Below are 72,089 nucleotides of genomic sequence, written 5' to 3'. Positions count from 1 at the left end.
TTTTTTACTTTTCAAATTTGGTATCTTAAAAAAAAATTCAACCCTTGGTTTCAATGATTCCTTCTGCCTTCTTGAATGTAAAATTCTCTTTTGGGAAAACTAACCCAAGGAAAATCACTCTAGCCTTTTCACAGACATGCACATAAAGTGAACAAAGTTGCAGATTTACATTTTGCCCCATCTCCCTGCCCTCAACCCTTTACTGTACTGTCACAATCATAGTACCATGATCCCTTATGGGTGAAAAAAAAATCTATCACCACATATTTTATTTTGTGTAGAGGATGTTGAAAATATGATTTCCTACATGGTCTTGCAAATAACTGCTTCTCAGCCTTACACCCAACCAAACCTCACCTTTATATGAAAGCACACAGCTGAGCACGTTTGCATGTGCTGGCACACACACTCATTTGCTTACCATTTGGTTTAGATGCAGATGTATACTGCAGTTCAGGATCCAACCAACTTTCTTTGCAGCCTGCCATACGAGCTCCCTTTAACATCTTTCCCTATTTAGTGCAAGGGACTCTATGCATCTGGAACACTCCCCCAAGGCATGTGCATATGTGCACATATACATGGACACACACAGATACACACATATGCACACACTTCTATTAATTCCTCCTTACCCCTCAGCTCTCACTGTACCCTTCACCCCACCTAGGAAATCTTCCTTGCTTCCCAGGACTAGGTTGGCTATTAATCCTATGGGCCACTTCAATACCTATTTTTAGCATTAATGTTGCAATTGACACATTGTAATAGCCTTTAAATTTATCAGTAACTCACATCAGGAAATTAGGTTCCCAAATGACCTGGACTGTACCATATTCACGGTTTTATCACCAAACAGTACAGTGTCTGGCACACTGAAGGAATTCCATCAGCATTTGTTGACTAGATGAACGAAGGCCAGAATCACTACAAAATTAGCTGTGAAGCCCCTGCCTTCATATATCATTCCAAACTACATCACTACAGTAAGGATGCCCTTTACTTCTCCTCCCCATCAGTCAGTCATCTCTGTGGACTGATTAATCCCTAGCAACTCCTAGAGACTTCTAGCTGCCTCCCAATGCTGATTCTCCCCTTTCCCTTTGTAAAAGAACACTTGAATTTTAGCAGAGAATACAGCTATTGGGTGGAACTGGGGACACATTTCCCATACTTCAAACTAAACTGGCCATTTGAACAGACATGGTCATTAAAATGTAAACGTACTACATGAGACTTCAGGAAAGTCTTCTTAAAAGGAAAAATATATGCTCTTCTTCAATCCTTCCTCTCTCTTGCTGCCTGAGATGTGGAAATGATGGCTGGCTCTCTAGCAGCCATTTTGAACCATGAAGCAATATGCTAAGGATAAAAAAATGTCTGTGCCACACCACATAACAACTTACTGCCAAACTTCTTTTGTATGAGAAAAAGAGAAATCTCAGTAAAGTCACTGCTATTTCAGGCATTTTTTTCTATAACAACTAGACTTAATCCTAAATATTGCAACCAGTACAGCTAGAGACTTTCTGTATCCATGCACAGGTCTTAGGGACAATTCTTGGTCCTTGCCCTGGGTAAGCCTTGTAGCGGGGAAAGGAACTGATGTCCAGTCTGGTTTTTCCATATAGCTGTAGACTCACCATTCCCCAAGGCTATATATCCCCTCATCCTCAGTAAAACTCTAAATCTGCCAAAATTTATTCTCCAACCTTTTCAATTTTTTGTTTTGTTTGTTTTCCAGCAAAAGTGGTTGCAGGTGACTCAAAGACTTTTCCTAGAAAATATATTTGTATTTTTTCCTGAGCCTTAAAAATTTAAGCCAGTGTTTCTCAAAGGGTAGTCTCAGATCTTCATCATAACCCCCTGGGATTATTATTGTTACTGTGGAGTCCTGGCCTTAAACTAGGCACACTCGGTCACAATTTCTGGAGGTGGAACCTCTATGTTCTATAAGATTTCTAAGGGACTGTGAAGCACAAAAGTCTGACAACAATTGCCTTCTAACAGACACTAGAGGCAATTTTTGCTAACCCTCAAATCATAACTCAGAGGACCCCTCTTCTTCCACAGGGACTCAGGCTCCCATCCATCTTGTCAAAATAAGAGCTTTGGAAATTCTACTGCCTTGCTGTCCTAAGTGCGGACCATGGACCGGTGGTATCAGCGTCCCTTTCTAGAAATGCCTATCTTGAGCCTCACTACAGACTTACCAAATCAGAAACTGCACTTTTACAAGATCGCCAGGTGCTTCCTAAGCAAGTTAGTGTTTGGAAAGCACTGAGCTCCAGTACTGTGCCCTCTCTTGAAATACATCAGAGCCCTCTTCCATTCCCATTACTTGGATAAATGCTGCAACCTACACTGTCCACAAACCTTCTGCTGCTGAGGCCAGTGGTAGAACCATTTACTGAGCATCTACTGAGTACCAGAGACAAAATGGTAGAAAGATATCTGTGATGGTTAATTTTATGTGTCAACTTGGCTAAGTTATGGTACCCAGATATTTCTTTCAAAACTAATCTAAATGTTGCTACGAAGGTACTTTTTAGATGAGATTAAGTTTTAAATCAGTAGATTTTCAGCAAAGCAGATTCTCCTCCATAATGTGGGTGGACCTCATCCAATCAGTTGAAGACCTTAAGAGAAAAAAAACTGACTTCCCCAAAGAAAGAGAGAATTCTGCCTGAAGACTGTTTCTAGCCTGCTGCTCTACCCTGAAGATTTTGGACTTGCCGGCCTTCATGACCACATGAGCCAATTCCTTAAAAATCAATCAATCAATCAATCAATCTCTCTCTCTATATATATACATATGTATGTATATATGTAAATAAAATGAATAATATATATTTGTGATATTTAAGTACACTTTAAAATATTAAATATATTTAATATTTATAAATATTGTAAATAAATATATATACACACACATTGGTTCTGTTTCTCTGGAGAACACTGACTAATACATTTATTATTATTTGTATTACATATTCAATACATTAATCAATATATTGACTAATATGTTACAAATTCATTGCAAATCTCCTTTAGATAGATTCGTTCATCTCATCAGAGTCTTCCATGTTTCCCTATTGCCTATGGAATAACCCCACAACTCCTTAGCGTGCAATTCCATGCCTCCAGGTTCTCCTCAGCCACACTGCACATCTCTGCCTCTCATCAGGCTGTTCTGTTTTTCAGACCAGCTTTCTTGTCTCTGCTCATTCCTTCTCTCCCTTGGTCTCCTAGGAGGTCTTCTCATCTCTGATGCTTAGCTCATATGACCCACCTTTGCTTACTAAATACAAACGTACAAATGTTTGTTGAATATTACTGAATAAAACCTTCCCCTTCCCAGCATCTTGCCAGTTGCAATTAATCATTGTTCTCTGAAAGAACTTTGATTTCAGAGAACATATTTCATTAGGAAATACGTTATATTTTGGTTAGATATATATCTTGTCTCTCACTAGACTTCAAGCTCCTTGAGGGTAGGAAATATGGTTTTATTACACATGTCATTTGTTTGCATGTATTCCTTTCAATCTATTCAGTAACATTTATTGAATGAATAAAAAAATTATGTTTGATATTTATTTGATTATTGACATTATTATTATTCTAAATACTAAGCAGAGAAGGAGAATAATCTGTCCTTTTATCCTCCTTTGTCTTTTATCCTGCTTTTCTTTTTCTTTGTCATACTACCTAGCATTTCATTTATGTAGGATTTTGTTTATCATGTATCTTCTTCCTCTAGAATACAAGCTCATGAGAGCACAGACTTTGTAAGTGCTCAGTAAATATGTGTTGAATGAATTCATTTATTTGCGAGCATGGATGTGTGGTCAAGGCAGGAGTCCCTATCCACTGAAAATAAAAATATGTACATACTTAAGACAAAAGGAGCTGAACACAATACCTTGCTGTAAAATGGTGGAAAGTTGGTCTTACTGATTTTGGTTTTATCTTGGGTTACCTAAGATGGCTGGCCTAGGTTAAAGGTTTTCCAAATTAATTTTTGGCAGCAAAGCCCCATCTTGGAAATCAAATGTTATAGAAAACCACAGCCACCCTTTTGTGGGTCTGTGTCCACCCAGAGGAAGGGGGACTTTTTTAAACTAGCATGAAGGCTCCATACGGACTAGAGGTAGCTCTACATGGAACACTAAATACAGAAGACGGATGAAAACTGTATTGCTCTGATTAAAGCAGGGGCGAGGAACCCTTTCCTCTGAACTTCTGCTTTATCATTCCCTTGTGGCCCCTAAGGTATCTTTGGGGAAACAGGACTTCGTGAAAAGAACTGTAAAGCCACAGTACTCAGTGCCTCTGAAGATACCTCCAGATCTAAGCATCATTAATCAGGTGGGACTTTCAGCCTAAAACAATTGAGGCCTAAGGAGGTGTGAAGTTTTGATAGAAACTGTGTGGCGCTGATTTCATAGAGAAGCAAGACGCCTGACAGTTAGCATCTGTAAGCATTTAGATGATAATGGAACCGGGGGCAATAAGCAGCCTGGATTTTAAGATTGAATCAAGCTGGGCAAACCTAATTGCTTTTTTTTTTTCTTCTTTTTTTAAAGGGAATGGGAATTGCATGATTAATAAAAGCGAAAGTGAAGATGTAACATAATCTAATTTTGGTAATGCACTTAATACAGTTTCTAATAAAGTCTTACTTACAAAATAAATTCAAATTGGATTGGATTTGGACTCCAGCATTCTCTACTGGCTGAAAGCTGAGGGTTGGTGACACAGAAACCAAGGATAAAGGCAATGTGTCACATTACAGAGGTGTCTGGTAGCCCTGCCCCAGGAATCAACGAGGCACTAGTGTTAGTTAACAGCTTCATTAATGATCTACATGATGAGACAAGAGTATCCTAATGAATGTTACTGAAGAAACTGTGGGGTGATGCTGTGAATTCTAGTCTCAACAGTGAGAGGTCTGCAACAAGAAAATAAATATACAGAAACAACTGGGAAGAAACATCTTAGAAGCTCAATTTTGGGGGAAAATGGTTTGAAAGATTTTGAGGAAACCCACTTCTTAACTCTTAAAAAATATCATTCTTTGAGATTTGAGTAAAACAAACATTTAACCCAACCACGAAATTAAGTGCTAGCCTACATGTCTAGGACAATCCTTCCCCCTAACAAAACAAATAAAAAATAATAATCACAGGGCACGAAAAGTGGCAACTAAATAAAAGTCTTTTTCTTCTTCACTTTTTCTCTTGGAGTGTTAGTGGGAGAACTCTGGTATAGAATGAATACAAGGAGTAATAGAAAGAGACGTGATTTTTTTTAAAAGGAGAGGGGGAGACGGCATGCAGATAGAGGCAGCATTTGTAAATCCCTCCCAACCCCATCCAGATAATGATTTCAGTGGCCTCTTCAGTTTTTTAAGCTTGAGAGAGAGAAAAAAGAATCTAGTAACTTACATGATTTCAAAATCCAGTACCTCTTCCACCATCCTCCACCTCCCCTTCCCTAGGCTGCCTGCCTGCAAGCTGATCACCTGACTCTCTATAACCTTCAAAAGAATGACTCCCTGGCATCTCCCATCAATCTTCTCTCTTCCTTGGTGACTAACTGTCATTACAATAAACCTTCATTACATGTTTTAAATAAATGATGCTTATTTACTTTAAATTGTCATTTATTAGTTATATAAAGTTATTTCTGTTGCTCAATTGATCATATTATCTACCTCTAAATATTGACTGGGTGTTCTGTGTTGGGTGGAATTCTTCATAACTTTTCCCAATTAAAATTAATAGAAAAAATGTTTTTATTTAATGGCTTTTCACTTAGTGGCAAGGTTTTTAGAAACAAATTAAAATCATTAAATGAGAGACAGCGGTTTCTGGTTTATCCTCCTAGTGTTTCTTTTGTGCAAATATCCATTTCTAATTAAATAAAATAATATTAAAAATCTGGTCCCTGTTTTTTGTTCTGTTATTGTTTCTGGTTTCTTGTTTTAATGAAAATTACCACTTTATTCCTCACGATGCCTCTCTTTGTAGGTAGGTAGGTCTCACTTAAAAACTCCTGCTTATCTGCCCCAGAGGTTCCACCTCCAAATCATGTTTCCCTTGCTGGGGGGATCAAAGCAGTAGGGCAGCAATAACAAGGCTAACCATGACCTTCTGGATTGTCGGCAGATTCAACTTTCTCCAAGTCCAGCCCCCAGCTAAGTTGAGTGACAGGAAAGCCATGCCAAGACAGGAGCCCAGACTGTCTGGAATGTTTGTGCATTTAATGACTGACAGCAGGAGGTCCAGTTGTATGAAGGGACATGGCAGAGACACAGAAAGTTCTTTTGTGGTGGGGCAGGGGTGGAGGGTGAGGAGAAGCATTTAGAAGGGAATACATAAATAGGGATGCACACACACACACACACAGACCATACACAAGAAATCACTAAGGGTATGGAAGAGATGGAAAAACAACTTCCTCCATTCAGTCTGTTCTATACTAATTAAGGTACAGTGCTGACAAATGTTTGCTAGGGCAGAATCTTAATGTCAGATTCACACCCAGGCCCCTGAGATAGTATGAAAATTACTCTTGATCTGCCTTATTTCTGGGATAAATTTTCATAGATTTTTTTCATCTCATTGGATCCCTAGACCAATAGCTTGAGCACTAAACACATTTAAAAAAAAAAAAAAAAAAAGTCAGTATGCTTCCTCAAATCCCAAAATGACACATAATAGCTCTAATATATTCATTTTGCAAATAACCTTTATTTTACATGGAATCTGACTCATTCAAACAGTTCTGGTAGAAGACATATGACAATCTCTCAAACTTGATAAGTGTGACATGAAGGCTAGATAGGTTTTCTTTTGGATTCTGACATGACAGTCACAGAAAAACAAAACACAAACCAGTATTACTAAAGGACAGATCGTCTCATGGCTCATCCTGCCTGGAAATTACTATTAATAGCAAAGAAATAAATTCTATAATAGAGAACTCTGCACTTTTAGTGGTGGCATTAATGTCGTTTATGCTTAACTAAAATCAAATAGAAGAGCTTGTCAATAACATAGACATTTCAAAATCATTAAAATCACTAAAAATAGTTAATGAGGAGAGTCAATTTTTCCCAACTTTGTATTATGAAAACTTTCAAATATATAGAATAATTGAAAGAATTAGGTCTAATGAATAACTGTCAATTTAACCACCACCTAGATTCAATAATTATTTATATTCTTCTGTATTTGCTTTATCTATAAATATTTGTGTATATGTATATATTTTTTTCTTTTTTTGCAATATCATTTGCAAGTAAATCACAGATGACATAATACTTTACCTGTAAATACTTCAGTATGCTGCTCCTAAAAATAAAGGCACTCTCCTACATAGACATGATTCTACCATCACACCTAAGAAAATTAACAATAATTCCATAATATCACATAACATTCAGTGCATACTTAATTTCCCTATCATGCCCAAAATATCTTTTAAAGCTGTTGTTTGTTGGTTGGTTTAATTTTTAATAAGGATACAATCAAGGTCCTCACAGTGCCTTTGCTCCACCCCTTTAGTCTCTACTCTAGAACAATTCATCCATCTTTATGTTCTCCTCATGACATTGACTTATGAAGAAACCTGGTCATCTCTTTGGTAGATTGTTTCACATTCTAGATTTGATTGACTGTTTCCTCACAGCACTGTTTAACTTGTTTCTCCATTCCCTTTACTTACTATAAACTGGAAGTGATGTCTAAACCTTGATTAGGTTCCGGTTAAATATTTGGGGCAAGAATACTTATAGGAGATGCTGGATCTTCAGATTGCATCACAGGGAGACACTTAAGGTTAGAATGTTCCTAATAGGATGTCCCTATTCATGACACTATATTTGTCACCTTGATTATAAAGGTAGGCCCTCCCTTTGCAAATAGCAATTAACCTGTGGGCTGATCCTTTGGCACCATGTCCGTATCCCATGCCCTAACAACCTCTCACCTAATGGTTTTCTCAGCCATGTACCATCCTTGTCTAAATCAAGACTTTCACTGGAGGCTGCAGAATGGTGATTTCCTAATCCCATCATTTTCTACATTTAGATGTCGGATTTTTTTTTTTTTTTAAGGTAAAGAAGAGCTTTTCTTAACAACCAGGAATAAATATACTTCTTCCTAAAAGCATATAGTAAACCCTTTATTTTCATTGTTTTGTTTTATTTTCAATCACTACATTTCAGAATAAAGAGCTGATGTGATAACCATTTCTAATATTGTCAGATGACTCTCTCTCTTAGGATTCATGGTTTCTATTCAGTCAATGTTTCAAACTTAATTATAATAATTATTCTTTTGATGCTCAAATTACCACAAATTTGGGGCAGTGGAAGCACCATCAAGCTGGCTCCTGAGTTCTCTGACATGCCCCGTTAGGCTTTTGAGTGTTTCTTTCTCTTCTAGCACTATCTGTCCCTTGCTCCTATGGTCCCCTGTTCCAAATTTGGAATTAGCCATTTCTCTAATGAACTCTGATTTCTTTGAGTGGGGAACGGTATTTAGAAAACAAAATTCATTATTAGATGTGCTCATTGAGACTGGGGTATTATTGTTCTTAAATCCTTTAGTGATTTAGAAATCGCAAATTCATATTTATATTTTTTAGTTCAAATTTAAATTGCAGGATTTTTCTTAATGTCTTCAATTTTATATTTATATTAGAATACCTTGGTTTCTAATAGCATTAACATTCTTTTTTAAATAAACATTATACATGAAATAGCTTCAAGTCTATAACACTATATTACTACTACTAACAACAAAATCACTGAACGAAATTTAACATTTTTTGGTAGTTGTTTTTAATCATATATCCCACTAATGAACAGTCAGAGCATTGTGCTCAGAAGTCACTTGGGATATCCTTCCTATATGATTGTTATAATTCTGATATAGATTCAGACTGATTTATTTCCATTTGTTTACATTTGGGGGTTTGTCTTTTTTTTAATCCTTTGAATTAATTTTGTCTTTTGAATATGTAAAATATTCATATGAACAAAAATCAAAATTATAGGGCTTCCCTGGTGGCGCAGTGGTTGAGAATCTGCCTGCCAATGCAGGGGACGCGGGTTCAAGCCCTGGTCTGGGAGGATTCCACATGCCGCGGAGCAACTAGGCCCATGAGCCACAATTACTGAGCCTGCGCGTCTGGAACCTGTGCTCCGCAACAAGAGAGGCCGCGATAGTGAGAGGCTACGCACCGCGATGAAGAGTGGTCCCCGCCTGCCACAACTGGAGAGAGCCCTCGTGCAGAAACGAAGACCCAACACAGCCATAAATTAATTAATTAATTAATTATTTTGAAAAATCAAAATTATATAAAAAATTATACTCAAAGGAGTCTGGTTTCATCTCTCCCCATCCATAAAGGTAGCCATTTTTATTAAAACTGACGTATCCTTCCAGTGTTTCTTACCTCAGAAATAAGCAAATAGGGACTTCCCTGGTGGTTCAGTGGTTAAGAATCTGCCTGCCAATGCAGGGGACATGGGTTCAAGCCCTGGTCCGGGAAGATCCCACATGCCGCGCAGCAACTAAGCCCATGCACCACAACTACTGAGCCTGAGCTCTAGAGCCCATGAGCCACAACTACTGAGCCCATGTGCCACAACTACTGAAGCCTGCGCACCTACAGCCCATGCTCTGCAACAAAGAGAAGCAACCACAATGAGAAGCCCTTGTGCGGCAATGAAGAGTAGCCCCTGCTCGCAGCAACTGGAGAAAGCCCGCGTGCAGCAACAAAGACCCAACACAGCCAAAAATATATTATTTAATTAATTTTAAAAAAAAATTTTAATTAAGCAAATAGCCACGTAAATGTTTTTTATTTAATTTCTTTTCTCACCAAAAGTAGCATACTATATACTTGAATCTGTACTCTGTTGGTTTTCACTTAACAATATACCCTGGAGACCACCACAATAAGAATCTACGGTTCTTTCTCATTCCTTTTTGTAGCTGCATAGTACTCCATTGTGTGATGATATTATAATTTATTCAGTCAGTCTCATAATGATGGTTCCTGTTTGTCAAGCACAGAAAAATCTCAGCCAATACTAAAATATAAAATACACACCAATGTTTATAATTTCACCTTCTGATATATAATATTGTCTGCACAATTATTTATATTCTTACAGATAAATAGTAGTCTTTTCAGTTAGACACTAAGTTTCTTAAACATAAAGATTGTCACACATCTGGTATCATACAAGATTTGATGCTACTGTGTATCTGATAATAACAAGTCATACTTATTGAGTATATACTATGTTCCAAGTAGTACCCTAAGTACTTGTTTAAACATATTATGTTTATCAATTTATTTAATATACAAAACAACACTATGAGGTGGACATATTACTATCTCCATATGACACCTGAGGTCTGTTCATGTGACACAGCTTACAGTGGTGGCAGAGCCCAGGGTACAAACCCAGGTAGACTGACTTCTGAACTTGTGTCTTAATCCTGAGACTATATGGCTGTATTAAACGTCACCTTTACTTAGAACTCTCCCTGCTCCAAGCACTTGACATGGTCAACTTTCAATTATCTAAGTAGATTTGGTTGAATTGGGGTTGAGGGACCTAGAATAACTGCCTGCATGGCCCTCCCTGATTCTTAGTCTGAGCCCACATTGCTCAGCTTCCCCTACTCTCCTCTTACTCTTCCAGGTAGATGGTCAGCAGTCAAGGTTAATCAGCTCATGACCACCCAGCTCCCATCCCCATCTCAGGGAGATAAGCAGGACCCCAGTCCTTGTTTGCCTTAATCACACCATGCCCCGGGCATCAACTGCTCAGTATTAACTGTAGTTTAATTTTTAACTATGATTATAGCTTAGCAGGGGCTTCCTTCCCACCTACCAAATGGTCCAGACTTAACTATAGTAGATACTGCTGCTGCAAAGAGGCTCAAATGAAGCATCATTATAACTAAAAAGCAGGGAAATGTGGTTACTTTATGGAAGTAAAACTTTAAACATAAAAGAGACAGATTATCTCCCTTAAAAGTATTCCCCATCAAGAAGAAAAAACGAAAACTATGTTGAGCAGAAGAGGAGTTAGTAAGCCAGAGCAGAAAAGGAAAAGAAAACTGACAATGGAAATGTCCATTCAAGAGAGAAGGTGATCAGCCCCAATAAATAAGGCTGAGCCACCTGATCTCACCCCATGCTCAGGCAGTATCTTTCTGATTGTGACTTGGCATCTGTATTGGCCAGTGATTGTTACAATAATGCTCCATAACAATCAAGTCAAAAATCTCACTAGCTTTCAATAACAAACATTTGTTTCTTGCTCACAGATCTTTGGGTTGACTAGGGTTGCTCTATTTTAGACTTCAGGCTGGGTTCAGATCCATTCCACATGTCTCCCTCCTAGTTCAAGACTCAGGATGAAGGACTATGGCTACCTAGGCATACTTGCAGGGTAAGAACACAAGTGAAATTTAAACCACACAAGCACATTTAAAGCTTCAAATGGAAGGGTTTGTACATGTTTTGTACAGAATGCCCCTCACATTCCATTGGCCAAGCCAGGTCATAGGGCCAAGACCAGTCAGTGAGAACAGTAAGTATATTCTTCCCTCAGTCAATCATGGCAAAGGTGGGAAGAAAAGGAAGAATTGTAAACAAATAATGCAAAAAATAAATAAATAAACCGCAAAACAAAACAAAAATCCCATGACCTTCCATGTAGCACATGCACAAGAAGAGACTGGGCCATCCTATTCTTCCTGATTTTATATTTCTTATAGTAAATTCGTAATTTGGCATATGGTCTCTGCAAACTTGATTAATATGAGTGTTCTCCAGAAATAAATGCATTTTCCACGGACTGACTAATCAGGTTTGTGTTCAAGGTATTTGCCAAGAACTGCACAGCATGACCCATGCAAATAAGTCTATGTTCCATAGACAATTATGTTCAAAGTTTAGCCAATTATGTATTGATTTTGGTGCACAGTATTCAATACCTATACAAAGTTCAGTTACCCTTCACCTACTTCTCATTCCCCATCACTTCACCCATAATCTTTAAGGGATGAACTCACATACATCTTTATATCCAGCCAGAGAGCAATGCTACTACTTGGTAAAGTAGGAAGAGACTGGACTTGGATTCAAACAGTCCTGATTCCACCAATTGTCATCACTGTGATACTGAACAAGTCATTTGATTTCCATGACCCTCATCTTCTTTAGTGGTAAAACGGAGGTGATAAATACTTCTTTACTTAACACACATTGTGAGAATCTAAGTCAAAATAGATGAACTATAAAGTGCCAGAGAAATAGAAGAAATTGTTATTGAGGACACTTCCTTTCTCACCCATTCTGCTCCACCACCTCTGCTGGCATTCTGTCCCAGCCACCTGTATCCTCTACACACACTGTACAACTCTAAGAGTTATCTGGACCAAATTGTAGGGCACTCAGAATGCTCCAGCCACAGAATCTGTCCATGAATCATCTTTGTATGTGCAGCTTGTTCCTGGTTGATGGCAGCTGCGCACCACTAATAGCCTCCTAAGCATCAGAGCTGCGCTAATGCAGCAATTATTTGCATTAATCAAAGGGCTGAAGAAAATCTCCCATTTTTGGCTGAACAGTAAAAGTGTATATTCACAGTGCCCAAATGAGAGATTTCACAGGAAAAGGGATACTTTGGGTACCTATTGCTACTATGGTATTCAGCTTCTAACCAAACTCTCACTTATAGAGGGGTCAACTTTGCTGAAGAATATTACCTGTATACAAGCTTACTTAGCAAAAGAGAATGTGGTAGTATACGTGCATAGACATACGTGCTAATTAATCAATATCTGAATAGGTGGAATACCACTATTGTATGCATTTCAATTCAAGAGGGCTCTCTAAGTGTGGAAATGAGAGCTAATCAGCAAAGACAGACACTTGTTTGAATAGTTTCAGGTGGGAATTTAAATGAATCATTCTGGGCTTCACTGGTGGTGCAGTGGTTAAGAATCCGCCTGCCAATGCAGGGGACACGGGTTCAAGCCCTGGTCCGGGAAGATCCCACATGCCGCGGAGCAACTAAGCCCGTGCGCCACAACTACTAAGCCTGCACTCTAGAGCCTGTGAGCCACAACTACTGAAGCCCACACACCTAGAGCCTGTGCTCTGCAACAAGAGAAGCCACCGCAATGAAAAGCCCGCGCACCACAACAAAGAGTAGCCCCCACTCGCCGCAACTAGAGAAAGCCCGCACACAGCAACAAAGACCCAACACAGCCAAAACTAAATAATAAATAAATAAATTTTAAAAAATAAATAAATGAATCGTTCTCAGCCTTGAATTTGAAGGTGATACCACAGACTGAACCCTCTGGCACTGTTGGTGGGAATGTAAATTGATATAGCCACTATGGAGAACAGTATGGAGGTTCCTTAAAAACCTAAAAATAGAACTACCATATGACCCAGCAATCCCACTATTGGGCATATGCCCTGAGAAACCATAATTCAAAAAGACACATGCAACCCAATGTTCATTGCAGCACTATTTACAGTAGTCAGGACATGGAAGCAACCTAAGTGTCCATCAACAGATGAATGGATAAAGAAAATGTGGCACATATATACAATGGAATATTACTCAGCCATGAAATGGAATGAAATTGGGTTATTTGTAGAGACGTGGATGGACCTAGAGACTGTCATACAGAGTGAAGTAAGTCAAAAAGAGAAAAACAAATATCAAATATGAACACATATATGTGGAATCTAGAAAAATGGTATAGCTGAACCTATTTGCAAAGCAGAAATAGAGGCACAGACGTAGAGAACAAATGTATGGACACCAAGCGGGGAAAGGGGAGGGTGGGATGAAATGGGAGATTGGGATTGACATATATACAGTACTATGTATAAACAGATAACTAATGAGAACCTACTGTCTAGCACAGGGAACTCTACTCATTGCTCTGTGGTGACCTAAATGGAAAGGAAATCCAAAAAAGAGGTGATATATGTATACATATAGCTGATTCATTTTGCTGTACAGCAGAAACTAACACAACATTGTAAAGCAACTATATCCCAATTTTAAAAAAAAAAGATGGAATAACAAAAAAAATTAAAAATAAAAAAAAATAAAAGATACTACAAAAGAGTGCTCTGGGAGCTTGAGAAGATTCCTGTCAAGCCCACTGGATTTCTCTGTGGTCAAACTAAATCTAAATTCTTTTTAACTATCCAACCAGAGAGAAAAGGAAAGGGAGACTGAAAATTTCTCAGTTGGTGTGTGGTGACTTGTTCTCTGTATGCTGTAGGATTATTAGAATAATGAAAAGGAAATTCTGTAGCAATTGAATGCTAAGGAGCCCACTACACTCAGGCAATATTCATTGAGGAGCACAGTGGGTGAGCTGTAGGAAAGAGGGACTCAGCCGAGCTTGAAGAAATTCCTCTCCTCCAGAGACCTCTGCCTGTGCACCCCAAGTTCTCTAGCCTATCGGTAGTCAACTCAGGTTATTGCTTTAAAACTTCACCATGTATTGTTTTTCTAAAATAATAAGAACTTACATTTTAATGAAAGGATCATTATCATATTCAAGCATACTCTTTCCCATAGGACTTTAACTATTCTTTGCATATTTATGATTCTACTGGGCTAATACTGAAAGAACTTTACAAAGGAAAGGAAGATGTTGACTTCTGAATAAACTGTCATAAAATGCTATTTGTAATTATTATTTATTGTTTGTTTGTCCACATCCACTCAACCTTCGTCAGGTGAACATACCCCAGTTTTCCTCTAGAGAATCACCTTCTCCCCCACTCTCAATGTTTCTGTTAGAATTGATGATGTTCTTGACTCCAAAGGTACATGATTCAAGCCTGTCCATGGAAAACATCACATTCCTCCAGGCCATAATGATAAATTTGGAAGTGGGTATGTAACCTAACTGAGCTAACAAGGGTTAGGTCCAATTACTGGAGAAGAGAGGGATTCTCTTTTGCCTTGGATTTGAACCCAGGAGGATGTAATCCTGGTATTGTGGGCAGTCATCTTGCCACTGCTTGGAGTCTACAACGAAGCCACAATGATCAGAGAAACCAGGAGATCAGAAATTAAGACAGACCTGGGTCTGCATTAAGGCCTAGACTTTGTCTTGCATGAGCCACTAGGTTCTGTTTTCTCACTTAAGTTCATTTGAACTGAGCTTTTTGTGTGCCCTTATCTGAATAGATCATGCCAAAGAAATTCAAAACTCTGGTGCATATTTCACCCTCCAAAGAAGGAAATAACCCTTTCCATACCTAACTTACCACATAAAGTACTAGAAAAGGGTTCTGGTCAGGAACGGGAAGACCTGCTTTCTGGTTCCACGAGTGCCTCCCAAACTGTCTGTGAAAAAGTGGTCAAGCACTGAGTCAGCGTAGACACCCAAGGAAATGAGGGGTGATTTCTAGGAGCTCTCCAGCCTCATCATTTCGCTCTAATGCCTGCCCAACCATCCTGACTGGGAGGACACTTAAGAAATAATCAGAAAGAAAAAACATGTTTTCTACTCAAATGGGCAGCTTTTTGGTGTTCTTTAATCATCTCTATCACAGACCCTAAGTCTGACCCATGGCAAAGGGCACAGCTTAAAAATATAAATGAAAGAAACATATTCCTCAATACATGTATTTCTTTACCTGCTAGAGAGGTCTCCTATGTGAATCAGATTAAGCTATTTTCCCATTTTCAAACCAGGCCAGCTGGGCAAAGCTACACCATCTTTGATAAATGAGAAGGAAAGCCTCATTAAAGAGACCATCCATGCTTTCTTTTTCTTTCTTGTTTCTTTTTCTTTTTTTGTCAAGAACCTCTGAAAGCTACAGTTAATGACTGGAACAGTCTGCAGGCTGCAGTTAACTATCCACGTGGTGTTTGTGTCTCTGCTGAACTTGTTTATTTGCATTTAAAAGAGATTTAGGGTAAATATAAACACTTTGATGGGATTTATGGCAGAGACAAAGGTCGGTTAATATTTTGATCCAGTGGATAGAAAACTGAAAAGCCATCATTAAATTGATAACCAATAGTATTGAAGTTACTTTTTGAAACCACTAGAAGAATGTTTCGAGCATGAGAGATCAAAACAAAAGCTATAACTCAAATGAAGGAGGGTGGGAACACTGACCTTGTTTTGGGAATTTAAATACTTTTATTTTGTAATCACAAAATGAGAAGCAAAGGCACTTTATGTTTTTATTAATCAATGTATCCCTGAAGATAAAAAATTGAAAAAGGATTAGTCATTATATGGACAATTTGGAATAGAGGTACATGAATGCTGTACCTATCAGACTGCCTGCCTTCAGGAGGGCCAGCTGAAACCAAGGAGAAGAAGCTTGGAAGCATTCTTATCAGCTCAAAGACACCACAGCACAAAACCTCTTTTATCTCAAGTAATTCAGAGGCTCACAGAGCTTCCGGCCACTTCCCTAGGAAAGATGGACCTGTGGACTTCCTGGGGAAGAAACAGAGCAGAGTCAGAAAAAAAAGTTTGGAGGCAGACACATGAGTTCAAGACCCAGATTCAGTACTTTCTGCCTGTTAGATCCTTGAGTCTTAAGAAGACCAAGCCTCATTTCCCTCATCGACACAAGTGAACAGAACAGCACTTATCTCACAGTTTTCATAAAGATTCAAAACTTTCTCCCTGATTCCACCAAGCTGGGATCAATGCATCTCCTTCATGCTTCCTTAAAACTGAACTATATTCCTTTCACAGTCCACACTAGGAGTGATGAATTTTGTCTGTGTGGTTTTCTGTCCCTGTCAGGGCACGGCAGACTTATTGGGGACATATTTGCATTCACTGATTGCTATTGATCAAATACCTATTATGTGACATGCAGCCTCTTGGGTACTCAGAATTCATCAGTGAATAGACAAAGTGGCTGCCCTCACGGGGCTTATAGTCTGGTAGTAGCAGGAGAGGTTCAGGGAGAAAACAGACAATTACAACATAATCTCATTTTGTGAGAAAAGGAACAGGGCATTTTTAAAAATAAAAGGCATCCTAGATTCTCAATTTGTTGAAGGAATGATTAAATGAATGAGTAGATGACTAAATGAATGAATAAATCACTCTATTCCATCCCTTTGGGAGGCATCAAGAACTCCTTCATTATACAGGTGTGGAAATGGAAGATTAGGAAGGCAAGTGACTTGTGAAAATCTCGTATTTGGCTGATGATTACTTTGTACTATAGTTTCCACCACTTTGTTCAAAATATGTAGAATCATGAGAATGTCCCTATTTGAAACTCAGACTCAGTTTAGAGAAGAAAAGCTCCACTTTTCAGATTTTGGGGTGTATATGATATGAATGTGAAACCCTTGATCTATAACATTGTCTTATAGACAATGTTCCTATCAGGAATCAGATGGCACACAGGGTAGACTGCCTACTGCACAGTATTAGTTCCTTCTTTTGATTTTTATCTAAACTTTCTTCAAAGCTTCAAACTCTTCAGTAATATCTGGTAGTGATAATTGTATCGCTCAGGAGGTACATCTAATGTTTAAAAAGAATTGTTGACTTCTAAGACAATGAAGGAGCTGTTTACATTTGCAGCAGCAGCCAAATCCATTTATCAATAGCCTGTCTCTCCTAAATGAGTTAATATAACTACTCATAGGGCCAAGACTATTGATGTTTAGTATATCTTGGGCCCTTTGAATTAATTTTCCCACTTCTGAGTAGCAATGAAAGACTATTCATATTTGTCTTTTAACACTGGAGTAAGCAGAACTGTAAAGGAAAGTATACTGGTTTAGCCTGGGTGTCCCCAAACTGGACCAATTCTCCCAACTGTGTTTTTTCATTTTTCTACCACAAATTTAACCTTTCTGGACCCCAGTTTTCTCAATTGTAAAATGAGAGAATAAAACTGGAAAAACTCTTGAAATCTCATGCAGCTCTGATATTCTAGGATGCTAATATTTCCAACTTATCAATATGTTAGATGCAAAAAATTTTTTAAAAGAACAAAACTTTTAGGCACCACCCCCAATATGTAGATATGCACATGCCTCCTCCCCCAATACACACACAGTCTCAGAATCACAGGTCAGACCTCTATGCCTCAACCCCTCCAATGTAAAATTCTGGAGCCACCAATGCAGATTCCTAAGCTCCAAGTAGAAAGTAAACAAGAGAGACAAATAAAATAGAACTGATTCATGTGGTATACATGTGAAAAATTCTTTTGATAGGATCTGGAGTCTGAATCACGTGCATTTTGAGAATAAATTTTAGAATCCTTATTTTGCCCTTTCAATAGAAGCACGTGGTAAATAAGGGAGAAGCAAGACAAGAGGCATCTGTGAGACCAGAAACATATTTTCCCTGGGTAGCTAAAATCACAAAGGCAAATGGCACAATGTCCAGAAATAAAGCAAAGAGGATAAGGATCTTACTTGAAATAAAAATGAGTATATCATTAAGTTGTTAACTACTCTAAGCACATAGTCCTGGGGATTTTTAAAATAACATTATTATAGTTAACAATATTTAAGATGAAACATTAGGTCACAAGCTTGGACAGAATGACTATCTTTGGTCTGCTTTAAAAGCTCTTTCAGTACATAGACAGACTGTGAACAAGATGCATAAGTAAAAAGCAGGCAAGTAAGTTATGCCATTAAAACAGATATTAAGAGCCAGTTAAAAACCAATCCAAGGTCATGTGGAATTTCAAAATATGGGATAATGGCACTCAATAAGAGAACTCTTCAACCAAATTAACCCAGATAGTTGATTGTCATACACTTCTGAAAAAAAAGAGCTAAAAAACCGTCTCTTTATGGCACAGTCCTGCTTAAAACCACTCTTCAAAATTCCATCTGCACTGGTTCTGGTGCTGAAGGAGGTTCTGCTCTTACCAATACTCTGCAACCTGTCTCCACCAACCAGAAAGCATGAAAGTGCCTGGAGATTCACTAACAGCTCTCAATCCTTCATTCATTCATCAAATTTCTATTGCATTTCTAATAAGTAGATACACTGGATCAGATGCTGGGGTTGCTGTGGTGAAAACATCATACAAGGTCTTTCTTCACCTTCAAAATTTTGCAATCTAGTTAGTAGGAGGGTAGGTGGGAGTTCCCAATCACTAGTAACCACTGAAAGAATGTAAACACCCACCAGAAGGCATTAGGGGTTTGGTAGTGAAAGTAAAGTGTCCTAAGGTCATTGCCATAAAAATTACTTATCATGGTATATGACACTGACCATCGTAAGTTGAGTCAGAGTGTATGATGTGTATAACCTCACATTGGCTCTCTCAACCTTCATTTTACCCTGCTTCTATATAGATAGTTTAGAAAATGTAAAATGACATTTCCCAGACTCTCTTGCAGCTAGGATTTTTAGTGTGAATTGTGTTTTGCTAACTAGATACTTCTGCAGAGATTAAGACTGTATTAGCACAGAGAGGCCATGGTCATCTTCCTGTGAAGATGGTCATCTTCCTGTGAAGATCTTACAACGGTGGACTTCATTTCATGCAGGCCCACTCCATGGGTATAAAACAACTGTCACAGCAGGTTTTTGATGCCTGGATTGTAGCTCCAGTGCTGAACCTTCAACCAGCAGTCTGGTAGAACCCTCTTGACTTTGGCTTTTCTAGCTCTTACCTTGTATATTAGTCAAGGTACTCCAGAGAAACAGAATATATATATGTTTATAATTTTTGAATGTTTTCTCCTAGGGATCCTCTCTTTAATGTTCATTCAATCCCCCTCCCTTCCTCCCTTTCTTTTCTTCTTCCTCCCCCCCTTCCTTCCTTCTGTCTTTCCCAAATTTTCCGAAATTTTATATATATATATATATATATATATATATATATATATATATATATATATATATATACACACATATAAATCTAGAGACTGAGAAGTCCCATGATCTGCCACCAGCAGTGTAAGTCCCAATTTGAGTCTGAAGGACTGAGAACAAGGAGTGCCAATGTCCGAGGGCAGAAGGAGTTGGATGTCCCAACTCAGACAGAGAGCGAATTTGCCCTTCCTCCTCCTTTTTGTTCTATTCAGTCTCTCAGTGGATTGGATGACACCCAACCACAATGGTGAAGGTAATAGTCTTTATTCAGTCGACCACTTCAAATGTTAGTCTCTCCAGAATCACCCTCATAGACACACTCGGAAATGTTTTACCAGCTATCTGGGTAAAGTTAAGTTAACACATAAAACTAACCATTGCACCTTAATTTTGTAAAGACCTGTAATTCTGCATATTAAATCACTTTGTGCCTGAAATATAGTGTTTTTGGTTTCCTGCCCTTAACCCTTGACTTATAAACATGGTGAGACCATCACCAAATCCAAACATTGAGCTTGATGTCTATCCCTAGCACCGGGAGAGCAGAATGGACATATTGAGCTCAGAAGGGTAGTAAAGGACACCCATACGCCTGAAAAGAAGATGGGAAATCTCTCTCATCCAAGTATTCTGGAAAGGTAGATGAAATACTTACTATATGACTTTCTGCTTTGGGATTAGGACTCTTATGTGCAACATGAACTATTTAGACAAGAGGGGATTTTAAGGTCCTTCCTGTTCCAATTCTATGACTGGGACTGTCTCCAGGTCTATAAAGCAGCAAATTCATGCTCATAATTGAAGGAAGATTGGGTAGATATCATAGGTCCAAACACACTATGGCTTTTCTGAGATCACACAGCTGCTAAATAGTAGAGTGGGGTGATTTTAAAGTATGTGTACAAGTTCTCTGATGTACATCCTTTCAAAATGTACAGTCTAATTCCCCTCTCCATGAATGTGGGCTTGACTTAGTGACTCACTCCTAACAAACAGAATGTGGTAGAAGTGGTGGTGTGTGATTTCCAAATTTAATTCACAAAAGACATGCCCACTTCTGTTTTGCCTGCTTTTGAATTGCCTGTTTTGAAGGAAGTCAGCGGCTTTATTATGAGGACGTTCCAGCAGCCTCTAGTGAGGCCCAATGGGGAAAAACCAAGGCTTACTGCCCCAATCAGCATAGACACAACAGTGAAAGGAAGGAAGGAAAACAAATATTTTCCTTTGATCCTTCTAGGTTCTCAGCTGGGGCTTGAGAAAAAAAAACAGATGAACAAGAGAAAAACAGAAAGAAGTTTACTAACATGTATATCTCATATATAATGGGAGAAACTCAGGGATGCATAACTCAACAGAGTGGTTAAAACATAGGTTTATAAACCAACTTAGGGCTAAAACATAGGAAAAGGGGGTTTGGGCTTCTGGGCAAGTTATTGGAAGGTGATCAGGAAAAGTGTGGTAAACAAGGGTAAGGTATATTATACAGATTTAAGTCAGTGCCTTCTCCATGGATAAGAGTGTCTTAATCTCCATGGATTGAGTCATTTTTCTCTTCCTAGTACAGAGAGGGAAACATCTTTTGGAGATTTCTTTTATTAATGTAAATTTCCCTTACAAAAGGGGAACTTATGCTCTATCTTCAGAGATTATCTTGTGTCTTCTCTTTCTCAAAATAATCCTTATGCCAAAAAGGAATATTTTGGGGTGGCATATTCTGGTCTCCTACACCAGCCATGTGAATGAGGTACCCTGAAAGCAGATTTTCTAGCCTCAGTTATGACTTAAGACGACTGCAGGCCTGGCCAACATCTTAACCACAACTTCACGAGAGTCCTGTTATTGGCTACATTTTATTTCCCCGAAAAGATATGATGAAGTCCAAACCCCCTAGTATTTTGTTGTTGTTGTTGATGACCTCATTTTTGTTGATGTAATCAGGTTAAGATGATGTCATTAGGGTGGGCCCTAATCCAACATGACTGCTATCCTTATAAAAAGGGGAAATCTAGACACAGACACAGATGCACACAGAGAAGATGATGTTGAGACACACCAGTAGAAGACAGTCACGTGACAACTGTGACAGAGATTAGAGTGATGCATGTACAAGCTAAGGGATGCCAAAGATTGCATGCCTTTCAAACACCAGAAGAGAGAAGAGGCAAGAAAGGATTCTTCCCTATGGGTTTTGGAGGGAGCATGACCCTGCCAACACCTTGATTTTGGACTTCTAGCCTCCAGAACCTTGACACCATAAAGGTCTGTTGTTTTAAGCTACTCAGTTTGTGAAGCCCTAGAAAACTAATACAAACCAGAGCCATCCTAATAAGCCACTCCTGAATTCCTGACCTAAGGAGACTGTTAAGATGATAAATGTTTATTGTTGTTTTCAGCCACTAAATTTTGGTACAATATATTATTAAGCAATAGTTAACCAATGCTCAGAGCTAGACCAAAACTTAAGCCTTCTGACTCCAAGTTCAGTCATCTTGCTACTATATCAAGTTTTTGCTCATTATCTTTGAGAAAGAGAAAGGCCATGAATATTTAACTTAAATTGCTAGTAATGTTTCTGGAGACGCTGACAGAATTTTCCACTATGAGGCAGCAAAGTTATCTTCATGGGAGACAGTGGAACTAATCTGACAGTAAACCTAATCTCACCTAGGTTTGTATCGCCCCTATGAGTTCTTCTACAGCCCTGTAGAAGAGGTATCAAATGAACAGCACTCAATGATAAAATAAAGCAAGATAGATATTATGTTACAAAGGACATTCTCTGTAATTATTCAACTGTTCTCCAGACAGAGATGATAGATAGATGAATAGATGGATAGAAAGACAGATGAATGGAAGGAAGGGAAGGAGGAAGGAAGAGAGGAAGGTAGGGAGGCAGGGAAGGAAGGAGGGAGGTTGAGTGAACATAGAGAGTTACTAGGCGAAAGCACACAAAAATAAATAATAGATTTCTATGTGTCAGAAAGGTGGAATTACGGCTCATTATCCTCTATTTTTCAAACTAAACTACTGCAATGTTTCTTGGCAGTTATTTTTCTCTAGCTTATAAATAGATCTTTGTTTCCTCCCTCTCCCCCCAACCCCACCAACGTTTTTAATACATCATTTTTCTGTCTTCTGATGATGGGAAGAAAAGTATTTCATCTTAATTAATAATTTAAAGTCTCAATATTATAATTTTAGGAGGTCTTCTGTTTAAAGTTATCAATTTATTGATTACAACTTCATCTAAATGAAATGATCTCAGGATATCTGAAGCTTGAAGAAAAAAAGGAAAAATAGATGTGATGTGTTTTAGCCCATCATTTCTCCTCTCAGAAAGTAACTGAGTTCCATGTAGCTCAGCACAGGGTCCAGCGTGAGAGGAGCTGGGGATCAACACAACATATCCACCACTTGGGCAGTTACAGTGATAATTCTCTTATACAAAGCTATCTGGAGTCTCAAATCTAACACTACCAAACATCACTGTTCAATTATCTGTTGTATTATTTTCTCTCTTATTTGGTATGACAAAACCCAACTATTTCCAAAACAGGAAAAATCTTCCCTTTTCAAATCTTAGCAACTGTGGAAACTTTTAGCTTTCTTTAAACATCTAACACCAACTTCACTGGGGAGGTAGAGGACGCTATTTCAGTTTTACTCTTTAGGTTGTGGTTACAGGCCAAAGAAGCTACACATAAACAGAGCATGCCAAGCTTAATGTATTCATGGGATCAACATACCACAAAGACACGAATTTCATGAATCCATTCTATTCCAACACAGTTGAAGTCAATATTTTTCTTACAGGTTTGTTTGTTTTTTAATCAAAGCACAGCAAACAGCAAATGAAACTGAAAATTTTCCTTGGACCCACCATATTTTCTACAAAGCAACTATTGGCTGTGATTAAGTGAAGACAAAACTACGTGCTGTGGGTAGTTGAAATACTTCTGGAATTTATTAACTCCAGTATACATGCTAAGGCCAAATGAGCTTCTTTAATTTCCATAATGAAATTGTTTTTGTAAAGTTAAAAATACTGTAATGAGGCCAAAACGGTGTGCTTTCAGGGGGCTCCCATGGTGAAACAAATGAGATTTTAGCTTCTTTAATTGGGCATACTGCAAGCTGGCTTGATGCTGTCCTCAACACAGGATGTTTGTTATCCTAACAAAAAAGAGGTCTACAGCTGTCAGCACAATGCTATACAGCTTTTCAGAAGCCAGGCTATCGGGAGGAAGACTGCTGCTCTCTAACGGGGACCACCCAAAGGGAAAGATCAAGTAGAGAACAGTTCTTCTCTTCCCTGATTAAGAAGTTATTCGTAAGGTAATTTGTTTACAGCTATCAAAGGGAAGCTTTGGAAGCAACTGGGGAGAATTCCCAGAATCCTCTGAAAGAATTCTATTTGATTAAGCAATGAATATGGATATTTTCTCTCCTCCCCTCCCCCTAACGGCCCTTTTTTTTTTTGTCTTCTTATGAATTAAATCTCATTACCTGTCAACACAGGCCTTTGGAGTCTTACTGTTCCTGTAGAAAACAAAAGTTAGGCCCATTTTGTTGAGGCGGCTATTGCCAAACTCCGCTGGTGAGCTGCCACACGCGGTACCATGGAAACAGCCTATGAACCTCTTTGAGCTTTGGAATGGTTTTGATGTAATATTGTCTTCATTTATTTTTAACCATTACTTTCAACTACAAAGGGAAATAAAATAGAAGGCTAGTCAAATTAATTTTTTGCCACCAGAAGCAAGTCGGTAACTGAATTTTTCCAGTTTGTAATGAGTATTTTATTATGGATGTAAATATTCAAAAGGATCCAGAAAGATGAATAATTTTGCTATAAAGTTCCACCCTGCTCAGTTACATTTACTAGATGCTAAACAAGTGAATGATTGGTATACTATCAAAATATATGAGAAATTAATAGCATATGCACCAAATGAATTCAAATCTCCTAAACCCAATTATTCAAAGAGATAAATATTTAAAGGATAACGTAAGCTGCTATAGTAGGCTATAATTATACATTACAGTGGTAAAATGTGTACTTCCAATGGCATAGTTCCAAAATGCTCTTTTTCCATTGGTCTAGAGAATATAATAAATCATGACACAGGAATTAGATAATATAGATTTTACTACAGTAAAACTTCCTACATTGCCCCCAACTAGTAGCTTCTACTTTATGTTAATTTGATTGCTATTTCCAATTTATTCAAAACATAAAACAGGTCCACTATAATGAAACAAAAGGATGTTACCTACTATTCTTCTCCCTTTTCTTTGTCTTACTTTTCATTTCCGTTCTTTTTTTTTTCATCAAGTTTTCAAATACTAGTCATTTCAAGGACTCTAACCAATCCTATATTTTGAGTTTAAATATAAAGGAGACTATTTGGGGGAAAATCTGTCATTTTAAATTTTACAAATATAGAATCTAAGTAAAAATGAGTTGACTCATTATGTGCATGTATCTTGCAAATAAAAGGAATAAAATAAAATTGTAGCTCCAGAATGATGGCCGCATCAAAAACTATATACGGGCTAAGTATATATGATTCCATTTAATTATAAATAATCCAAATTCTGAGACAACAGCAAAGCTTAGTGGTTAACAGCATAGATTCTGGAGGCCAAGAGGTATGGTCTGGAATCTCAAGCCACTCCCATCAATTCTGTGACCTTGGGCACTTTATACCTTTTTAAACGTTAGTTTCCTGATCTGTCAAGTGGGGATCATAAAAGTATCTACCTCACTGTGCTACTGTATGAAATGTGATCATGCACACTGAGGTAGTTATAAGCTTATAATCTGCAAGTTATAAGCTGTCGGTTAATTTATGTGATAAGAATGAAATGATGAAAATGATGATAGTGATAACAATTTTGACACTGAGGATTTATGTACCACAAAATACTATGTTTGAATATAACTGAAATGACCTTCTTGATGCCTGGAATCCAGAGTTTAAGGTGATCAGAAGCAAGTACACATACCGATATAGAATATGTTTCGTCAGTCTATTGCTTATAAAGGGTAGCAGAAAATGCCACTCCAAAATACACCACTTTGGCATATTGATTATTCTGAGCTGAAGGAAACTGAGAATAAGCAGATATAGGACAAGTTTCTTCCCTCCTTATATCTACCTGAAAACAGAAAATAAACCCCCCTTGTGAGGGTGTTCTCCCCCCGCCCCAATTTCCCATACCAGGAAAAGGATATCAACCTTAACATGGGAGAGAAGATGGCACCAAGAAAGTCTACACAAACAAACCCTACTTACTAACTAACCCTTATCTAACCTTAGACTTCCCATATATTTACTTGCCCACAATTTGCTCCCTCTAGAAGCTCAAAATACTTTTCCATTTTCTTGTCACTTCTCTACAAATTTATTGTTCTTCTGTTAAGATGCTATTTAACCCCAGTTCTAACTACTCCTTTGAGTTACTCATCACTGAGTATTCCAGAACTCCAGAGCATGTGATGCACGTGTTAATAAACCTTGTTTGTTTTTCTCTTGTTAATCTGTCTTTTGTTAGTACAATTTGCAGGGCCCCAGCCAACGAACGTAAAATGAGTAGAAGAAAAAAAAATATTTTTCCTCCCCTATACTTGATACAAAATATAATGTTTTAAGTGAGACGCATTTAAAATGCCTCAGTGCTAGAGACAGGAGAGCTGAAGACAGAGGAGTCAGGAAACTTGTTTAATTAATAGGAGGAGATGAGATGAAGACAATGGTATAACTACAGATGCCTCAGACAGCCCCAGAAGGATGTCTGATAACAGAACAACTAGAAGAAGAACTCTACTATTGAATGAAAATAATCATCCAACAGAAAATTTCAAAGAGTAGAGACAAGCTTCATATCATTGGAATTGTCCAAACTGGAGCCATACTCATTAATATATCTTGGAGAAAACCGATCACTAAAAAAGTAGATTTTAGTATGGTTCACTAGTGGAAATCTACCAAACAAATTGTGAGTCTTCTCACCAAACAGGCCCTCAAAATTATGGGTTCCCAAGCCATTGGAGGCTCCATGAATCCCAACTAGAGGAATTATCTCATTTCTTTCCTATACTAAAAGTAATTGCATATCCTCTGATTCCTCTCCTTTTCATAATATTTGGCTAAGTCATCTTCATGACGAATATATCACAGTAGCATAAATTGCTTATACGTGAAAACAAAAACAAGATAATGTTGCTAGATTAAATTATTTACCTTAAATATGTTACTAATGGTCAATGAAAAATACACATTAATAATTTTGATCCACATAGTGTCTATTTGGTATTAGGTCATAATAATCATTTTATAGCCATTGAAATGGTTTTCTAAACCATTTATACCAATATGTAATAATAATAAAATCATTTTATAGTCTCAAATCCCTTATGATGTGTGAACATTTCAACTGACTAACTGACCGTTTTCTTTTTAAATACAAAATACATCTGCGTGTGTAAATATGTGTGTGTGTGCGTGTATATATACTCTTAAAAAAGAATGAATTTTCAATTGTGCGAAGCTTTTTGCAACATCTCCATTCATCTTAGACATGAATACTGTAACATGTATGGGCATAGCTGAGGCAAATTTATCATGACAGCAACCGAATAATAAATCTGTATTTCTATAACCAGTTCCATTTCCGAATAATTTCTCTGTTGCACATTATTTTAGCCTGGCATATTGCTCCATTCTTTTTTTTTTTCCCTTTACTTTGGGGCTAAACTGCACTTTCGAATTCACATTATTTTGCAGATAGCATGTCACCTTCACTTAAGTTGCTATAGCTGGCATTTCTCTTCTATCAGCTGGAACAGTTAATTTACTTGCACTGACCAGCCAACAGTGTAATCTACCACCTGATAATTGTGTTCTTCTCGAGCCACCAAAGTCTTAAAAGACAAAAAAGACTTAATTTTTGCAATTTTATAGTTTGAATTCTTATGATCTGATCTTAAATTCTTTGATTTGCTAAGGCACCCCATAACTGAGTTGGGTGGGATTTTTTTTCCTCTTCTTTTTTTAAACAAATCACATTTATCGATCTGTGCTGATTTTAACAAAGGAGGACCCTTTCAGGTTGCACTGTAACCGAAGCAGCAATACTGAATTTCAAATAGACAGAGATGTAAATATTGTACATCTTTAAGGGCTGCTGGATAAATTTTGTTCACATACAGGCTGGTTATTCCAGATAAAATAATTTTTGTCATTGATATTCTTAAAAGAATGGAGAACTTTGCAGGAGAAGCAGAAGTATTATGCAATACCAAAATGGACATGCTCTAAAATGTGTACATGCCAAGCAATTTAATACTGTAAAGTTGAAATGCAAATATTTTGAAACCCACTAAGTCATATCAAGAGTAAATACTTCTGTTAATCCAAAAATATTAGACAATTTAAACGTGTTAAAATTGAATTTCACAGCTATTTTAGTCTTCTGTAAATAATTACTATATTTCTACTTTTCTCTAGACAATTATAATACCGGAAAATGCTAATTCATACTTATCAAGATAAGATAGAGCTAAAAACAAGAAACATGCTCTCTTCAGTCTGTTACTTTATTTTGGGCTAAGAGACTGCAGTTTTGACAGCAGGGCCATCTGCTACTAACTTTTCTCCTCATCATCATGCCAGTCCAGTCAAAAGCAATTAAACCTGTTTTGCCATTATAATATGTAGATAATGATGATAAATTATAGCTTTAAAATGAGTCTCAAATTATGCATACGCTAGGTATTTTCCTTACAGCTACTGATATAAAAGATATTCCTGTACTTGTGAAATTTTCAGCTATTTTATTAATGATGTTAGCTCTATAATGAGCTACCTACCAGGATATTTTGCAGGCATAGAGCCTAACAGTCATTATAAATCTATTTATAACCCAGCAAGATGTTTCTCTAAGTGGAGAGCAGAGCCCTAACATTTTGCATCACTGTTGAACAAAATATACAGCACATAAGGCTCCGACTTGCTATGTTTTATTATGTCACATAATCAATAAAATGCATAAATACCACAAATAAAAAGTAGCAAGAAGAAAATTCTATGGCTCCAGCACAACATGGGGTTATATAGCAGAGAGAAGAGGAGGCTTAATGATTTCCAGGAATAGATACAAAGCTATCATTCTTGAAGCAAGCCATACTTTACCTCTGATTTCCATAAAAAATGTCTGGATGTTTTTCAATGTAGAAACTACGAATAAGCCAATGTTCCAAAATGGTAACTAATATCAATCTTTTTTTAGGACTGTCAATGGGAATTGCCATATTGGACAGCTCTACTTTTTGGTTGGCTTTTTAGATTTGCAGCTGCTAGCATAATTATTTTGTCATAAGATTTGTCACAATTTGTTACCACCTTTTAATTATATCACAAAAAGACGAAGAACCAAGAAATGCAGTAAATACCTTAAATATCCCAGGAAATTCTATTCCAATAAACCCTTTTGTGGTATCCCACTCCAAAGCACAACTATTTAAGATACCACCCCTCTGCAGTAAGTAACTAATGTAGCTTTGCTAACTGAGTCACAGAATCAAAGCCCTTCTTATACTGTTTCCTGCCATTGTTTTCTCTAGCAAAAAAAAAAAAAAAAAAAAAAAAAAAAAATCACTGGCTTGGTAAACATGTATTAATTATGGATATCCAACTTTCTAACTCTGTTTTATTATCAAAACACAGACTAATGATTATGGGGAGAAAAAAAATAAAGAACAATTTTGTCTGAATGAAAAGAAACTCTTAGCAACATTGGAAAGCTGTTCCGCCTAGCAGTAGTTCATTATAATCTATCTTTTTTCATTACTATGTAACACTCATAAATAAGTCAGGGGGAGGAGGAACATGGAAAAATGAGAAACTCACCAATTACATTTGCCTCAATGCTATATTAACCGAGGCAGCTTGTTGATATTTTAGTAGGTCTTCTGAACTCCACTGGAAGCAGGAATTTCAACTGCAGCTTATCGTCCATTTGCAGACAAAGGCATTATTCATCATGACTCACACAAGGACCCACCTCGCTTTCACACCATTCTTCAAATCATCGTTTTAGGTCAGACCCTTAGCATCTCAGTGTGCTTGCCCAGACAAACACGGAGAGCAGGCACTTACCCAGGGTGCACAAATTGCCAACTATAGAAACCAACAGTGTGGGAGTTCTCTTTCATTTTTCTCCCTCATTTATAATGTGGAGCCTTTTGGCAAGAGTAAAAGCTCTACAGTATGGGAGATGTATGGTCAAATTCTTACAGTGGGGAAAATATTTCAAATCTTAGGAAACAATGAGATGGCTTCCCCTCAGTCCCCCATCTGTTTAATGAAATGTGTGCTGTGAGTTGAATGTATGCAAATAGTGGTTTAAAGGGGAAAAAAAGTATTCAATGTGCCAGAGAACAGATTTCACAATGCGCAATTTAAACATTCTAATATCGGCCTTAGTAGGGAAAGTAAGAAGAGCAAGAATATAATAAGATAGGACAACAAAACAGAAGGGAAGATGGACTAATAAGGAGGAAAACAGAGACAATTTCAAATAATATGAAGAATAGCACCCTTCTTTCTACGGCTCTGAGAGATGACTATGAATGGAGAAGCCGAGGGTTGCACAGTTTCTCTTTAAAGTTAGGCTGTGGGAAAAGCAGTGAGTCTGAAGGAAGCAGCTTTGGAATTTCTCAGCTCCAGATGTGACTCCTACTCCACCAGCTGTGTAATCCTCCTTATTTTTCCCAGAGCCTCTATTTCTTCATCTTTCAAGCAGATAAATGCAGCTACCTCATAGGGCTGCTATGAAGATTGAAAGAAATATGACATAAAAGTATCTACTCATGTCCCTTGTACAAAGTAAGGTGCTAATAAATGGCATTTGCCATCATTACCTCTTATGCCCACCATTTATTTCCATTTAAAAATATTTTTCCCGACTAAAAAAGTTGTGCCTCATCGTCATAGGAAATATTTTCTTCTGGTTCCCACTATCATCAAATATGCTTTCTCCCCATAGTTAGTGAATCTTCTGCACAATAAAGACTTCTACCCTCCTGCCCCTTTTGGGCAGCCAGAAGACCATAATCTCCAAGCCCGTGGTTCTCAACCTTGGTGGCACATTGGAATCACCTGGGATGTTGCTTATTTGATTTTTTAAAAATAAGAATGCCAGAGACCCTGATTAATTGATCTGGGCTTCAAGCTTTCTGAAAACTACCCAGGCAATTCTAATGTGTAGCTAAGGTTGAGCCTAGGGCCTCATCTTGTATGTGGGTGAGGGAGGGCAGCAAGTAGAAGAGCAGTGAGTCACAGGGTAAATCTAAGATCACTGGTGAGCAGAGATTCCTTAACTTTAGTTCCATTTTTATAGGAAGGACATTTTCCTCTCTATCTAAGAGGGTGAGTGACACTTGGTACACAGTATCTTTTAAAACCCGTCCCAAACCAGCTAAATAAATACAACGTGTTCCATTTTTCCCATTTGGCCTCTTTATTCTCATTAGCAGCTGCCAACGTGTTGCCATATTTTTATTTCCCTTGGCAGAGAAGGCAGATTCCTCCCTGAGGAGTACGTGCCAATCAAGAGCGTGGCAAAGATGGTCTGTGGAGCATCAGCATCCTTCCCTTTGCCCACACAAGAGCATAAAGTATCCTCCGTGTGGTCTCGGAGTCCAGCTCCAGAGTCACAGGTTGATCCCTAGGTTCAGTTTCTTCAACTTTGACATCAGGCTGCTCTGTCCTTCCTTAATTAATTGTTTTTGCAAAGTCCTGAGAATATAGTGAGCTTTTTCTTAGTATTAAATTGTAAATTTGCATGCAGTACTTCGTTGGAACTGTATTCAAAAAGAAAAAAAAAGCTTCCTCAACAAAATCTTTTAGTTCAATCCTTTTCTGGAAATGAAAAGGTAACTTGACTAAAATTAGATCCAAGCCGGAGTTACCTGAAAGTATACCATGTTCCAGAGGTCTGCTAATTATTCTAATACTCCATTTGGGGAGAAATAAAACCACCCACTCTTTTTATCAAGTTCATGAGAACACTGCATTGTGTTACCTCCTCTGTACAGCTCTGCAGCAGTTAACTGGTAAACACTAATCCAGCTTCACTGACATCCGTCAATTATGCTAGTGCCAAACAGAAATAGTTAGCAATGGAAATATGCTGTATGAATTGCTATTGTATCAAAATAGCCATATTGATTTCAACTTGATTCCCACTGTACAAAGAAAAGCAGTAAAGGGTTTTCCAAGCAGAAAGCAAAAGGGAACGATGCAAGGGAATATTTCCTGTTTGTTTTTTTATTTTTCCATTGGAGCATGCTAATTTAGAACTGGTAGTTGGATCTTACCCTTCTCTCAATATAGTTGAAGGGGGAAAAGAGGTTTAGAATCTATTTTAAAAGGTTGGGAAGGTCTGTTGGTCTGTTACTGTGGCAACAGTCATCCCCAAGATGCAGCATAACTAATAAGTTAACTAGATGTACCTAGCTCCAACCATCCAGCATAAGCCATAAAACTAAACTGCTGAGAATCTCTGGCAATTTTGCTGAGGGAGGAACGATGCAAACTGGTACACTAGGGAAGCTGATAATCCAATTTAGAAGTGCAGATTCTCATTTCAGTTTCATTGGCATATTCATTTTGAACTAAAAGGATCTGAGCAGTAATTCTATAAACAAACAGCACTTAGAAATCAGAGGCAACAAGATTCTCTAGAGGTATAATTGCTTTTAAACTAGGCAATCTGAAATTGTGTCTGCCTGGTTGTAGCAGGGAGAAAGGGGGGAAATATCTCAGCTGGGAAAATGGGTAGTTGGCCAAAGAATATTGCAAACTGGGCATGGCTTGGGCATCTCAATATACCCAATATCATAATTCTAGTCAATAAAATTCAACAAGGATTTCTATAGCACTTACAATTTTATTAGGCACCATACATTTTACATAAGCTAAATTTTATAATTCAAATCTTGAGAACTAATTATATAAATAAGACCTAGTTCAAACCACAGGTCTGCCATCTTACCATCTGCATCAGCGAAAACTTTGCTAGGTAACATAACCTCTCTAATCTATCTAAAATGGTGATCACAGTTGCATCTACTTCATAGGTCATGGGTACCAAATGGAACAGTCCGTGTGTTTACCACAGTTCCCAATAAATGTTAGCTCTCAATACTAGTCACCTTGAATTTATCTATACTTTTTGTTCCTATTTTGAATATGAATCCAATCTTTTTGGAGATTCTGTTGGCTATGAATTCAAACTATATTCAGAATCCAAGCACTTCTTAAAACTGTCACTGCTACCACCATGTGAGCCACCAATACCACCTGCTTGGATAACTGCACCCTCTCACAAGGTCTCTCTGCTTTTACCTTTGCTCCCCTAACATCTGCTTCTATCACAACAGGCAGAGGAACCCTTTTAAAATACAAGTCCGACCATGCCAGTCTTCTGCTCAAAATCCTGCAGCAGCTCCCCGTTTCTGTCAGTGATAAAAGGTCCCACATGATCTGACCCCTGTCACTGTCTAACTTCACTCTCCCCTACGCACCTGCTAAGTCATTTCCCTCCAACCGCTCACATCTCCTTGTCACGTCTGGAGTGTTCTAGGCATGCTCTTTAGGACCTTTGCTTTAACTGTTCCTGCTGCCTGCCTCGTACATGCATCAAGGATTGATCCTGACTAATATAAGCCAATCACAGCATGACATTTACCTGGTGACAGCCATTGGTCATGGTGTGATAAGCTGCTCCAGTAAGACTGACAAGAAGGATTTTCATCCCACACTTGGATGGTGAGCGCCTCTCTTACTTGAAGAGAAAGTGTGAAGCCTAGATTGTCACTAACAGCCATCTTGCAGCCAGAAGGAGAAATGCCCCTATCAGGGAGCTATTGTTAAGGGCCAGATTAGAGAGACAGAAAGAACCAGGGTCTCCAACGACATCTTTGAGCCCTGATCATAACATCACTATAACTCACCCCATCCCTGGACTTGGAGTTTTATAACATAAGGTATGTCTTTAATGTTTAAGCTTGGTTGAATCAAGTTTCTATTTATTGCAGCCAAAAACATTTGAAAGATATGAGGGTTAATTGAATAATGATGTCACACAGGAAGAGCAAGACTTAAGGTTGAACCAATCATGCCTGCCAAATTTCACTAACACTTAGAACTTGACCCCTGGCATCACTTAATGTCTATAAAATGGGAATATTAATTCATATGCCATGTATCTCAAAAATTAAATGAAATTTTGTTAATCATAAAACACTGCCTAAGTGTTTGATCTTTGAGTGCTTCATCCTGAAGCACCAGGTAAATATTTCAGAAATTAAAGGTTAGGGGGCAATTCAGACTGAGAAACTACTTATCTTAGTGAAATCATCCTTTATTCCTTCCTTTTTTCCTTCACATTCCACATCCATCCATTCCATTTGAAAATCCTGCACCTCTACCTGTGACATTGATATAGATTGTAACTCCTTCTAACCAGCCCCACTGCAGCCACCATAAGCCACTTAGTCTAAGCCACCACCTATTACAATAGCATCCTCTCTCATCCCCTTGTTTTCATCCTTGCCCTCTTAGTCTGGTTTCCTCACAGAAACCACAGAGACACTTGAAAAACATAATTCAGATCACATCACTCCTCTTCTCAACGCCTTCCCAAGTCTTCCTTTCTCTCCTGGAGTCACAGTCCAGCCCCTACGCCCTCTTGGATCACATCTCCTCCTCACTCTCCCTCCTTATTCTGCTTCTGTGCCACTGCCTTCCTCCTTCTTTTCTGAACACCAAGCAAGCCCTTGCCCCCTGGCCTTATACCCACTGCTCCTCTGGCTGGAACTCCTTTCCCACACTCACCCACCTCAAGGCTCTGCTCAAATATCTTATCAGTGGGACCTGTTCTCATCATCCCATAGCCCCATCTCTTTCTACTCCCTTACCTTGCTTTCCTGTTTTTCATGGTTTTCATAGATTTCATAAATCTATTAACATATCTGTCAATTGTCTACCTCCCCAAGCTAGCATGGCTGCTCCACGAGAGCAGGGATGATGTCTAGGACACTGCTTTACCCCCAGTACCTAGAGCAGTCACAGGCACATAGTAGACACTCTAGCTGTTGAAGAAGAAGAAATGAAGCTAAGTCAAAATAACAATACAGTACTGGTTGTGTTATTTTACATGTATTTGTTTGCGTAAGCAGACTTCCACGCTCTTGGGAGAAAGAACCCCATGCCCCATGTACAGTAAAGGGTTTCTTGAGCAGGCCTGGGGTGTTCAAACCCTCCAAATATTTCCAGATAAGAACTGGCCCTTGGGACTTCCCCGGTGGCACAATGGTTAAAAATCTGCCTGCCAGACATGGGTTCGAGCCTGGTCCGGCAAGATCCCACATGCTGCGGAGCAACTAAGCCTGTGTACCACAATTACTGAGCCTGTGCTCTACAGCCCGCATGCCACAACTACTGAAGCCCACGTGCCACAACTACTGAAGCCCATGCACCTAGAACCTGTGCTCTGCAACAAAGAGAAGCCACCGCGATGAGAAGCCTGCGCACCGCAACAAAGTGTAGCCCCCGCTCGCCACAACTAGAGAAAGCCCACACGCAGCAACAAAGACCTGCCAATGCAGCCAAAAATTAATTAATTAATTAATTAATTTTAAAAAGAACTGGCCCTTGACTAGCTCCTGGGAGATAACCTCTAAGCCCTTGCAATATCCTGCTTGATAGAGTGTCTTTGTATACCTGGAGTCTTTGGCCACATCAGATACTTTACGCTAACAATGTGATTTACAGAGATTGCCTATTTTTGTTCGCCTGGGGCCCTGGGACCCATTGAACAGATCTGACACCTGAGGGTGCGGGGGCTGGAGACTGAGTAGCTAAAGTCAGGAACGCAGGTGCTCCATGCCTACATGACTGAGCCCCAGTAAAAGCCTTGGACACCAAAGCTCAGTTGAGCCTCTCTGGTTGGTAATACTTCACACATGTTATCATACAAACTAAGTACCGTCTGTGTGATTCCATTGAGAGAGGACAGCTAGAAGCTTGACCTGGTATCTCCTGGACTGTAACCTACATGCCATTTTCCTTTACTGATTTTAATCTGATCCTTTTGCTATAATGAACCATACAGATGAATATAACAGCTATTCTGAGTTCTGTGAGTCCTTCTAGTGAATTTTTAAATCTGAGGGTAGCCCTAGGGACCACTGACACACCCAGGGTTTGTATGGTGTCTGGCACATTAGAGGTGTTCAATAAAGGTTGACCAGGTAAATAAAGGAATTAATTAATTCAGTGGATCCATGCCACGTTCACCACCCATCCAAGTTCTTTTCTCTCCACTCTCTCATTCTGCCCCTCCCAATGTATGGTTCCTTTCTTTCTTCCACTCTGATTTAAAATAGCAGGTATGACCTCTGTCTAATAAAACAGCAGCCCTTAAAACTGTCACTAAACATGAGAACAGTTGACAGAAAGGTAAGATTTAGAGATCAAGACAATTTGGACAAACAGAGCTTTGCCTCTGCAGATCACCTTTCAGGCCAGCGTTCTGCATGGGATAATTTGCTTTGCTGCCTGACTCCTTCCTGGCCTTCTGACCTGGCTTGAACCCGGCTCAGGAATGCATCCACCAAGATCTGGCTCCAGCTTTTTCTCACTGTTGCTTATTGAATCAATAATAAAGAAACCTTCTTTCTTTGCTGGGGATTTGACAGCCCCATGACAGACAGGACAGGGAAGCAGCCATGGCCTTAGCTTGGCTGCACTTACACCGTACACGTATAATGACACGTGTATATGTGAGATTTAACGATGGATGGTAACAGTCAAGGTCTTGAGTGGGTTTCCTCTAGCCCACTGCACTAGCATATATCATTTTAATAGCCACCAAGGAAGAAAAATATGGTTCTCATTAATATCCTGAGTTTGACCTTCTACTTTTCTTGAATTGAAACTCACTTACAGCCTGGAATGCAATTGTGTCTATTAAAAGAAGGGAGAAGTTTTCCTATCTGGTGTTACTTCATTTTTTCCCATGGAGTACAAAATAGAAAGGAAGAAAGTCAGGGCTGAGGTGGACAGGATTCTGATGGGACAGGTATTTATTTTTCTTTGAGGCATTCACATTAAGGAGACTACAAGACATTCTGCTAGACTAGAGAACAAGGCAAAAATCTTGTGAAATCACTTATCTAAAGGAAAAAAAAGATGAAAGTAAACTAAATCAAAATTTGCCAGAATTAGGAAAATCAAGCCTATTGATTCTATGAGGTATCTGACAATCTAATAAAAACTGGGCAGAGTTGGTTTCTATTTCTTGCAACCAAAGAATCCTAAATGATAGATGTTATATACCATTCTGTTTAAGATGGATCCATAGTACAATCTGTCATAGGATGGCTCAACAGGTGTTCCACAGATAATGATAAGAGTCTCCAGTGTAGCAGTAATAATCATAGTAGAGCAATCAAATCCCAATGATATTTGCCTTTGCACTGGATGTGGGTAGGAGATGGGACAAAGTATTCATTGCTAAGCAAAAGAACAGTGCAAACAAAGGTGAAATTTGGTCTGCTTAAGCACGAAGGCCAGCAAACTTTTAAATACTCATAAAACAATTCTATACAGTATGGATGGGCTGATTTAAAAAGCACTGTGCTTCATGTACTTGAACATAACAAATATAGAATTTCCTTACAAAACTTATAATACTGGTTTTATACTTTAAAAAAGACAAAATTGAACTGGATTTCCCCTCAATTAAGAATAATAAGCCCAGTTTAACGGTGCCATATAATTTCTATCCTAATGAGTTTCCAACCTAATTGGCAAGCTAGGCATTGACAGGCCAATGAAAAATTAAGTTAGAAAAGCAAAGTAGCAATAAGACACAAGAGATTACTCAAGAAGAGACCCAAATCTGGTCCCCACCTTTGAGTGTTTCATAACACAGCTAGAGAAACAGTTAAAAACAGATCTGTATTAGAACAGAGCCCAAGCTATATCGATGGTATAAAAGTCGGGGAGGGATGTGAGAAGACATAAGAAGCCATTCATTCTGTCTCATACATCTGTGAAGGCTTCATAGATGAGGTTACAACTAATATGGAACTTGCAAGATAAGCATGACTTAATATGGCAGGGATGAGGAGGAAAGCATTCTAGCCTGAGGGAATTGTAAGAACAAAATTAGGACAGATTCAACTATACAAGGATGTGGCAAGTGGGCAAATGCGCCTGGAGTGTGAGACATATAAAGGATGAAGAATCAGGCAAGGCCACACTAGTTGGTTTGTATTTTAACCTAAAGATAATGAATGAGGAATCAGGTGTAGGAACAACATGATCCAATTTGCATTTTATAAAGGTCATTCTGTTAACTACAAAGAAGACAGATTGAAGAGAGAAGAAATCAGAAGCAGAAAGAACAACACTTCATTCACCCATACGCCCATCTGCCCACTCTGTTAAGAGGTATTAACAAGTACCAGAGTTTGATTCCTTAAACAAAGGTTGCAAACTCATAAGCCAGATCTGAACTCCAGCTGTGTTTGGCACAGCTTATTTTGTTTGTTTGTTTAATTTGACCCAAACTTTAAAATGAAGATATTCCCCATAAAAATCTAGATTTTCACCTTCTCTAGAAAATTAAACCTGACAAAACTGGACCCACATTTCCAGCCAAAGTTGAGTAGTAAATAAACTCCTGAACAAGAGGCATCAACAACCAATTTCCCTTAGTCCCCACCATTTATATTTTCTCCCTGACGTTGACGCCAAGTGCTAGTGGCCACAATCATCATGCTCATGCTGCCTAACTTCCAGTAGAGAACACTGTCTTTGTACCAATGAAACTACCAAAAATGAGAAAGCAAAGAGATAGATGGAGAAAGCAGCTCATTCCCAGAAAAATAGGAGAGAGAGGATTTCTTTGTAGAAATGATGAACTGTTTCATGTTTTTAATGCAAAATACAGTGTCTACGTTGGAAGACTACAGCTTAAGAGGCCCTTCTGCTTATATCCTCCCACCATACTCATCTATGTTACCTGATTTGCATTTGAATTTCCAACCCCAAAGACAAGGGAAGTTTAAGGTAGGCCTTCCCAAGAAAGTGGCATTTGAGCTAAGACCTAAAACATGAACAGAAGTTAGCTTTGTAAAACCTTCTGTCACTGCTTGGTATAATAACCCCAGCTATTCACCAAATCTACCTGGATTTCTGTGAGTCAACCAGCATTTGCCTTCATTAAGTTGAATCTAGTATCCTAAGGAGTGTCACTACTGAGGAGATAGGACCTAGTACAGTTCACATATTCATTTAACAGTTTTTTCTTTAAAGAGTCAGATTATTTATTTACTCTTTCTCATGCTGTATGCTCTAGAAGCACCAGGATCGTTAGGGTCTCGTATATGCAAAATCACCATTGTGATAACTGAGAATTATAGTGAATTCTACCTGAAAATAATATAGCTGTAGACATCATTACTACATTTTTACCTACATTTTACTTGTAGGTAAAATGAAAACTGACGTGCAATGTCCCATAGCACAATACCTGGCACATCATCTGAACTCAGTAACCATAAACTGTTGTTGATATCACGGGGTCAATGATGATTATCCATGACTCATTCTTCAATAGGGGAAAATCCTACACTTCCAGAGCACACTTATAACATTTTGTTTTTAAAATGTTTTTCCTTTTAAATTGGTTGGGATGATGCATTAAAACTCAGGCTAAATTCTATTTGACCATTTAACAATTATTAACCACTTACATATAATTCCCTGTTAACCATTTACCTATAGTTACATAGGTACAACGACAACACTCTCTACTGGAAGTCAGACAGCGATGTAAGTACAATAACTGTGGCCATTAACACTTGGCTCTAATGTCAGGGATGGAGAAAGTCATCCTCAGTGCTCAACACTGATGGGGGTATCAGTGAGCGTGGCAGCCTCAGGACCTGTTGATAAGGAGAGAGTTTGGGGTCCTGGTGACGCCAGTGTCAGTGCGGTGGGGGACTGGAACAGGCAGCAGTCAGATTACAGTTGGATGCATAAGTGGGAAGCAAAGACACTGAAAGTTATGGTAAGCCACTCTCCTAAGAGTTTTGTCTACAAAGGAAAAGAGAGAAAAGGACAGCAGCTGAAGGTGATCAAGGAGGATTTTTTCACTGGAACTGAACATATCTAAATGCTGATAGGCTCTGTATTGATCAGGACTCTGGTTTGCAAATGACAGAAACTGAATTCAAATTGACTGAAGGAGAGAAGGGACTGTAATGGCTCAGTCACTCCAGAGGCCAACATGGCAAGATCCCAGGCACCCCACCTAGTCTCCAGGAATCGCCTCTCACCCTGCTCATCTGTGCTTTCAGACAGTCTCTAATCACGTGCTGGAAAAATGGTTACAAGCAGCTCCAATTAGAACCCCTCACAGAAGGGGAATGCTTCTTTTGTAGGGGCCCTACAAAGCCCAGGTATTGACAATGACTTGGCCTAAAGACTAGGAGGAGAGTGGGGTCAGCCCCATGCAAACCAAACAGCTGCAGAGTTAGGGTGGGCGGTCTGGCCCCCCACCGGAAGAGTGGGGTGCTGTTGTCCAGACATGGGGCCAGGGGAACAGGAAAGGAGCAGGGATTTAAAAACACTAAGGCCATGGAATTGACAGAACTTTACGTCACCTGGTTAGGGTCGGTGAAGGGCTGCTAGAGGAGGGGAAAGGAAATCTAAGGTGACTCTGAACATTATAGGCTGGCCAAGTGGATGATGAGAAGTCTGAAGAGGGAAGAAAGTGAATGCTAACAACTTAAAAATTCCATGATGCTTTCTTTGCCTTTATAGGATTCTTCCAACTTAACATTCAGTAGTATCAAGGGAAATTATTGGAACCTTGAAGAACAAATAAGAGTGGGATAGCATTTGAGTAGGTGGCCATAAAAATCATGGGGCAAGAATAAGGTTGAGACATTCTGGCACAAGTAGCATCCAGAGAACTTGAATATTCATCATTGATGGCTTCTATTTAAGTGGTCACCGAACATGAAAAACAAGAATTCAAAACTGAATGTCTGAACCATAGGGCACTAATACAGGATTTTGTGAAAAGAATATGGGAAGTTGTATATTTTCCAGTAACGAAAGGGAGCCATGGCCTTCATGAGTACATGAGAAACTGGGCCAGGAGGGCCCACGGCTAAAGCACCTGGGAGGCCTGCTCTTAGGCAAACTTTTATTAAATACAGTCTCCTTTTGCAGAGGGGGAAAGAGCAACAAAGGAAGCAAAAGCAGCATTCTGCCTTGCTTTACTTTCATGTTATTCTAAAAATGATTTAATATAAGAATATACCAATATGAATGGAGAGGAGCTCTGTGGAAGACCTAATATCAAATGTATTAAAAATGTATGACACTGTATATTCTCACAGGAGCCCTGTCCAGGACCTCTACAGTGATAAAATGACATAAAAATGTGATTAATAATATTGTAAATCCTGTTGATTGGAAAACTCAGGGACATATGACAGATTGACCTGACTCGTTGATTTAAGCGAATATCACTGAAATAACCTTTCATATCCCAAGAAAGAGTAATGTCTTGCCTGCAGCATAGAACATGGCATCAGAAAATGCAACTGTCTTTTGAGGTTTGCTTTTATACATTAAAAGCTCTTGAAACATTTTGTATCTGAATCTTTATATCTAGATACCAAGCTCCAAGCCAGAATTGCCACTATTTCATTAACCTTTCTAAATCATTCCTATAATTTTTAATGTAAAATAAAACAACAGAAAAAAAGGAAATATACCAAGATACTAATAGTGAAAGGCTTTAGCTGATGAGTCTGAGTGATTTTTGTTCATTTCTCTTTACTTTATGGGATTTTTCCAAGTTTTCTAGAAAGACATAAGATGGGAGGTATGGGGAGAGATGCAAATGTTAACATTAAAAAATAAGTTAAAAATGAAAACCATTTTAAAACCAAAATGTTATAAGTGCTTTACATCACACCTAGACAAAAAGTCACTAAAATTTAAGTGAATCTAATGAACCAACACATAACAGAATAACACACACAACCACCATCACCACCCAGGTTGCTGTTCTTTATTTTGGTTCTTATACACCTTAGAGAGAATATTCATCTAGAACTCTGGACTACCCACTCTCTTTTGGTTAGACATTTCTGTCTTTAGATAGGCACCTTTTCTTTTTGCATCCCAGTGTCTTTTCTTCAGCTACCCACATTCTAACATTCCTTTGAGAAACCAGCCCCTCCCATGGGTTTAGAGTAGAGTTGACTCCATTCCTGACCCCAGAGTGGGAATGTGATTCACTCATGGCCAAACAGAAGATCATATTCTCTGGCTACTGCAATTGGCTCAGGAATGGGCACATTATCAACCATGCAGTAAGACTAAGGGAGAAGCACATCTCTTTCCTGCTGAAATTGAAACTGGATAAGTGCATGGCTAAAGCTTTTTACAGTTGTTTTGCTGGCATTAAAAAGAAAAAAAAAAAAAAAACCCACCCCAAGAATAAAACTCACTTGGAGAAAGATTAGGTCCTCATAACATTGTTTGAGCCCCTGGATCAAGCCAGTCCTGAAGTCTTCACTGCTTCTGGACCTTTCTGTTGTAGGAGCAATAAATTCTCTTTGTGCTTAAGCCAATTCAAGTTGAGTTTTTATCTCTTACAATTGAAAGAGTCCTAACTGATAGAACCTTATATCAATTTAATATCATACTCAGAGGCATTGTTACCAGAGGATTTAATTGTTTTACCTGGATAAGATCAACAGAGTTACACAGGCAGACTCCTGGAACTGTACTCCTTTTAATGCATAAAACTAAGTACTTATGTAGCACTTTGTTTTTTAGAGCCTGAGTACAACAGTTTACACACTGAGAATATAAGGACAGCTATCAATGATTATATTACAAATAAATTAACCTTAAAGTTAAATAACATATACAAACATTAATATACACCAATGTATTAAAAACTTAATCTTTGGAAAGTTCCAAGCAGTACCCTAAAAACAGTTCTTATGTTTTGATAAATATACCAAAAATAAATAAATTCAAGCAAACATTTTTAACCCTATTGAGTTTCGCTGTCATTCAAAGTCCACAATTTGAAGACACAGAATTTTGCATCTGAAGGCACAAAAACTTCATCTAGTTTAAACTCAGTCACACCCTTCATAAGAGCACTCTGATACAAGCAAGGACCACAGCAGAACTTCTATCTTGGTTCACAGAAAATGACAATAAACTCATCCACTGATTCTGAAGGTACCTTGTTTGAGAAAAAGGCTCAGAAGAGGAAAGTATATGCCATCCTGTTTTTTTTCTCCTCCTACAGGAGAGAGATTCGGCAGCACATGACAGCACAACCACAAAGGTGCATGGAAGTCAGAGAGGAGCAGAGAATGGCCTTCTCCATCACTGTTGGAAATGATCAATTCCGGCAGTGGCCTGCTACAGTTTGCTCTACATTACCCATGTGCTTTACTTCCAACTATTATAAAATTGTCATAATATAATAATTTTGTCTGCACAGGATACTTTTTGTATCTTCCAGGCAAAGGTAGTGATAAATATACCGATTTACTATGCCTATTATATAAACATACCTCTTAAACATGACACTCTTACTTAGTGCACATCCTATACAACTGTACATAGCACCCCTGTGAGCAAAGACTGTGGTTAAGTATACCCATACACACTGGTCCACCTTGAAACAGTTCATCTCCTTTCCGACCCTTCTCTCATATTTCTACTACAGACAAACACTTTCATGAATATTGGACACATTAGATCTGATTAGCTTCCCCTGTCCAAATAACAGGTCACAAAAATGTCCGTGACAGGTAGAGAAAGGAAAAAATCATTTTCTAATATTTGTCATATGCTGGGAAATATAGTTTCTCATTTTCAAAATTATCTTTTTATTCTCGTTTTTATTCGTATAACAAAGTACTTTTTTAAAAATCCAAGCAAAAGGGCTTCCCTGGTGGCGCAGTGGTTGAGAGTCCGCCTGCCGATGCAGGGGACACGGGTTCGTACCCCGGTCCGCGAGGATCCCACATGCCGCGGAGCGGCTAGGCCCGTGAGCCATGGCCGCTGAGCCTGCACTTCGCAACGGGAGGCGCCACAACAGTGAGAGGCCCGCGTACCGCAAAAAAAAAAAAAAAAAAAAAAAACCAAGCAAAAAAGTAACATATACGGTAAAAAATAAAAGTCCTCCTCCTAACAACCATTCTTATGTCTCATAGACAAATAGCATTAATAATAGTTCCTCCAGGGAGTTTCCATACGCATATGCATCATAAATAAACAAGAACTTGCATGCATGAGAACTATAAATATTCAGACAAATGGAATGCCTAGTAAGTCAGGGATGAGCACTCATTTCCCCCAAGTTGTTACCTGTTTGAATAGGCTGATCCAGGAAGTCACCTTGAAGGAGATGTCTTCATTCTGCAATGAAAAAGTAGCTGCTTATAGTTATGCAAACACAAGGCCAGCATCCTGGGATAAGAGTGGAAGGGACAATTCAGACATGTTTGCTTTAGCAAAAGCCACTCCTATCCTTGGAACATGGAGTTTGGAGAGGAGATGGACCAATGTGAAAAAGGACCATTGTCCCCTTTGTCTCTGGAAAAGAGGAAACCTAGAGTTCAACTTTTGCCTGAAGTCAGGGAAACTGGTTGAGTGGCTGATTGGGTGATTCCATCAGGAAAGGACACTGAGGCCTCACCAGGAAGGCAAAAGGACATCAGGTCATCACTGAGTCTATGGGCTTCCATTGAAGGTTCCTGTAGAAAATGTGGCTGAGACTGGACTTGTGATTTGGAGAATAATGACTGAGCCTGTGTGTACAAACTAAAACAGCTATCCTTTCACAGCACAAACATGGGCCATGATAGCTTCTCAGGATCCTGAAAGAGTGAGGCATCCTAAGAGCCATGAAAAAGTGTGACCTGGCAGCTGGCCAGTCAGTACAATTTAGCTTGGAGAGGAAAAGTCAGGCCAAAACAGGATTGAGCAAACACTGCTGTGCTGGCTCCCCCTTGGTGTTGAGAGCTGGAGTGACACACCCCTTTTGAACTTTAATAAACTCTGGAGTTCTTGGACAATTCATTAGGACAGGTGGACATCAGCAATTCGTAGGAAAAATAAGACCGGTATATTCATCTGTGTACCAAATTAGTGAAGCATATAAAGGCGGTTACATACAAGATACTACATATTTTTATGTTTATATATACTTACTATATGTGCATATACACATATATATACAAGTGTATGTACATGATACCTAACATATACTATTCTTCAACTAGCTATTTAATATAATAATACATATTGGATATCTTTCCAGATCTGTGTTATCTATCTCATTCCTTTTCATGGCTACATATAACTCCATTATATAAATTTATTATCATTTATTTAACTAGTTCCCTATTGATGAATGTCTAAGTTGTTTCTAGTTATTTACTATTACAAACTTGGTGCATTGAGCATCCTCACACATGTATTTTTTTTAAGGGTTTAATGCCCTTTTAATATTTTCCATATTGAGTAAGATCTTACCATTCTTTGAGTTACATATTAGGATGGGTATTATATTCTCTCAAATTTATTTTATTGTGGCAGACAAAAAAACACAACACAAAATTCACCCTGCCAACAATTTACAAGTGTACATTACAATATTTTTAACCACATGCACACTGTTGGGCAACAGATCCTCAGAAAACTGCCCACCCCCCATTCTGCATGACTGAAACTGTATACCCACCAAATAATTCCCCAGCTCCCCTTACCTCATCTCTTGGAAATCACCTTTCTAATTTGTTTTTATGTTTGATGACTTTAGATACCTTTAAGTGGAATCATGCAATATTTCTCTTTTTGTAATGAATTATTTTGCTTAGCATTATGCCCTCAAGGTTCATGCATGTTGTAGCATATAACAGGATTTCCTTCCTATGTATTTATTTATTTATTTTTGGCTGCACTGTGCAGCACGTGGGATCTTTTTTATTTTTTTTTTTAATTTTTTTTAATTTTTTTTTTTTTTGCGGTATGCGGGCCTCTCACTGTTGTGGCCTCTCCCGTTGCGGAGCACAGGCTCCGGACGCGCAGGCCTAGCGGCCATGGCTCACAGGCTTAGTTGCTCCGCGGCATGTGGGATCCTCCCGGACCAGGGCACGAACCCGTGTCTCCTGCATCGGCAGGCGGAATCTCAACCACTGCGCCACCAGGGAAGCCCTCTTTTTTATTTTTTTAACATCTTTCTTCGAGTATAATTGCTTTACAATGGTGTGTCAGTTTCTGCTTTATAACAAAATGAATCAGTTATACATATACATATGTCCCCATAACTCTTCCCTCTTGCATCTCCTCCCTCCCACCTTCCCTATCCCACCCCTCTAGGTGGTCACAAAGCACCAAGCAGGGCTTCCCTGGTGGTGCAGTGGTTGAGAATCCGCCTGCCGATGCACGGGACACGGGTTCGTGCCCCGGTCCGGGAAGATCCCACATGCCGCGGAGTGGCTGGGTCTGTGAGCCATGGCTGCTGAGCCTGAGCGGCCAGAGCCTGTGCTCCGCAACGGGAGAGGCCACAACAGTGAGAGGACCGCCTAGCACAAAAAAAGAAACAAACAAACGAAAACAAAAAACAAACAAAAAACAAAGCACCGAGCAGATCTCCCTGTGCTATGCGGCTGCATCCAACTAGCTATCTATTTTACATTTGGTAGTGTATATATGTCCATGCAACTCTCTCACTTTGTCCCAGCTTACCCTTCCCCCTCCCCATGTCCTCAAGTACATTCTCTATGTCTGTGTCTTTATTTCTGTCCTGCCCCTAGGTTCTTCAGAACCTTTTTTTTTTCTTTTAGATTCCATATACATGTGTTAGCATTCGGTACTTGATCTTCTCTTTCTGACTTACTTCACTCTGTATGCCAGACTCTAGCTCCATCCACCTCACTACAAATAACTCAGTTTCGTTCCTTTTTATGGCTGAGTAATATTATATTGTACATATGTGCCACATCTCCTTTATCAATTCATCTGTTGATGGACACTTACGTTGCTTCCATGTCCTGGCTATTGTAAATAGAGCTGCAATGAACATTTTGGCACATGACTCTTTTAGAATTATTGTTTTCTCAGGGTATATGCCCAGTAGTGGGATTGCTGGCTCGTATGGTAGTCATATTCTTAGTTTTTTAAGGAACCTCCACACGGTTCTCCATAGTGCCTGTATCAATTTACATTTTCACCAACAGTGCAAGAGGGTTCCCTTTTCTCCACATCCTCTCCAGCATTTATTGTTTGTAGATTTTTTGATGATGGCCATTCTGACCAGTGTGAGATGATATCTAATTGTAGTTTTGATTTGCCTTTCTCTAATGATTAATGATGCTGATCATTCTTTCACGTGTTTGTTGGCAATCTGTATATCTTCTTTGGAGAAATGTCTATTTAGGTCTTCTGCCCATTTTTGGATTGGGTTGTTTTTTTCATATTGAGCTGCATGAGTTGCTTGTATGTTTTGGAGATTAATCCTTTGTCAGTTGCTTCCTTTGAAAATATTTTCTCCCATTCTGAGGGATTTTTCATCTTGTTTATGGTTTCCTTTGCTGTGCAAACGCTTTTAAGTTTCATTAGGTCCCACTTGTTTACTTTTGTTTTTATTTCCATTTCTCTAAGTGGGTCAAAAAGGATCTTGCTGTGATTTATGTCATAGAGTGTTCTGCTTATGTTTTCCTCTAAGAGTTTGATGGTGTCTGGCCTTACATTTAGGTCTTTAATCCATTTTGAGTTCATTTTTGGGTGTGGTGTTAGGGAGGGTTCTAATTTCATTCTTTGACATGCAGCTGTCCAGTTTTCCTAGCACCACTTATTGAAGAGGCTGTCTTTTCTCCACTGTATATTCTTGCCTCCTTTATCAAAGATAAGGTGACCATATGTGCGTGGGTTTATCTCTGGGCTTTTTATCCTGTTCCATTGATCTGTTTCTGTTTTTGTGCCAGTACCATACTCTCTTGATTACTGTAGCTTTTTAGTATAGTCTGAAGTCAGGGGGCCTGATTCCTCCAGCTCCGTTTTTCTTTCTCAAGATTTGTTTGGCTATTTGAGGTCTTCTGTGTTTCCATACAAATTTTTAAATTTTTTGTTCTAGTTCTGTGAAAAATGCCAGTGGTAGTTTGATAGGGATTGCATTGAATCTGTAGATGGCTTTGGGTAGTAGAGTCATTTTCATAATGTTGATTCTTCCAATACAAGAACATGGTATATCTCTCCATCTATTTGTATCATCTTTAATTTCCTTCATCAGTGTCTTATAATTTTCTGCATACAGCTGTTTTGTCTCCTTAGGTAGGTTTATTCCTAGATATTTTATTCTTTTTGTTGCAATGGTAAATGGGAGTGTTTTCTTAATTTCGCTTTCAGATTTTTCATCATTGTATAGGAATGCAAGAGATTTTTGTGCATTGATGTTGTATCCTGCTACTTTACCAGATTCATTGATTAGCTCTAGTAGTTTCCTAGTAGAATTTTTAGGGTTCTCTATGTATAGTATCATGTCATCTGCGGACAGTGACAGCTTTACTTCTTCTTTCCCAATTTGGATTCCTTTTATTTCTTTTTCTTCTCTGATTGCTGTGGCTAAAACTTCCAAAACTATGTTGAATAATAGTAGTGACAGTGGGCAACCTTGTCTTGTTCCTGATCTTAGTGGAAATGGTTTCAGTTTTTCGCCATTGAGGACAATGTTGGCTGTGGGTTTGTCATATATGGCCTTTATTATGTTGAGGAAAGTTCCCTCTATGCTTACTTTCTGGAGGGTTTTTATCATAAATGGGTATTGAATTTTGTCAAAAGCTTTCTCTCCATTTATTGAGATGATCATATGGTTTTTCTCCTTCAATTTGTTAATATGGTGTATCACGTTGATTGATTTGCGTATATTGAAGAATCCATGCATTCCTGGGATAAACCCCACTTGACCACAGTGTATGATCTTTTAATATGCTGTTGGATTCTGTTTGCTAGTATTTTGTTGAGGATTTTTGCATCTATGTTCATCAGTGATATTGGCCTGTAGTTTTCTTTTTTTGTGACATCTTTGTCTGGTTTTGGTATCAGGGTGATGGTGGTCTCGTAGAGTGAGTTTGGGAGTGTTCCTCCCTCTGCTAAATTTTGGAAGAGTTTGAGAAGGATAGGTGTTAGCTCTTCTCTAAAAGTTTGATAGAATTTGCCTGTGAAGCCATCTGGTCCTGGGCTTTTGTTTGTTGGAAGATTTTTAAGCACAGTTTCAATTTCAGTACTTGTGATTGGTCTGTTCATATTTTCTATTTCTTCCTGGTTCAATCTCAGAAGGTTGTGCATTTCTAAGAATTTGTCCATTTCTTCCAGGTTGTCCATTTTATTGGCATAGAGCTGCTTGTAGTAATCTCTCATGATCCTTTGTATTTCTGCAGTGTTCAGTTGTTACTTCTTCTTTTTCATTTCTAATTCTATTAATTTGAGTCTTCTCCCTTTTTGTCTTGATAAGTCTGGCTAATGGTTTATCAATTTTATCTTCTCAAAGAACCAGCTTTTAGCTTTATTGATCTTTGTTATCATTTCCTTCATTTCTTTTTCATTTATTTCTAATCTGATTTTTATGACTTCTTTCCTTCTGCTAACTTTGGGGGTTTTTTGTTCTTCTTTCTCAAATTGCTTTCGGTGTAAGGTTAGGTTGTTTATTTGAGATGTTTCTTGTTTCTTAAGGTAGGCTTGTATAGCTATAAGCTTCCCTCTTAGAACTGCCTTTGCTGCATCCCATAGGTTTTGAGTCATTGTGTTTTCATTGTCATTTGTTTCTAGGTATTTTTTTATTTCCTCTTTGATTTCTTGGTTTTTAAGTAGTGTGTTGTTTAGCCTCCATGTGTTTGTATTTCTTACAGATTTTTTTTCCTGGAATTGATATCTAGTCTCATAGCGCTGTATTCGAAAAAGATAGTTGATACAATTTCAATTTTCTTCAATTTACCAAGGCTTGATTTGTGACTCAAGATATGATCTGTCCTGGAGAATGTTCCATGAGCACTTGAGGAGAATGTGTATTCGGTTGTTTTTGGATGGAATATCCTATAAATATCAATTAAGTCAATCTTGTTTAATTTATCATTTAAAGCTTGTGTTTCCTTATTTATTTTCATTTTGGATGATCTGTCCATTGGTGAAAGTGGGGTGTTGAAGTCCCCTACTATGATTGTGTTACTGTCGATTTCCCCCTTTACGGCTGTTAGCATTTTTCTTATGTATTGAGCTGCTCCTATGCTGGGTGCATAAATATATCCAATTGTTATATCTTCTTCTTGGATTGATTCCTTGATCGTTATGTAGTGTCCTTCTTTGTCTCTTGTAATAGTCTTTGTTTTAAAGTCTATTTTGTCTGATATGCGAATTGCTACTCCAAGTTCTTTTGCTTTCCATTTGCATGGAATATCTTTTTCCATCCCCTCACTTTCAATCTGTATGCGTCCCTAGGTCTGAAGTGGGTCCTCTGTAGACAGCATATATACGGGTCTTGTTTTTGTATCCATTCAGCTAGTCTATGTCTTTTGGTTGGAGCATTTAATCCATTTACATTTAAGGCAATTATCGATATGTATGTTCCTATTACCATTTTCTCAATTGTTTTGGGTTTATTATTGTAGGTCTTTTCTTTCTCTTCTGTTTCCTGCCTAGAGAAGTTTCTTTAGCATTTGTTGTAAAGCTGGTTTGGTGGTGCTGAATTCTCTTAGCTTTTGCTTGTCTGTAAAGGTTTTAATTTCTCCGTCAAATCTGAATGAGATCTTTGCTGGGTAGAGTAATCTTGGTTGTAGGTTTTTCTCCTTCATCACTTTAAATATGTCCTGCCACTCCATTCTGGCTTGCAGAGATCTGGCTTGCTTGATCTTTCTGCTGAAAGATCAGCTGTTAACCTTATGGGGATTCCCTTATGTGTTGCTTGTTGTTTTTCCCTTGCTGTTTTTTGTATTTAATTTTTGATAGTTTGTTTAATATGTGTCTTGGCGTGTTTCTCCTTGGATTTATCCTGTATTGGACTCTCTGTGCTTCCTGGACTTGATTAACTATTTCCTTTCCCATATAGGGAAGTTTTCAACTATAATCTCTTCAAATATTTTCTCAGTCCCTTTCTTTTTGTCTTCTTCTTCTGGGACCCCTATAATTCGAATGTTGGTGCGTTTAATGTTGTCCCAGAGGTCTCTAACACTGTCCTCAATTCTTTTCATTCTTTTTTCTTTAATCTTCTCTGAAGTAGTTATTTGCACTATTTTATCTTCCAGCTCACTTATCCATTCTTCTGCCTCAGTTATTCTGCTATTGATCCCTTCTAGAGAATTTTTTATTTCATTTATTGTGTTGTTCATCATTGTTTGTTTGCTCTTTAGTTCTTCTAGGTCCTTGTTAAAAGTTTCTTGTATTTTCTGCATTCTATTTCCAAGATTTTGGATCACCTTTACTATCATTATTCTGAATTATTTTTCAGGTAGACTGCCTATTTCCTCTTCATTTGTTAGGTCTGGTGGGTTTTTGCCTTGATCCTTCATCTGCTGTGTGTTTCTCTGTCTTCTCATTTTGCTTAACTTACTGTGTTTGGGGTCTCCTTTTCGCAGTCTGCAGGTTTGTAGTTTCTGTTGTTTTGGGTGTCTGTCCCCAGTGGCTAAAGTTGGTTCAGTGGGTTGTGTAGGCTTCCTGGTGGAGGGGACTAGTGCCTGTGTTCTGATAGATGAGGCTGGATCTTGTCTTTCTGGAGGGCAGGTCCATGTCTGGTGGTGTGTTTGGGGGTGTCTGTGGCCTTATGATTCTAGGCAGCCTCTGTGCTAATGGATGGGGCTGTGTTCCTGTCTTGCTAGTTGTTTGGCATAGGGTGTCCAGCACTATAGCTTGCTGGTCGTTGAGTGGAGCTGTGTCTTGGAGTTGAGATGGAGATCTCTGGGAGATTTTCGCCATTTGATATTACGTGGAGCTGGGAGGTCTCTTGTGGACCAGTGTCCTGAACTTGGCTCTCTCACCTCAGTGGTACATCCCTGATGCCTGGCTGAAGCACCAAGAGCCTGTCCTCCACACGGCTCAGAATAAAAGGGAAAAAAAAAAGAAAGAAAGAAAGAAAGAAGAAGATAAAATAAAATAAAATAAAGTTATTAAAATAAAAAATAATTATTAAAAAAAATTTTTTAAGTAATTAAAAAACTGACAGACAGAATCCTAGGACAAATGGTAAAAGCAAAGCTATACAGACAAAATCACACACAGAAGCATATGCATACACACTCACAAAAAGAGAAAAAGGAAAAATATATGTATATACTGTTGCTCCCAAAGTCCACCTCCTCAATTTGGGATGATTTGTTGTCTATTCAGGTATTCCTCAGATGCAGCGTACATCAAGTTGACTGTGGAGATTTAATCAGCTGCTCCTGAGGCTGCTGGGAGAGATTTCCCTTTATCTTCTTTGTTCGCACAGCTCCCGGGGTTCAGCTTTGGATTTGGGCCCCCCTCTGCGTGTAGGTCGCCTGACGGCGTCTGTTCTTCGCTCAGACAGGATGGGGTTAAAGGAGCAGCTGATTCAGGGGCTCTGGCTCACTCAGGGTGGGGGGAGGAAGGGGTACGGATGCGGGGCGAGCCTGCAGCTGCAGAGGCCATTGTGACGTTGCACCAGCCTGAGGAGCGCTGTGCCTTCTCCCAGGGAAGTTGTCCCTGGATGACGGGACCCTGGCAGTGGCGGGCTGCACAGGCTCCCGGGAGGGGCGGTGTGGACAGTGACCTGTGCTTGCTCACAGGCTTCTTGGTGGCGGCAGCAGCAGCCTTAGCATCTCATGCCCATCTCTGGGGTCCGCGCTGATAGCCGTGGTCTGCCCGTCTCTGGCGCTCCTTTAAGCAGCACTCTTAATCCCCTCTTCTCACGCACCAGGAAACAAAGAGGGAAGAAAAAGTCTCTTGCCTCTTCGGCAGCTCCAGACTTTTTACTGGACTCCCTTCCGGCTAGCCGTGGCGCACTAGCCCCTTCAGGCTGTGTTCACGCAGCCAACCCCAGTCCTCTCCCTGGGAACCGACTGAAGCCCGAGCCTCAGCTCCTAGCCCCGCCCACCCCGGCGGGTGAGCAGACAAGCCTCTCGGCCTGGTGAGTGCTGGTCGGCACCGATCCTCTGTGCGGGAATCTCTCCGCTTTGCCCTCCGCACACCTGTGGCTGCCCTCTCCTCCGTGGCTCCGAAGCTCCCCACCTCCACCACCTGCAGTCTCCGCCCGCGAAGGGGCGTCTAGTGTGTGGAAACCTTTCCTCCTTCACAGCTCCCTCCCACTGGGGCAGGTCCCGTCCCTATTCTTTTGTCCCTGTTTTTTCTTTTTTCTTTTGCCCTACCAGGTACATGGGAAGTTTCTTGCCTTTTGGGAGGTCTCAGGTCTTCTGCCAGCGTTCAGTAGGTGTTCTGTCGGAGTTGCTCCACGTGTAGATGTATTTATGGGGAGGAAAGTGATCTCCGCGTCTTACTCTTACGCCACCTTGAAGCTCCTCACACGTGTATTTTTATTTATTTTTTCTTTTTTGCGGTACGCGGGCCTCTCACTGCTGTGGCCTCTCCCGTTGCGGAGCACAGGCTCCGGATGCGCAGGCTCAGCGGCCATGGCGCACGGGCCCAGCCACTCCGCGGCATGTGGGATCTTCCCGGACTGGGGCACGAACCTGCGTCCCCTGCATCGGCAAGCGGACTCTCAACCACTGCGCCACCAGGGAAGCACTCACACGTCTATTTTTATTTATCAATAACATAAACTTCTAGAAGTAAAATTGCCGGACAAAAGTACATACATTTAAATGAATAAGAAATATTGCCAAATTGTCCTTCAAAATAGTTGCACCAATTTATACTCCTGCTAATAGAGTATGAACGTTTTCCCCATACTTTCCTAACAGTGTAGAGAATTAAATGTATAGATTTTCCACTCTAATCGTGAAAAATATAATCTCATTTGATGTTGCCCAACAACCTTAGGGGACAGAAATGATTTCCCTGATTTTTCAGATGAGGAAAACAAAACTGAGAAAGACTGTATAACTGATCGTATGTCTAATAATTAGAACAAAGATTCAAACCCTGATATGTTTGATTCCAAAGCCCATTCATGCATTCAATAGAGCTTACTATGTTTCAGGCACTGCTCTAACTATGTTAAATACCTCTGCTCGTTTTATCTTTATATCAAGACTTTAAGGAAGATGCAATTAATATCCCAATTTTACAGATGAGGTAACTATGCCAAAGAGAAATTAATTTACTTGCCCAAGGTCACAGAGCTAGTAAGTAGCAAAGATGGGTTTAGAACCCCAGCTCTTGGGCATCCATTTGTTTCAACTTAAGAACAACCTCATTAAAACTATTTCTTGTTTTGCAAAGAGAAAAATTCACCCCTGCAAAGGCACAGGCTCTACTTGTCAATGTTTATAAAAATCATTGTAAGGAAATTAAAATGGACTGAAGAAAACCAAGTCAGTAGGCTTCAAATGGCTACACATTTTGATACCCATCCAATAGCATCCTTTCCTCTCTCCTCAAATACTAAACGTGACACTGTCTCGTAGGGTTTGCAATGGTAGTCAATAAGGTTATCGGTCTTTTCTATGCACAGCTCCATGCTGTCACACGTTTTGTGATATAGATGTAATCATTTAGATGGAGGGGACAAGTATGTAACTGCCATTGAACTCTAAGCTGCAAAATATAATGGGCAGGTATAAACCTGACCCAGTGTTAGTTGGTGATAACATGAATGGAAAACTTAGAAAAATTTAGAAAGATGGAAAACAATGTATTCCTCTAATACCTGTTTTCACTATAGCTATTTTATCATATTTTAAAACCAGCAAATTTAGCATTATTTTAAATAAGGGGGAAAATACTAGACTGCCATGATATAAGCCCTTTAAATTAGTGTTTTATAAAGGAAACTAAATTGGACTTCCAAAAATACTGTGTATCCAGATAATTTTATGGGTTAAATAAGATAAAAATACCTCTGACTGAGCCGAATGTAGAAGGTCACCTAATAATACTTCTATACCAAATAAAGCATTTTACTATATTTATCATCTTTGATTATATTCCAACATCCACATAAACATAAATATATAAATGTGTTTATATAATAATTTAAAGGTAAATGAAATCAGTTCACATGAGTAATTAATTCTACTAAAGCATTTTCAGCTAGAAAACTCAAGTGGCTTCAAAATTTCATGGGCTGAGTAACGGGCACTGTCTATTTTTATTTTTTACATCTTACTGTTCTTTGTGTATTTTGTTGTTACAAAGCCAAAGACCATGTCAAAGAGTTGTCTCATTAATACTGAAATAGGATGCCATTAATCAGGCTTATTAATGGACTCTGGAATGCAGCTGATACTTTAATGGGATTTCAAGGGCAGTCAGCTCTTTAAGAGGTCTATTTTTCTTGGTCACTATTGGTTTGTTGGGTTTTTTTGTCTGTGTCAGGTCTTAGTTGCAGCACGCAGGATCTTCGTTGTGGCACATGGGCTTCTCTCTAGTTGTGGCGTGTGGGCTCCAGAGCACATGGGCTCAGCAGTTGCAGCACAGGAGCTTAGCTGCCCTGCAGCATGTGGGATCTTAGTTCCCCGACCAGGGATCGAACCCACATCCCCTGCATTGGAAGGCAGATTCTTTAGCACTGAACCACCAGGGAAATCCCTGGTCACTATTGTTTCTGAAAAATACTGTTACAGTTTTCTCCAGTTGGTCTGCAAGGCCAATAAATGTTCAGAAAAGACTGTACCATCCTTTCATAATAACTTCACCGTTGACATGATGATTTAACTAATATTTTCCAGGGTTATACATTGTAATAATTTTCAAACATTGAAATGTCCCTTATATATCATAAATAATCAAATATAGCTGGTTTCCTCCACCTGTGTATTACCATAACCATATTTTCTACCTCTTTCCTAGCTTGCATCTTTTTCTTCCCAATAGCCAGGCAATGTGACTGTCCCTCTAGATTTCTAAGTATGATGAATCTGAGTAGATGGGCTCAGAGAGGTAATGGAGTACCAATAATTTTTTAAAGACAATTCAATAAAGACGCATACAATTCTAAATCAATAAGTTTGATTCACATGAAGCTTAAACTAATTACATACAGAGCTACATTCGGTAGAGGAGCACAGGTCTGGTGGAGCTTCTTTCTGTCATCTACTTTTAAATACATATTAAATCATATTATTAAGCACTATCATAGAACAAATCACTCTACTTGGCTTGTTAAAAGCTGGAGTAATTGAGATAAACATTGCAGCTTGGTCCAAACACTAGGAAAGTGTTCATTCATTCATTTAGCAAGTATTTAATGAGTCAGCTCCCTGACGAGTTCTAGGGACACAGCAGGGAACAGAGCAGATGAAGACCTCAGGTCTTAAGGAGTTCACCTTCTGGTGCGGGAGACCCACAATTAACGATAAATAAGTAAAATACAAGAATGTCACATGATGTTAAGTGACATGAAGAAAAATAAAGCAGGGATAGGAATGTCAAGAGGGAGCCATTTAAAATAGAGTGGTCAGTGAAGGACTTTTGGAGAAGGTGACATTTGAGTAACTCCCTGGAGGAGGTCAGGGAACCAGCGGTAGAGATGTGTGTGGGAAGAGCATTCTACATGGCGGGAATGCTGAGTGCAGGGCAGAGAGCATGCTTATGGCCCTGTAAGGGCAAGTGTGGTCAGCAGGAGGAAGCCTGGGAGGGAAAGGAGGTCCAAGATGAAGTCCAAGAGATGACACAGACCAGATCTGAGGCCACTGTAAGGACTTCGGCTTTTACTCGGAGTGAGATGGGGAGCCAGAAATGGTTTTGAGCAGAGGAGTTTAAAGATCTGACTTACAAGGGTCTTAAGGAATACTCTGGCTGCTGTGCTCAGAAAAGTCTATGGGAGACCTGTTAGGAGGCCACTGTGACCATCCAGACAAGAATCAGTGGTGGCTTGAACCCAAGGCAGTGAGAGACAGTCATATTCTGGATATTTGGAAAGCGGAGACAAATATCTTTATATATGTTTACTCATTGGATATGGGAGTGACAGGAAAAAGGAAATATAGGATGACTCCGAAGTCCTCGGTATAAGAAGCTGGCAGGATGGAAGCAATTATTAAAAATGAAAAGGAAGGCCCAGGAAAGAAAATGTAACATTAGATAGTATTGACATTCTTACTGACCAAATCAAGACGGGAAATTATCCCCATTACTTATAACTGCCAACAAGAAAAATGGAATAAACAGAGAGAACCCCCCAAACTGGAGTGTAGCTTTCCCTGACTTAGGTGCTAATTACAAACAGAATATAAATATCTTTTCCACCTAAAAATCAGAAACATCCAATTTTAAAAGATGATTCTGGGACCTTGGGATTTATCATTAATTTTGGTCATCGGCAATGTCACCCACAGATGAAATTATTCCACTAGAAAAATACAGATTTAGCACCTAACACAGGCCTGGCAAGGTGCTGGGCACCTTAAGCAGGAACATTAGGCATTAGGGACATAACTATCAGTAACACACAGCTTCTTTCCTTGCCTTTTCCTTTTTTCTAGCATTCTGACAATACATATCCCTGTCATAAATAGGCTGTTAGAACGTCAACAGTACTGTGCCATCACCAGTGTGGGAACTGATTTAGCTGGAAATGACTGGAAAGAATTCTGCTGTGAAAGTACCAAATGGAGAGAAGAGAGAAGAGGGCTGGAGTATGAAATTGATGTTAAATATGAAATGTGACCTAGGAGAGAGTGGGGCCATTCATCTTTACTATGTAAAGTGTTTTCCATTATAGATGCTCTTCAGCTCCGCCTTCTTCTGTATTAGGAAAGTCAGATGCACCACAAGTAGGGCTCTCCCTGGAAGTTCAGAAGCACAGGGCAACTATACATCAAAGTGATCTGGTTATGCTAACTTTAGACCAAAGGAGGAAGAAAACACAGGAGATGGATTTAAAATGTCACTAAATCAAAATAACTCCGGCAGTACGAGAAATTGGCAGAATTAATCAAAGGGCTAACTTGGAAGGAGTTCACAGTGGTGAAGAGGAAAGCATCTCATTGTCATCGGGGCTCCCAGAGACACAGAAGCCACATTTAACATGCTCACATCTTGCCACACACCTGTCAGGAGCACCCAACTTAGCCTCAGTGGACTGTTTCTTGGTGTTCCATTCGACCCAATTTGGTCTGGTCTTTTCCTCTTTTATTTTTCCCTTTTAGATATGTGGATTTCATAGTATGGCTCCAGTGCTTTGGCAGAGCCCCAACTTTCTCTTCTCTGTTAAAAGATACTTTGTGTTCATATTACCCATAATTAACTACTGCACACATTTTCTTGCCTTATTTTTCCTTTTTATTTATAGTAGTAAGTTCTACAGGCTTTAGGCTGAAACAATACTAGCAATATTTTTACTAACTTCTTTTAGAAGCATGTACCACGTTTACTTTTTTTAACTTGTACTGTTTCTCAGGAATGTTTCCTTTACTTTTTCTTTTTCTTTTTTTTAACATTTCCTTCATTTTTATGGATGAGGTACTGAGTCAAGGAGGTAAAGTACTAAGAAGTCACCCAGAACTGGAAATTAAACCTGTAATGCCTGCTCCTGCCCCTCATGACCTTTCAGATCAATGGAATTTTACTTTTGAATGCCTTAAATCTTCAGAGACAAATCCAATAAGGGCGTTGGAATGCACCCTACCACTTCAGTCCAATGCAGAGCAGGAGACACAAAAGAGCCGGCCTCTCAGTGTGTGTTCTAATCAAATCTCTCATAAGTCCCCCCAGCTAAGTACAGGAAATCTCAAGTTTTCAGCCTCTTCAATTTCCTAATCACAGACTTCAATTCCCTAGGTCTTTATGCTTGAGCTAGCAGTAACCACCTGGCAAGCTTGGTCCAGTGGTGAGGGCAGCATTCTGTGCTAAGTGTCCACATTGTTGAGGTGAAGCTGAAGGGGGCCGTGCTTTTCTGGCTCTGGAAAGCCTGCACTGTCCTGAAAAACATTTCTTTTCCAGGCCCATATTCCCACCGTGTTTACTGAAGCCAGATCTTTTCTCTTTCATGATTTCCATTACTCTTGGTCATGGCTTTTTAGCCCATAAACTGATAAGTTTGGGAAAAGTTATTTTAACCAGACTTATGGTGAGCTCTGCTCTGATTGACTTTTAATAACAATTTCCATTTGACTTTCACATCAGCTACAGCATAAAAGTGATTTGTTGGGCGTCACTCATGACCTTTCTCCAGAAGGCTTCAGTAAGATCTTCGACAACAGTAAACAGCATCTATCAAAATCTTCCTGCTGGGCTTCCCTGGTGGCGCAGTGGTTGACAGTCCGCCTGCTGATGCAGGAGACACGGGTTCGTGCCCCGGTCCGGGAAGATCCCACATAACATGGAGCGGCTGGGCCCGTGAGCCATGGCCACTGAGCCTGCGTGTCTGGAGCCTGTGCTCCGCAACGGGAGAGGCCACAACAGTGAGAGGCCCGCATAACGCAAAAAAAAAAAAAAAAAAAAAAAAAAATCTTCCTGCAGCACCACGGGGCCAATAGCAATCATTCTGCTTCTTGCCAATATCCTGCTTAGTTAACCAATCCCAACACATATAACACACACACACACACACACACACACACACTCACAGTCCAATAGATTTACATACGTATTTTGGCATTTCTAGTTGATGCTGATGAAAATTGGAACATTCTACAGTAAGAGGAAACTTATCTTACCTGAACTTCTGTAAGGCAATCATTGATCTGCATTTTTTCCTTTGGTACCCATGTTTACAGTGTGAGATGCTTTTTTTTTTTTTTTTTTTTTTTAACAACAACAAAAAAGTCACCTGCCTATGAAAAGAAAGGTCATGACACACACTGCAATATCCCTAAAACTGGAGGAGGTAAATACAGTCATAGGTCTGAAAACACTGGAAAAGAGTCTTTCTAGACAGAAAAGGAACAAAATAGTATTACACTAATCTATTGGAGAGTAATTTGTTCCTGAAAAGAAATCTGTAGGGCTACTTCTCAAGATGTTATTACAATCAATTTCAGTGGGAGAGAATTTTGTGTTTCCATTCTCCAAATTGATAGGCATTTATGTTAAAGCAACATCAAATCCCATTACAATGGGCTCATTCATTTTCATAACATAACCTAACAAGATGTTTTTCCTTCATTAATTATTCTGCAATATGGTTTTTCCCCTGATCCTTTTTAGGTTTTTTTATGGAGCTATTTTCTATCTAATGATTGAGAAAATGCTCACAAAAAGGTATACACATGGTATCCTGTTAAGTAATTTAATGCAGAAAAAATTACATTACAGTCAAACTAAACTAATGAAAGTGATACAAATAATCTCACACTCAATGAATAAGTAGATATCAATCAGAAGGGCTGTGGCCTATGATATATCTCTGGCAAGAACAAGATAACCGCTCTGAAAGAGAAATTTGTACAACTCACAACAAATAGACAACTGCAAGGATGACAATGTGGTGACTCTTTCTCAAGGCACTCATGCTCATGAAGTACAAAATCCGCACTGATAAAGTTAATTTGTGTATTGGGACCTACAACGTGAAGGCCGCCCCAGTGGCCCAGGCCATGTCACAAACCTAAACCTAAATCAGCCTGCACTTACAGTAAATGCCTCACTGTTAAAGAAACATAACACCAAACACAATCCTCCAACTCAGCTTTAGGGAGCTCATCTCATCCTAGAAAATAGGACCAGCTCACCTTATAAGGCAATCCCCAACCTCCTAGCCAATCACGACCTGTTTCCACATTGCCTCTTCTAATACTCAAAACTTGCTCTTACCCAAAATCCCTCGGGAAGAGCACTCCACTGCTGGGTAGGCACTGTACTCCCCCAAGGCACCGACTGTTCTCCCTTGAATAAAGGCACCAAACTCATACTAAATGGTTTTAGTTTTGTCATTGGACCATACTAAGGAAAATGTATTTAATGAAACTCAATATAAAGTCAAGTTCTCAGAATCCAAACAGGCAAATGTCAATGCCAGTGTAAGGAAGGGTGAAGGAGGGGAAGACAAAGGGAGCTGAGAGCTTGGGTACCTAGCTGACTTTGTTTCTAGGTATGTTTGAGATACAAGATTGTGACAGAAATCAAGTTGGTTCGTGAAACTTCCTAGAGCTCAGCCATAGGGAATAAGGAGTAGCATTTGGGAAGGATGTCATGGATCCCTCTGAAAAATCTGATCAGAGTTACGGTGCTCTCCTCACAAAAAGAACATATCTACACACAACTATTGGCTTACAATTTCCAGTGCTTGAGAACTCCACTAAAACTCATGCATGATTTCAGAATCTCATTTAAGAACCCTATGCTCTAGAAACCAAACCAGTCTAAATTTCAAGATCTCTCTTTTCTTTAGTTCAAACACTCTTTGTAGTGACTCATTTTTCATAAAGTCATAAATGAGTAAAGATGCAGGTGAGACTTCCCTAAGGGCATCTGAATTGATGAATATGAGCAGTTAATTATCTCTTGGACATGCTTTACTAATACCTTCTACCAAAACTTAAATTCAGATTACTTCTCAGGAATGAATTAAGCTTATTGGGGAACTGCATGAACTCATGGAACTCCAGGCTATTTGGTAAAGTAAGTACAAGTTTGCCTCATTTAAATGCAATGGCTATATGTCCTGAAATCCCATGCAAACAAAACCATTTTGTAAATTACATCATGTTTTAAATCTATTTAGCAAATAACTCTTGCTCCTTAGAAGAAATTTTATGGTAAGCCTTTTGGTGGGAATAATCATGACCGAAAATGTTTTGTAAATTCTGTTTCATATATATCTACATCAGCTTTGCTGAAAGTGGTTAAGTTCCTGAACTAATTTATACCTGGTAACTGGAACAGGTTCATAAACTCATAACAGAAAACTGCTTTGAGGCTGGAAGGATGTGGTCAGTTCTATACCTGTGTCAAGTCAGCATTATAATTGGTCATTTGCCTATGCCTTCTGGACACCTGTGCACCGATTATAATTTTTACCCCAGAATTTGACAGTACTGTGGAGTTTTTCCTCTATTGTGTCTTGCATTGGCCTTATCTCCTTGGTTAGCTTTTCAGCGGCAAGATCCTTTCCTTTCGCTTCACTCTCATATCTCACGATGCCTGGCTGAGAGAGGAATCATGAGCTGTAGAGTGGTTCAGTGCTACAGATAGGTCATAAACAATGGAGAGGATATAGTTAGTAAATGGACAAAAAGAGAAGATCAATTCAAAGAGGGGAAACAGCAGAATCAAAGGGTCAGTGGTAGGGATACAAATCCAGGGTCAGGGAGTAAAGTGGAGGTCAGAGGGTGGGGACCCATGCAAGGGGAGCCAGAAACTAGCTGGCACAGCCAGAGACACTGCCTCCGCCATAAAAAGAGCTTAATACACGTTTGTTGTTATTCAAAACACTTTTTAAGCCAGACAATATTTTAATAATTTGGTGTGTGTGTGTATATGCGTGTGTGCAAGGTTAGGAGGATTCCTAGTATTTTCCTTATTTGTACTCTGGTACTTTCCCCATTCAAGCCAAAGAGTGAAGTTTCCAACTCAGGAAGTGTTGTCAGAACAAAAAAGAAGAGAAGAAGCTTTTCTGAAGTTCAAAGTCTGGTGTTTTAGGTCTCAGAAGCTCAAGCCCAGAGGGGATGCAGGTAAAAAGGCTTCGTGAGATAAGGGAAGGCTTCCCACCTTTCCTGCCCAAGAGCAGATAAGAAGTCCTGGGTCTAAGGGCTGTGGGTGGGTGGTGAGTAGGGAGGGAAAAGATGAAGGGGAAGCGAGCAGAGGAGAGGCCGGTCCCTCCACAGGAGGTGACTGGGCCTGAGCGACCATGCAGACAAGAGCAGAGGCGTTCATATTGGTTGATATCTTAATCACACTGGTGATAATTGTAATGATATCTGCAAATGTTTGCTGAGTACTTAATTTATGCCTGACACTGTTTACAGCACCTTCCATGTATTAAACTTCATTTCATCTTCACAACAACCTGAGAGGATGGCATTGTACATTAGCTCCATTTCATCTGCACCTCACAGAGAGGTTAACTAATTTTGCAAGGTCACACAGCTAGTAAGTAATGGAACAAAAATTAATGATTTGTGAAACTGATATTTTAGAAAAAATGCTTCCTGTTTGAGTGAGAGAAGGGTGAAACTCTGGAATCAGGGCAGATGATTAGAAGCTATTGCAATAGTCAGGGCTCTGGTGTATCATGGGTGTTAGGGCCCTGGAAACTAAAATAGACACTTCGGAGTATCAGAGATGACACCAAAGCTTCCAGTCTCTGTGTCTGGGAGATTAGAAGAAGCAGCCTATTGGGAATGGTGCTCTGGGAATAGTAAGTCATATTAGAAACAAGTTTGGATCTAATTGTGTCTTAAAATCACTGCAGACCTTCAATAAAGCAAAAACAATCATGTCATAGTCATGCATAATCAATAAGTAATTCTCCAGCAGTTTCTAACCTCAGGAAATGGTTGGTAATCAATGCCTGTACCTAATTGCTTAAGTTGCAAAATCGAGAATATTATAAAGTGATACTGAATTGAGACCAGTGAAGACTCTGGAAAGATCTAAATTTAAAGATTCTTTCTTAAACATCTGACAGATAAAAACCCACAACCAGGGTGTAGGCCCGGGACTTATCAAAATCAGATTTTAAAAGACAACCAAGACCTCCTGTGGTAGGCAGAATAATGGCACTCCCAAAGATATCCCCAACCTAATCTCCAGAACCTGCAAATATATTAGGTTATTTGGCAAAGGGGAATTAAGATTACAGATGAAATTAAAGTTGCTAATCAGCTAACCTTAATTAGGGCAAGGGCCTTAGTTTAGCTAGGTGGGCCCAATGTAATCATGAGTCCTCTAAAACAAACAGAGGAAGACAAAGAAGAGCCAGAGAGATGACAGTGTGAGAAAGACTGGGCCCAATGTTGTTGGCTTTGAAGATGGAGGAACAGGGATGGTGTCTAGAAGCTGAAAAAGGCAAGAAAACAGAATCTCTTAGAGCCTTCAGGAAAAAAAAAAAAAAAAAAAAAAAAGCACTCTGCCAACACCTTGATTTTAGCCCAGTGAGACCCATTTTGGACTTCTGATATCCAGACTGTAAGACAATATATTTGCATTGTTCTAAGCCACTTCATTTGCAGTAATTTGTTACAGCAGTCACAGGGAACTAAGACAGTAAAGTAAGTTAGAAGATAAACTATTTCTCCAGGTAGTTCAGATTTTTATTTTAACAGCACATCTACAGGCTGACTCTTGCCTACATGAAACAATGTTAACAAAGCATCATAGACTTCCATTTGTATTCCTGACAATGGAAACAGTCTTAACCACAAATTGAGCATAAAAACTGCTTACTGAGTCATATTCTATTTAGTCCCCCATTCATATTAAAAAACATGCTGGCAACAGTGATTCTCACATTCTGGGAGGCAACTGCTTCCTTTTATCAGGACATACAGCTAATTTAAAAGCAAAAGAGGCTTTGCTTTTAATGTAGGGATCTGTGTGAACATATAGGAAACACGCCTTTGTCTCAGCAGCATAATGTAAGGGAAAAACACCTTGGCTCAACGAAGACCCTCAAACTATATCAATAATTGGTTGGCATAAAAAGGAGAATGGTGAAGGTTGTGACCTTATTTTCTTCCTGCCAGCTTCCTCCTTTCCAGGGTGTTCTATAAGCCCGTTCTCTCAGTTAAGAGGCACAGCTCTTTCTGCCAAAGTTTCAGCTTTATTCTCAGCAGGTTGCTGGGTCTGGGGCTGTGTGGTCACTTTAAGATCAATGCAGCCCTTAACCTTATTAAGTAACAAGACAAGCCCAGGCAGTATGAGAGGCTGTAGTCCAATAAAAGTTCCTTTAACCAAGTCCCAAGTGTGATAACACAAGTGATGTCGCCTTGGAATATAAGATGAAACCTGCTCTATTCGGGGGTCAGAAAGTAGGGGAGAACTTAACTTGGTTAAAAGAGCCCTGTAGCTTATTTTAAACAAGTTCCTGCTCAGGGGTCTCTAAGAAGGAGCCAGCACTGTGCTAGCTCAGCGGTATTACCTGCATTAGAAACCATATTACTCCCCTGCTTAACTTTAGTCAGTTCCAGAAAATAGCACTTCTGACGTCAGTCTAATACTTTGAATTTCATGGGTGAACATAGATTCTGTAATAGAATAAATTAACCTCTGACCACATCAAAACCAACCTCAAAAACCTGAGCATCTTCCTAAGTGGAAACATAGAAAAAGCTGGAACCAGGTAAGAATATACGTCGGGCTCAGAGAATTCCTTCTGCCAAGAAGACCTAGAATTTCTTCTCAGGTCCAGATGGTCAGATAATTAATAATCAACCAAGAGTTACTGAGAGTTCAACCAAGCATGCTGAAAGGACCCAACAAGCATAAGATGTGCCTAATGCCTTCGAGAAATTTGCAATTAGGTTGGGGAAATCAACCGTGGGAAGGTTACAACAAGTAATTATACACTTCTTTGTGTATTTATTGGTCCTGACTTTATAGAAAGAGGGACTCTATGCATCTTATTCTTTGCTGCACCCACAGTGAGTTGCACAAGGCATGAACTCAAAACTACTTGTTTAAGGAAAGAGTGAATCCCCAAATGTGTGAACAGTAGCACCAAAATTTCTACACAGAAGTGGTTTAGGAGCCACAGTCCGCTTAGAAGGGAAATAAAAATAAATATTTGCCCAGCTCTAGGCATAAGATTGAGGACATGTCAACTGCACATAATAAACAGGTATGTGTGTGGGGGGGAGTGTTGTATGTGTGGTAGGGAGGCCAACAGATATTACAGGATTATGGGATTATGGAAAAACTAAAATCCCCCAATTCCTTCTTACTGCAATGCAACCCAAGTGTAATGAGGGTTCAGAGCAAGGAGGGATCAGTTTTAGCTAGTTAGTGCTATATACTGTTTGTATATATATTCCTTCAAAATTCATATGTTGAAACGTAATCAAAAATGTGTATGTTGAAACCTAACCCCCAGCGTGGTGGTATTAGGAGTTTGGGGCCTTTGGGGGATAGTTAGGTCATGAGGGTGGAGCCCCTGTGAATGCCATTGGTTCTTCTGCCATCTGAGGACACAGTGAGAAAACCACTGACTATAAACGAGAAAGTAGGTGCTTACCAGTACTGAATCTGCTGGCACCTTGATCTTGGACTTGCCAGCACTCAGAACTATGAGAAATAAATGTTTGTTGTTTAAGCCATCCAATTATTGGTATTTTGATATAGCAGCCTGAATAGACTAAGATAGCTAGTTAAGAAATATTTCACAGAACATAATCTATTTTGCTCATTTTCCAAAAATGAGCAGAAGACATGTTTCACCCAACAGTTCTTGACATCTTACTTTAGGAATCAGAAATACTATAAAGAAATGCCCACTGCATGGGGGAGAGAGGGAGGAGCACTAGGAAGGCCAAAATTCAAAGCATATTGACCACTCTTTCCTCTCCATATAATATGGCACAGTGCTTATGAATTCAGATTGGGGTTTGAGTCCTGTCTCTGCAGAACACTAGCTGTGTGACCTTGGGCAAATCACTTCTTTATGCTTCAAATGTTCCTATCTATTTAATGGGGATAATAACAGTAGCTCATTTACTGGTTATGGTGGAATGGCAAAGACAATAATGCTTATCAAAATATTCTATGTGTTCCCATAAGTTCTCCATTTCCTTGCAGTGAAGTGAATCATTTGACTAGCTCTGGTCAACAGGCCATAAGCAAAAGTAACTGTGTCACCCAGAACACCAAAGAGTTTAGGAGTTGACACACAATTTTCTATGTTTTCTTCTTCCCTGCCATAGTGAATGATGATGATCCAGGTAATGGAGCCTCCATCACGTTGAGTACCTGAGTGATTACGTGGCAAACACCCCTCATCACTATCCACGTTAGATGTTACATAAAAAATAAATAAGCTTTGTTAAAACCTCTGAGATTTCAGGATGAATTTATTCTTGCAGCGTCACCAGCTTGTCCTGAGTAATACAGCTGACATAGCTTGAAAAAATAACCAGGAAAAAAAGCAATCTTCCAAAAGCATGACTCAAGAATATAGCTAATAAGGAACTAAATGCTACAAATTTTGAGTACATGAACATATAACTCATAGTCATGACTCTTGGGTTCAAGGTAAAATTTCTTAAAATTAATCTTCCTCACTCCCACTGAAGAAAAATTCCCAGAGCCAGTAGAATTCCAAAATTCTCCCTAAGACATCTCTGAATGCCACAGTCTTAGAAGTTTCAGGGTTCTTCTGCCCTCTGACACCCATTTATCTTAACTTGCTTTTGTCTCACAATTACCTAGACAGTGCTCTCAAGCCCTTTTCTGGTTGCTTCAGGAAATATCATCAGTAAAGTACCACTTCTAAGATATCTCAAAGAGTTAGAATGTCATAAACATTATTGACAACATAAAGCATCACGTCAAACCACTATTTCTAACTTGTCTCTCTTCCTCCTAGCCCCCTCCCTTCTCTATCTCACAGGACTTCCTAATTATTCTTCCTCTCTTAGAGTAGCTTCTCTGGCTTCTAAAGACAAGGGGCCTATATCTGTTTTCGAGAGCTGCCATAATAAAGTACTGAAAACTGAGTGGCTTAAAGCAACAGAAATTTATTGTTTCATAATTTTGGAGGCTAGAAGTCAAAAATCAAGGTGTCAGCAGAGCACCTCCCTCTGAAATCTGTAGGGAAGACTTTTTTCCTTGTCTCTGCCTAGATTCTGATGGTGGCTGTCTATCCTTGGCATTTGTTAACTTCTAGATGCATCACTCCAGTTCGTGTCTCCGTCTTCACAGGGCATTCTCCCTGTGTCTCTGGGTCTTCACGTGGCCCTCTTCTTATAGGAAGAGCAGTCATATTGGGTTAGCAGCCCACCATACTCCAGTATAAGCTCATAATAACTAATTATATCAGCAATGATGCAATTTCCAAATAAGGTAACATTCTGAGGTACTGGGAGTTAGGATCTCAATCTATCTTTTTGAGGGATATACAATCCAACCCATAACAAGACCCTATTCCTGTACAGAACAGAAACTACCCCAAGAATTTATCAACTCTATTTGCCTTTGCACTCCCCGTGCCTCAAACTGTATCTACTATGTACGTCTTAGATGCTGACACAAACAGTCCTTCCCTGCAAAAGACATCCAGTAGGATGTAGGTCAACATTTTCAGGAACAACTTAAAATTCAGGATTTAAAAAAAAAAACTATTTAAAGGCATCAGCAAGCTGCTGAAACAAGCAGAACACAAGGGGATAAGATTCTGAGAAGGAAAGAACTAGAAAACACACTGACATTGCACAACTGTTTTGATGATTCTGGATTTGGAGCAAAAGAATGCAAATCCAGATTGCACCCAGGCAGAAGGCCACTGCTAGGGACAGAAAAATGAGCAGAATTTTTCACTGTCTTGTAAGGGTATAGAGACAAAATTTGAAAGTTCAAGAGCCAAATTATTGATAACAAACAGAGGAATAGAGAACTAAGCCTGATACACAGCCAGCTTTTCCCTTAATATAAATGCCAATTTCTGAAGCAAGGCCAGGAGGCTTAGAAGCTAAGCAGATAAACTGAAAAACTCAGCAGCGTTTTTAGGAATTTCAGTTGTTAAAGAGAAAAGGATTAGAGTTTAGGCCCTGCCTGGGAGAGGGACCCAGTGAACTCCTTAGCATTCAGGAAGGTTAGGCCTTATAAGTAAGGGTGAACCAGGAGTAGAATGAGCTTTACCAAAATTGAAGCATAGTCTACTTGAATTAAGAAACAGCCCCAGCTTCCCTGGTGGCGCAGTGGTTGAGAATCCGCCTGCCGATGCAGGGGACATGGGTTCGTGCCCCGGTCCGGGAAGATCCCACATGCCGCAGAGCAGCTGGGCCCGTGAGCCATGGCCGCGGAGCCTGCGCTCCGCAATGGGAGAGGCCACAACAGTGAGAGGCCCACATACCACAAAAAAAAAAAAAAAAAAAAAAAAAGAAACAGCCCCAACTCTGCCCAGCAGAAGAAAGGTAAACTCTGGCTAGAGGAAGATAACATTATCTGGAGCCACCACAATTTTTTTTTATATACAATGCCTGGAATTTAATTTTAAAACCACTAGGCATGCCAAAATACAGAACAATATGTCTAAAAATCCAAAAAAAAACTAGATATGGAAATAGGTCAATATTGATCCAGATATTAGAGCTAAAAGAAAAGAAACTTTAGAATAACTATGAGCTATAACTTCAAGAAACTAAAGGAGAAAAAAATTTAAATAGATGAAAAGACAGAGACTTTCAACAGAGAATTAAAATGTATAAAGAAGAGTCAAATAAAAATTCTAGAGCTATAAAATACAATTACTGAAATTAACAATTTATTGGATGGACTTAATATGACAGAAGACAAAATTACTGAACTGGAAGACAGGTCCATTAAAATATCCAAACTGAAGAACAGAGAGGAAAAGTGTTTAAAAAAAAATACAAACAAGCATAAATACATATCAAACAACAAAACAGTCTAACATAATGTAATTGATATGCCAAAAGAAAGACAGTGATAGAACAAAAGTAATACTTGTATTCAGTTATGGCTGAAAATTTTCCAAACTCATGAAAGACAATATCTATAGTTTCAAGAGTTCTGAGAACCCTAAATTTAAAAAATTAATGTAAAGAAAATTATATCTAGCTATGTCCTATCAAACTGCTAAAAACCAAAGAAATTTTTAAAAAATCTTAAAAGTAGAGAGGGGAAAAAAGACATATTTTAGAACACAGTAGGAGAATCAGCTAACTCTCATGAGAGATGATGAAAACTAGAAGACAATGGAATGACATCTTTAAAGTGTTGAAAGAAGACAACAACCAAGATTTCAATACTCAAAAATAAAAGGAAAATTAAGATATTTTAAGACAAAACCAAAATATGGAAAGAATACATTTCTAGCAGACCTGAACTAAAAACTAAAATTACTAAAAGGATTTTTTTCAGGCGAAAGAAAAATAATCTGAAATAGCAACACTGAAATGCAGCAAGCAATGAAAAGCCTACATTTTCAAAAATCTGTCAGTAATCCCCAGAACAGCAAGAAGTTCAACAACTTATGGACAATTCCTAGTACCCTGATTATCTCTTAATAAGTTTTTAACTGTTAAAATAACATTACCTGAACCTTGCTCCAAATGAATAGTTTCCTTACTCTTCACTTGAGTCAGAGAAATTTTATAATTCTTAAGAATCCATCAACCATTATAAAGGAAGACAAAGAACAATCCAAGAGCCTATTGTTGGGTCTGAAAATGACTTTATTTCATTACAACTCCCCAAATAAAAACGAAATCTTAAGAATATAAGTGCCCCCAAAACCTCTTCTTCCACTTAATACTTTCGTTCCAAAAGAGAGAGATTACCTCAAATAATTCTCATTGTCAAGGAATAACCTCCTAAAGGAAGGAACCTCACAAATCAGCTGATTCTTTTCCTTGCCATCAGTAACAATCCTAAACCTTTTTGCTATATTTAGTTTTATCTGCACAATAGGAAGCTGGGGGAAAGAAAGTATGGGAGTAATCCTTTGGACTCCTTAGATGCTTTCTATTACATAGTGGCCACCAAATGTATTCAATAATGAACCACTTTAAAGGTTTAAAAGCTGCAGCAAGATTTAATAGACCATATAAGTCTCTCCCCAGCCCCTTTAAGGAATGTCTGAAACCCAATGACAGGGAGAAGGAAAGACTGGCCTTAACCAGAAAAACAATGTTGTCTGCATGCCCTTTTTATTCCAGAGGCTTAGAAACGCAATCAGCTTTCTTGGCTGTGACCCTTTTGTTCACAGAGCACATTATGCAGCTTTCTTCACGGCACAGAGGCTCCCTGCAGTGAAAGCCTCCTCCTGAATGGGGTTTCTGAGCACAGACATTTCCTTGCGTCTTATTTGCAGCTTTCTACAATAAGCCCTCTCCCACACAAATACATATTTTCATTATCTTATTTTTAGAAATGCAATTTGAAGAGGGGAAGTGTGATTTGACATTCTAATTACGGTGGATTCTTCATTCTGAGTCTCTCTAGAATCTGGCTGCAAATGCAACAATTCTAACACTCGATTTCAGCACACATACATCAGTTCCGCTTAGCTGTATTAAAGCCATGGGCACTACCATCATGGGAGTGCCATCCCACACATTCATTAGTCAAAGCATATCATGCAATATGGTTATCTTCCATTACAGCATTAAGTGTCTGATCCAGACCGAGAGTGTAGGAAATAAGTTTAGGGTTCTGTGGTTCAGAGAGTTGAACTCTCAGATTATTCTCAGGTCTTAAGTTAGCTTCTACGTACTACACCAATAGTTTCAAACTAACAGCCCTCTCAAACTACTTCATTTACCAGCTAAAGGAACATTTGTCATCTGAAGAATGTGACAGAACTAAATGCAATTCCGAGAGAGTGGAGGTTGTCTTAAAACTAGAAATTTACCATCTCTAATCAACTCCATCTTTCCTTCCCTCTTTCCTTCTTTCCTTTTCCCCATCCTTTCTGCCTTCTTCATTCCCTCCCTACTTCCACCCATTCATTCTTTATGAAAAATTATCTTAGTATCTAAGAAGCTCCAGATACTGTCTAAGGTACTGGGAAGGAAAAGATATATAAGCCAGGGCTCCATTCTTGTTGGGGAGACAGATCGGTGGAGAAAACAATTAAAATGCAAAGTGAGACAGATGAGCTGGATTCTGCATGATCAAGAAGTGTGGGAAGGGAGCACATGGGGGATAAATTCCAACCAGAGAGGAAGGGAACTGCATACCCCACTCCATTAATTAGAGCCTAAAGCAGTACTTGGACTTGATCTGAGCATGCTGGTCGTCATAGGCAGGACTGGCACAAGCTGATGTGCATTTGGGTTGTTGGATC

This window comes from Kogia breviceps, chromosome 12 (genome assembly GCF_026419965.1).
Source record: "Kogia breviceps isolate mKogBre1 chromosome 12, mKogBre1 haplotype 1, whole genome shotgun sequence".
Taxonomy (NCBI): domain Eukaryota; kingdom Metazoa; phylum Chordata; class Mammalia; order Artiodactyla; family Physeteridae; genus Kogia; species Kogia breviceps.
The sequence above is the reverse complement of the archived record's forward strand: the minus strand, read 5'-3'. Positions refer to the sequence as shown.